The 72,089-nt window shown below is 38.5% G+C and overlaps 1 protein-coding gene and 1 pseudogene across 2 annotated transcripts; one reads left to right on the plus strand and one right to left on the minus strand.

Annotated features, from left to right (window-relative positions):
- The first annotated feature begins 6,273 nt into the window (after window positions 1-6,273).
- Window positions 6,274-58,564, plus strand: ADGRF2 (adhesion G protein-coupled receptor F2). Of its 2 annotated transcripts, XM_044004889.1 has the most exons (10): window positions 6,274-6,438; window positions 18,368-18,467; window positions 31,141-31,183; window positions 32,743-32,891; window positions 43,332-43,559; window positions 46,577-47,938; window positions 51,610-51,651; window positions 54,787-54,846; window positions 55,561-55,625; window positions 58,446-58,564. In XM_044004889.1, exons 1-9 carry the CDS (start codon window positions 6,380-6,382, stop codon window positions 55,606-55,608), a joined length of 2,091 nt encoding a protein of 696 aa, XP_043860824.1. In that variant the 5' UTR covers window positions 6,274-6,379; the 3' UTR covers window positions 55,609-55,625; window positions 58,446-58,564. The 2 variants fall into 2 exon arrangements, with proteins under 2 accessions (XP_043860824.1, XP_043860822.1); XM_044004887.1 differs by lacking the exons at window positions 6,274-6,438; window positions 18,368-18,467; window positions 31,141-31,183 and adding an exon at window positions 32,214-32,279.
- A 916-nt stretch (window positions 58,565-59,480) lies between these two features.
- LOC122755926 lies at window positions 59,481-59,913 on the minus strand (annotated as a pseudogene).
- Between the last annotated feature and the right edge of the window lie 12,176 nt (window positions 59,914-72,089).

The raw sequence follows: 72,089 nt of genomic DNA on the forward strand, positions 1-72,089 counted from the left end.
TCACTTAACCCCAATTGCCTCACCAAAAAAACCCCCCAAAAAACCTTGTTGATTTAGGGGCAGCTAGGTGGCACATTGGATAGAGGACCGGCCCTGGATTCAGGAGGACCTGAGTTCAAATCCAGCCTCAGACCCTTGACACTTACTAGCTGTGTGACCCTGGGCAAATCACACAACCCCAATTGCCTCACCAAAAAAACTTGTTGGTTTAGTAGTCTTTATTAGCACTGAAAGCTTTTATTAATAGAATTATTATTAGTGACACAGTTACTAATAAATATATTAATATTGTTGTTATTAATAATTATTATTAATCGAATATAAACAGAAAACCCAAATTCTACTCTGATTCTGCCATTCAAACTAAGTATTTCTCCCCAGCCAGTATTTGCCATGTTTTTTAAAGTTCTTATTATATTCAATTTAGCATAACCTTTTATGGTACAGCCCAATCTCTAAGGAAAACACGGTTCTCTCTTAATTGCTTCCTATAAAAAGTAATTGCATTTACAAAAGATTTTTCCAGCGAGACAAGTGGAACAAGAGAATGGTGTTCTTTAAATCCATAGAATCACCACTAGATGGTAGTGCAGCTAATGGTTTGCCTTCAACATAAAATTTACAGCTCATAGAACCAATCATAGATTTAGAGCCAGATGGAAAGAACTCCAGAGGCCAGTCCAACCCCCTTCTTTTTACACAAGAGGAAACTGAGACCCAGAGTGGTTCATTGACCTATTCAAGGTCATACGAGTAACAAGCCTCTGAGGCTTAATTTGAATTCAGGTCCTATAACTCCAGAGCCAATCTTCTTTCCAATATATCACATAAACTTGGGGAACTCAGAAAAAGGGGTGGGTTTTTCAGAAAGATAATCACTTCTCTTTTGGGCATGTTGAGTTTGAGATGTCTACTGATCATCTAGGTAGAGATTTCCAGCATGGTGTTGGAAATGTGAGTCTAAATTTGGGGAAAGAGATGGGGGCTTCAAATATAGATCTGGGAGCATCATTTACATAGAGTTAATAATTGAATCCATGGGAGCTGATGAGGTCACAAAGAGGGGAAGTGTAGAGAGAGAAAAGAAGAGGCCCCAGGACATAGCTTTGGGTTATAATTAAGGGCAGGGCAAGAGTGATGGTCCTGCAAAGGAGATTGAGAAAGAACAACCAGAAAGGTAGGAGAATGGAAGGAGTAGTGTCAGGAAAACCCAGAAAGGAGTGTCCATATGGGAATAAAGGATATGAAATGCTTGCAGAATGATCCAGAAGAATGAAGATTTAGAAAGAGCCATCCACTATGTTTTGTAGCTATAGAAATGTGAGCTATTATTAGGAGATAGGTATTAGACTTTTTTCATTGGTTCGGGAATTTCTTCTTGTGGAAACTAACTCTACCAGTACAGATCAGCCTTTTCTCTGAAACTTGTAGTCTTAGAGTAAGGGTAATCGGATAGACTTAAAAGGATCAGGGTGGCTAGGTGGTGCAGTGGATAGAGCACATGCCCTGGATTCAAGAGGACCTGAGTTCAAATCCGGCCTCAGACACTTGACATTTACTAGTTGTGTGACCCTGGGCAAGTCACAACCCTTGTTGTCCTGCAAAACAAAACAAAAACAAACAAAAAAAGAACCCCCAAAAGGATCTATGAACTTGGGAGGGAAAAGCATTGCATCTGAATTTTCACTAACCTCCAGGGGAGATGTTTAAATACCATCTCTCTTAAACAGTATGGCACACTTTTAAATTTAATCTGGGTTAGTTACACTTTTTCCCATAACTTTCTTAATCAACAAAAAATAAATCAAACCCTGATTTGTAACATTTATGGATTTATTATAAGGTATAAATGTTCACACTGAAAATTTAAACAACCAACCATTAGGAGCCCAGATGAACTGTCTCCAGCACATCCCTAAAAACTTTAATGGAAATTTAGCATAATCTTCAACTATGAATTAAAAAAAATTCTGAGAAAATGTCTATAGACTTCACCAGATTGTCAAAGGGGTCCAGGACACAAAAAGATAAGATACTCTTGACTTTGAAAGTTTTCTAGAGCCCTGAGAGGGGACAGCTAGGTGGCACAGTGGATGGAGCACTGGCCCTCAAGTTGGAAGGACCTGAGCTCAAATGTGACTTCAGACACATTGCCTGTGTGGCCCCAGACAAGTCACTTAACCCCAATTGCCATAAATATCCAGGGCCATCTTCAGTCATGCTCATATATACCTTTTCCCTGGACCCAGATGGCTCTGGAGGAGAGAGTGAGGCTGGTGACAGTCCTCCCTCACTTAAAAATCCATTTCACTGCAAGTCATGACATCACCCCAATCTCATGGTCCCCTTTAAGAGTGAAGGACAAACAACAACAACAGAGCACTGAGAGGTTAAATGTTAAGCCCAGGGTTACACAGCCAGTATATATCAAAGGTGGGGTTTGAAGCTAGCTTTCTACCCATGATATACTCAAAATCCTTTTTAAGTTGCTGTTGCCACCAGTAGTAAGTACTACTATCACTACCATTACTATGAATAATATTATTCTTATTATTGTTTTGGGGCCTGGATAACTGAAGCTGTGGGATGACCTGCAGAGAGAAATTGGATTAGATAACTTCTAGGTCCCTTCCAGCATTATATTCTTGTATGGTTCCTGTTACCTCAGGAAGATGGACAGGAAATTGAATCAGAATCATAGAGATTTTAGATCTGGGAAGGACCTAGAATATAAAAAAAGCTAGAGGCAGCTAGGTGGTACAATGAATAGAGAAGAGCTGAATTCAGATCCTGCCTCACTAGCTGTGGGACCCTGGGCAAATCACTTAGCTCATGTCTGTTTCAGTTTCCTCATCTGAAAAATGGGGATAATAATAGCATCTAATTCCCAGACTTGTAAGGACCAAAAGAGAGGATATTTGTAAAGTGCTTTGCAAACTTTAAAGTGCTTTATGCTAGTTGTTATCAGTATTCTGGTGGCCCACAGTCCTAATTGGTAGCTTCCTATGTGCTTGTAATAGTTAACTTGAAGGAAATTGAAAGATCTTCTTCCTTCCCCTTAACCAATAGAATAAAATGAGATAATATTTGTAGAGAGCTTTGCAAACCTTAAATAAATGGTAGCTATTATGGTTATTATTTAGCCTAACCCTCTAATTTGACAAATGAGGAAACTAAGTCCCAGAAGGGGAAGGTAATTTAGCTGTAATAATGACAGTAAATTCTTAGTAGAAGTAATCATGAAATCATGTTGCCTGACTTGTAGGTCACTGTTCTTTCAACTACACTTAAGTATTGAAAAAAAGTGTCCTCACATAAGGCAAAGAAAACACCATCATTTCTTAGAAGAGGGAAAAGGAAAAGCCAAAAGTAAAATGATCAGAGGGTCAAGGGAAGGGGCTAATTCCTTAGAACAGAAAAGAAAGGGTTGTTTTAAGTTGAGTTGGTAGATAACAGTTCGAACAATCAGAACAATTAAGAGGAAATATACCATCCTTCCCCCAAGGAATTCACTATCAGTTAAATGCAATAAATAGGCTTTTAAAGGAACTCTGGTGTCTAATTTTCTGGCAGATAATAACACTGTAAGAAGAAGATAATAGTACCTCTTGAAGACCATAACTTAGAGTTTAAAAGTCCATTTAGTCATTAAGATGGAAATAACGGGAAATTTAGATTTATTCCAAGGCATCAAGGTATTAAGAAGAGAGTTGTCAAACAAGAACCTTAAATATAGATGAGGCTGATTTCAGCCACTTACTAGAGATCAATCCTTTTAAGGGCTAAAAAGTAACTAGATACTGAGGCAATAAGTCATGTTTTAATATACTATAAGATTTACAAAGCACTTTCCTCAAACAATCCCTGTGAGAAAGGTGGTTTTTGTTGTTCAATTGTGTCCACTCTTTGTGACCCCATTTAGGGTTTTCTTGGCCAGGATACTGGAGTGGTTTGCCATTTCCTTCTCCAGCTCATTTTACAGATGAGGAAACCGAGGCAAACAGGGTGAAGTGACTTGCCCAGGGTCATACAGCTAGTAAGTGTCTGAATTAAAATTTGAACTCAGGTCTTTCTGACTTCAGTGCTGGCACTCTATCTACTATGTTACCCCGTTGCCCTTATGAGGAAAGTAACAAAAATATTGTTATCATTCTTATCCTTCAGATTAGGACAAGGAAGCCCAAAGAGGAGAAATAATTTATCCAAGATCCCACAGCTAGTATGATCTCCCTTTGGCAGTCTGGTGAAACCTATGGACTCCTTCTCAGAACAGTATTTTTAAATGCACAAATTAAAATTCATAGAACTACAAAGGAAACAAATTATATTTAGAATAGAATTATCAAAATATATTAAAAATAAATTTATAAGGGGCAGCTAGGTGGCGCAGTGGATAAAGCACCGGCCCTGGAGTCAGGAGTACCTGAGTTCAAATCCGGCCTCAGACACAACACTTACTAGCTGTGTGACCCTGGGCAAGTCACTTAACCCTCATTGCCCTAAAAAGAAAAAAAAAGTTAAAAAAAAATAAATTTATAGGCCCCTAAGGTAAAGAAATTAGCTTTGATAATAATAATAATAATAATAATAATAACAACAACAACAGTATTACTATAGGTATCTAGACACTGTTGCTAACCACTTTACAAATATCTTATTTGGTCTTCACAAAACAACTCTTGGAAGTAGATGCTATTATTATTCCCATTTTACAATTAAGGAAACTGAGGCAGACAGAGGTTAGGTGACTTGCCTATGGTCACATAGCTAGAAAGTTTCTGAAGCCAAATTTGAAGTCATACTATAGGCCCAGGGCTTACTCCACTACACCACCAAAAACCTTACCATTAAATATGGGCTACTGAAGCTGCCCCCATCAGAAACTATGGAATACATTTGAGGAAGTCTCCTCAGGAATATAGCATAAACCCAAGGAATCTACTCTGGTCTGCAGTCATCTTTGAGTGTTAAGCAGAGAGACCCATGTAATAGGCCATTGCAGTCCAGGGGAGAGGTGATTAGGGTATGAACCAGGGTTGTAGCCGTATGAGTGTTGTTGTTTGTTGTTGTTCATCCTTCATTCTCGAAGAGGACCAATGACATCAGGAAGGTCTTGTCTTGACATGCAAGTGGATTGGATTTAAGTGAGGCAGGGCTGTGCAAAGTCATCAACCTCAGTCTTTCCTCAGGGTCCAGTGGCAAGACAAAGGTCAGGTTGACTGGTGATGGTCCCAGATGCAATGGGAGACCTTGGCATTTTTAAACTTAGGTCTTTCCCAGGTCTTAGTTATGAGTATAGAGAAGGAGTGTAGAGATGGAAATGACAAGATTTAGCAACCAGTTGAATTTGTGGGATGAGGAAGAGTCAAGAGTCAAGAATAACACAAAGATTGCTTTTCCATTAGCAACTCTGATTGAGTTACATATACATTTAATGTATATTTTGCCAGACACTGTGTGAAGTATTGGGGATACGAATAGAGAAGGGTGATAAAGTCCTTACCCTCAAGGAGCTTATATTCTAATAAGAGAAAATACTATACAGAGGTGTAGTAGCCAACCAAACAGAGTGTCTGGAAGAGTCTGAGGGATGGTGGGTTGATCCACAGAGGAGTCAGTTGATATGCCCTTACCATAACCAGTGGTAGAATTGATTTGCTTACTATGTCCTGAGAAAATAGTAAAAAAAAAAGAGTGGGAGGATATTGGGCAGGGGGAGAGGGGAAGGGAAAGTAGCAGACATGGCCTGGGTGGGATAGGTAAATGGGATGAGACTCTGAAAGTCTGGTCTAGGGTTGTGGAGTCAGTTAGATTATGGCAGGTAAGTTTGCATTCACTCTGTCCCAATCAAGATACCTCTTTAAAGTCAAAGACTATTCCCAGTGCCTAACACAGCACCTGATACAGAGTAGGTGCTTAGTAAATATTTAATGATAAGCCCTAGACAGAGCCATGCTAGAGAAATTTGGAACTTCTGCCTCCTGCTCTGACACTTAACCCACTCTTCTAAGACTGATGACAGTTTCTGTGAGGGTTGATGATAGCTTGCTAAATATTATAGATCCTGTCACTACCATTTCTGGGCCCCTTGCCAAAGAAGGAAACCTGTAATTTCTGTTAAGAGTCTGTGTTCATCACCTACTGTGTGAGTCACCCACTACTTGACACCCCACGCCCCGCCTTCCCCACTCCCCTCCTACTACAATCATTCCCAAGGAATACCAGTCCATCAGGATACAGCTGTGCATGCCCACATGTGTATGCCTGCTTGACTTTGTGAAGTATTTCTGTCTGGACAGCTCAGACCAGGAAGATCTCTTCAGAGCTGGAAGAATGGCTTCAAGAAACAAAAGTTTTGGCTGGTCATTCCAAATGAGAAATGATAAGAGGTGAAAGGAAAGGAAGCAACTGCTGGACTTCTCTGCCTATTCCCAGACTGTGAGTAGCATCCCTTTTCTTTTCTTGTCTCAACACTTTTTTTGAAGATAGAAATGGTTACAGTGAACTGCGATGAATGTGATATCACTATGGTACAGCTTTGAGCAATTGGTATTTAATTATATGCATAAAATCACATCTATCCGCAAACATTTATAGAGAATTGGATCACTTTGAAGTAGGTTCTAAGGACTGGCCAAGAGCATCCTTTAAGATCCCCTGTCCCTCCCCTCCCTCATTAGATTGCAAGAGTCTTATTGCCTCATTTTCTTTTCTTTCATCTACTGTCACCTCACCTCCCAATTTCACAGTGAAGAGAATTGAGGCCATGGAAAGATGAGATATTTTTGATGACCACCAAGTGACAAAGTACAAATAGAGAAGATAATCAGCCTGGTTTGTTACTTTGCTTCAAATAGGCCACCAAAGGATATAACTCCTCTCCCCTTCCCTGTCCCCCAATCTTAACTCGTTATCAGAGAATCATAAGGCCAAAAGACACATCAAAAAGTGATGGGATATCGAGATTAGCCTTTGGACAAGATTACACAAACTATCCCAAATAGATCTCTCTCTCTCTCTCTCTCTCTCTCTCTCTCTCTCTCTCTCTCTCTCTCTCTCTCTCTCTCTGCCACCTCCACCCCTCCCCCTTGATCCCTCTTGCTCTCTCTTTTAAAGATCAGCAGGGTAGAGAGTCCACATTGCTCCTCAGCAGCCTGTGGTCCTAGCAACTCTTACTTTCAGGAAATCTTTCCTCTATTCAGATTTTTCCCCAAAATTAATTTGGGACTTTAATAATAGGACCATAAATCTAGAGCAGGAAGACTATTAGTCTAACCCTTTCATTTTGCAGATGAGGAAAAAGAGGACCAGAGAAGTAGTGATTCACCCATAGTCACACAGATAGTAAACACCAGAGACATCCTTTTCCCTTGGTTTATAAGCCTCACTTCACAATCTGTTTTTTGTTAGGGGAATCTAACTTAGAGGCAGTGTGGTGTAGTATGCTAGAGTTCTGGACTTTACCCAATTAAGAGATTTGGTCCTAGTTTTGGCTTTAGGCTAGTTGTAGACCACCATGAATTAACCTTGTAATGTGAAGCAGGTCACTTAAGTGACTTAAGTGAACTTAAGTTTTCTCATCTGTAAAGTGAGGGGCTTGGAAGGAATTCTAAAGCCCCTTCCAGCATTATCATTATATGAGTCTATATCTAAACTTAACTTTGCTTAGTAAATTCTTTAAACTCTTTTTTTGCACCTGAATAAATAAAAGTCCAAGCAAAGCCCTGCCTTTATTCAAAGCATCCTGTTATCAACCTTTCATAGCCTTTCCATTTCAGAAGGCTAGTTTTTTTGTCAAAGTGTAGTTTCTGACCAGTGGTTCAGGGAAATATTTCTTTCCTTCTCTTACAGTAGACATCTCAGTTAAGAAAAGGATCAAACATCTAGGATCATAGATTTGGATCTAGAAGTGACCTTAAAAGTCACTAAATCCAACCCCTCATTTTACAAATGAAGAAAACGAAGCCCAGAGATCGAAGGACTTAACCGGAATCTCATCTTATTAACTTTTGTTTTCTCTTAGTGTGTAGAAGGGCCAGCATGGGTATTTCTCAGTGGAATAGATCCAAATGTATTAAAACTGATTAACAATTTTTAGGTTTGGAAGGTAGCCAAGTTTTCCATTTCATACCAACTTAAGCCAAAAATCTTCTTCCATCTATTGCTTGTCATATCTAGGCTCACTATCTTTCTAAATAATTATATCACTATACCTTAACCTTTGGCACAGTTCATGATTGTACCTTTGTGCACTTAACACATTCTGCCTTGTGTCATAATTATTTATGTGATCTCATCCATTAGACTGTAAGCTTCTTGGAGGCAGGATCTTTATCATAGTTCTCCTTCATATCCCCAGTAGTAAACTATTGAATTCAATTAATATCCTCTATGAAGCAAGCAAAATTTCTAGATGTTAGAATTTTTTTATTCTTTTACATTTTAGTAATTTCTCATCACCCCTTCTACCCATTGAATTGAAAAGTTAAGCAATACTCGATCAACAATTAACCTTATCTGACAGCATATGTCTGAATTTCCACTTAAAGCTCCCTACCTCTTTGCTGGAAAGAGACAATCATCTATCCATCATCTGTTCTCTGAGACCAAGACTGCTTAACACAATTGATATATGAACTTGATAGCCATTTAGTGCTATTTTCATTTACATTATTACTGTCATTATGTATGTAATTGCCTTGGTTTTGTCTTCTTCATTCTGCATTGGTACCTATAAGTTTTCTTTCTGTGTTTCTCTGAATTCCTATTTTCATAATTTCTTATGGGGCATTAATATTCTATTACATGAGTTTACTACAATTTATTCATCCACTAATAGATGAAGTCCTATTTTGTTTACACATTGGTTTTTTTAATGAGGCATAAAGAGTTGGAAATCCAGTACCTTCTCTGGTCATAAATATAGAATATGTTCCAAAAAATTAAATTAGTGGCCTCCAGGTGTGGTGATACTGAAGGCCATCATTACTTATGGTGTCCATTTCTCAAGTGGTGACTGCTTTAAAAGAATGCAACAATGAGAACATTGTTCTTGACTGAAGTATGTCATTACAAACCCATCTTGGAGTAAGTTGGGTTTCCATACTTGATTGATTTATCAATCTGTGATTGATATCAAACCATAATTTATCATCTGTTTGTGTGAAAAGCTAAAAAAGACCCTAGTCATTCCATTGCAGTCTAAAAACAAACATACCTACCAAAAATAGTATTTAGGATGTCAGCGTAGAATATAACTCACTCTGTCCCTACTTTTCCAAAGGTACTAGAGCCATAGCTACCTCTCAGGTACTGTAATCATGGAACCATGGACTATATATCTGGAGAAGACCTTAAAATTACCAGACCAGATGAGAAATCTGAGTCCCCTTTCACCTGAATAAAAATGGTGGAGGCAGGGTAGTGTGTGTGTGTGTGTGTGTGTGTGTGTTTATGGGAGGAAGATAGCTTATACAAGATGGCTTATATATAATTAGGGATGGCTTTTCCCATACCTTTTGAGGGTGATACAGTGGATGGAATGATAGACCTGGAGTCAAGAAGACCTGAATTCAAATCTAGATGCAGACATTAGCTATGTGGCTCTGGGTAAGTCACCTAACTTCTGTGTGCTTTAGCTTCCTTATCTGTTAAATGGGGATAATAAAATTAAGGGAGAAAAACCCTCCCAGGGTTGTTGTGAGAATCAAGTAAGATAATAATTGTAAAGTACTTAGCACAGTGGCTGGCACATAGTAAGTGCTATATAAATATTAGCTGCTACTATTGCTGCTGCTGCTGCTGCTGCTACTGCTACTACTACATTGCTTTGCAAATCTTAAAGCACTATATAAATGCTAGCTATAATCATTATTATTATTGTTCTGGCTGCCTCTAGAAAGGCCCTAATCTGTATTGATTCCCTTCAAGCAAGCCTGAAATTCATTGAATCTTCTTTTAAGGGCTTATTGAAAAAAAAATGGAGTATAAGAGGGTTAAGGTACCGCTGGGATAACAGTTAAACAGTCTATTTCTGATCACCCATTACCTCTCATTGCCTCCTAGCGGACTATAAAATCTTAAAGGTTGCCATTGACATGGGAGATGTCTGAGCATGTCTTTGGAAGAAAAAGGGAGGGAGAGGCAGCCTTCTCATCAGCTTAAGGAAGGTACTTGCATGTCTCCCACTGCTATTGGGCATCAGGGTTTGGCTGAAAAAGCTGATCTAGGTCAAGCCAGGATCAAGGCTTCCCAACACTCCCTTAGCTCTGTATCATCTCCTGAGTTTTGAAGAGTAAGTTGCCTAAACCTCAGGGGATGTTTTCACAGGCTGATGAGATGAGATGATAAGGGGTTCTAGGCCTTTGGTGAGGGATGTCCAAAAGATACCAATCTTTTGTTTTAAATTGCCTTTTTCTAAAGTGTATTCCAGTTCCACCTGTTCTTGCATGCAGAATGCCATCTTCCTTTGAAAGCATCAGCTTGAAACTTGGCTGGGGAAACCTGCTATAATGCAAAACAGCTAGTTTAGAATTTCTGATTCAAAAGCTAGAGGTGGTGTACCAGGAAGAAACCACAATTTTGAATACAGTGCGGTTGTTTTTACTTGCTTAGTCACTTGCTCTTCCCCATTGCAACATTTTCTCTTTACACCATGTTCCTACTCTGACTGCTCAGGGAAAAATAGGTATTTGCTACTTAAAAATCACATAATGTCAACTTTGGGAGAGATTTCAGAGAATATCTACTATGAATGACCAAGAATTGCCTCTATAGTATCCTAGACAAGTGATCATTCACCCCAGGTTCTACTTGAAGACTTCTGCTTTTGGATAGTTCTAATTATTTATTTTATTGTAATTAAATTTTATTTTTTTAAATTAGCACAAGTCTGCCTTCTCTCTCTTTTTTCTCTCCCACTTCTCTACTTCCAATTCTTATTGAGAAAGCAAGAAAAGCAACCTCCCTCCCCATTACAAACAAATATAGTTGAGCAAAACAAATTCTTGCATTGCTCATGGCAAAAAAAAAAAAAAAGTTTTGAACTGCACTCTAAGTTTGTCAGCTCTCAATCAGGAGGTGCATAGTAAATTTTCATCATGAGCCTTCTAGAATTCTGATTGATTATTTAGTTGGCCAGAGTTACTAAATCTTTCAAAGTTGTTTGCCTTTATATGATTTTTATTGTATTAATTGTTTTTCTGGTCCTGATCACTTCATTCTGCTTCAGTTCATACAAGTCTTCCTAGGTTTGACTGAAGACATCCACTTATCATTTCTCATAGATCAATATTATTCCATCACTTTCATATGCCATAACTTGTTCAGCTATTCCCCACTTGATGGGCATACCTTCAGTTTTAAATTCTTTGCCATCACAAAAAAGCTACTATAAATATTTTTGTACATTTGGCTCTATTTTCATCAGTCTTTGATCTTTTTCATTTATAGACCTAGTACAATACCACTGGGTCAAAGAGTATGTATGCATATGTAATAACTTATGGGGTATTACACAATGCTACCCAAAATGGTTGGATCAGTTCATATCTCCTAACAGTACATTTATGTCCCTGTTTTCCCACAGCTTCTTTAGCATTTTTTTCCTTCTTCATCAACTTTGCCAATCTGACTGGTGCGAGGTAGAACCTTAGAATTACCTTCTGTTGCATTCATCTACTTCTTGTGATTTAGAGCAGTGGCATCAAATTAAAAATTAAAGGAGGGCCACTAAACCACACATAAAGATCCCTGCAGACTGCACATTGATTTAGAAAACCACAAATTAACATTGTCTATTTTTTGTCGAATTTTTATTTATTTTGTTAAATGTTTCCTAATTACATTTTAATTTGGTTCTAGCTGTGGAAGGCTGAAGGCCGCTGTAGTCCTCCTGTTTGATTCTTCTGATTTAGATAATTTTTTCATATGGCTAATGGTAGATTGGATTTCTTCCTCTGTAAACAGCTGCTTCATATTCTTTGACTATGTATAGATTAGAGAGATAGTTTTAGTTGTTGAGAAATTTTTCATACCCTTTGACCAGGCAATACCACTACTAGGTCTGTATCTCAAAGAGATAAAAACCAAAAAGAAAAGGGACCTATATATACAAAAATATTTATAGCAGCTCTTTTAGTGGGGGCAAAGAATTGGATATTGGAGGGATGTCCATTAATTGCAAAATGGCTGACCAAGTTATTGTGTGTGATTGTGATGGAACTGTCATTGTTGTTTGTCCTTTATTCTTGAAGAGGACCATGACATCATGGTGATATTATGACTTGCAGTGATAGATTTAAATGAGAAAGAGCTGTGCAAAATCACCATCCTCATTCTCTCCTCCAGAACCATCTGGGTCCAGTGGCAAGATATATAACAGGATGAATGGAGATGGCCCCAGGTGTTGAAGGCAATTGGAGTTAAGTGACTTGCCCAGGGTCACACAGCTAGTAAGTGTCTGAGGTCAGATTTGAACTTAGGTCCTCCCAAATTCAGGGCCAGTGCTCTATCTACTGTTTCACTCCATCACCTTATAATGGAATACTATTGTGCTATAAGAAATGATGAGCTCTTAGAAAAACCTGGAAAGATTTACATGAACTGATGCAAAGTGGGTAGCTCTCCATCTTGTTCATACTCTTTCTACAATGTATTGCCCATAACTCAACATATTATTCCACATGGGGTCTGACTGGGACAGAATGTGTGGCCGTAGTGATTTTGGGCAAGTCATTTCATCCTTGGGATCTTGGTTTCTTCCTGTGTAAAATGAGAAGATTGAAGATTATCCCTAAGGTCCTTTCCAGTTCTGTGATCTTATGATTAGGGGCTTCTGATTCATGGCCCCCTGCCATGAAACCATTTCTGATCTTCCCAGATGGACATAATATTTCCCTCTTCAGTTTTTTCAAAGCACCTTATCTGGATCCCTCCCTCCTTTGAAATGATGACATCTTGTTATCCTCTTATTGCTATCTTTATACATCTCTATAACCTTTCCTATTAGAATGTAAGCTCTTTGATGGTAAGAGACTAGGCCTTATTTCATCATTATCATCTCAGCAGATGACACAATGTCTAGCATACAATAATCACTTCATAAGTTATTAGGTGGTTTTTACAAAGTCTCACTTCAATGCTTCATCATGACATAGAAATGACATTGGGTTCTTGGAGTCTGTGCTTGGAGCAGGCAATTTCTGGCAGATTCTGCCATGCTGGAAAGATTTTCAGTATAATCCTGTTGCTGATAGACTTTGTCTGATTTTAGGTACAGACAGGGGCATTACCAGTAGGCCAGCCAGTGATATGTTCTTTGGCCATGACAACAAGAGAAAAGAAACACAAAATTTAAATGGCCCATAGCCCTCAGGGCACCTAGGTGGTATAATGGATAGAATGCTAGACTTGGAGGCAGGAAGACTCATCTTTGTGAATTCAGATCTGGTCTCAGACACTTACTAGCTGTGTTACCCTGGGTAAGTCCACTTAACCCTGTTTGCCTCAGTTTCTCATCTATAAAATGAGCTATAGAAGGAAATAGAAAACTACTATCTTTGCCAAGAAAACCCTAAATGGGGTCATGAAAAGTCAGACATGACTGAACAACAACAAAGTCTTCCTGTGTTGTAAGGTTGGCTGATACTTTAGGAGCAGCAAGGTGGTACAGTGGATAGAGCACTGGGCCTGGGAGTCAGAAAGACTCATCATCATGAATTCAAATCTGGCCTCAGACAGTTACAAGCAGTGAAACCCTGTACAAGGCACTTAACCTTGTTTGCCTCAGTTCTTCATCTACAGAATGAGCTGGAGAAGGAAATGGTAAACCACTTATCTTTGCTAAGAAAACTCCAAATGGGATCATGAAGAGTTGGACATGACTGAAATGACTGAACAATAACAAGACCCTTTTAGCTTCTTTAAACTTTTGTAGTACCAGGTAATCAGTGGTAGAAAAGGGAGCACAGGGTACTAAGGATCATGCTTTTGAAAGTCATATAATAGCATAAATTTAGTTGTTGATTTTCTAAGCACAAGATGTTCAAATGATCAAAGAATTAATCAGGCTGCTACTGGAGGAACTGAACAATATTCCAACTGACATTCTCACCATAACTGAAACTGGAAGACATAAAGAGGTTACAGTTAAATGGAAGGGTGACTCACAGGTTCTTCATGGAGCAGAGGTAGATAAAGGAGTTAGTAGAGTTAGTTCTGTTGGGTGACCAAAGGAGCAATAGACATCAGTTCATGGTACATTTGGCCATGTTATTTTGTTGTACTCATGATGGGCATAAGTAAAAAGATTGCTGTGAACATAATTTGAGATTATGTGTCAACCAATATCAGTTTCACAAAATAAAGAAATAGAAAAATTCCATGAAGAACATGACAAGATCCTTCAACCAATATCATATATACCTATTGCTTGACACTTTATTTAATGTTAAATTAGGTATGGGGTCAATGGTGAAAAATAGGTTAGAGGAGACTCAGAAATGAGAAGCCAAATGATTTTAGATTTCTTAGATACTTTGTGTCTGTATAGTATGAATACTTTCTTCAATAAGAGGGTCAGAAAGTACTAGACATGAAAAAATCCTGAAGAGCCTTACAAAAAATGAAACTGACCACATCTTAACAGACAAACAAAAAAAAACCCCACTGGTTACTGGGATGGGAGTAATTTTTGAATCAGTTGTCTTTGTATAGTAATACTACTGATGAGAAAATGGTGGCAAACATGGTTAAGTAACTTATGTAGGGTTAGTCACATAGTTAATAAGTGTCTGAAGCCAGATTTGAACTCATGATGAGTCTTCCTGACTTCAGATCTGGTACCTGCACCACCTAGCTCCCCCTTTATTCTGATTACTTTTCATCTTATCATATTCTGTTTAATATTCTAGCCTTTTAATTTCATTCTGGAGCCTGACTCTGTCATCCTTTGTGATAGCTATCCCCTCTAGCTTTTTATTATTTACAAATTTAATAAGCTTGTCATGTATGACTATATCCAAGTCACTGATCAAACAGTTAAGCAGTACGGAGGAAGTGATGAATCCTTGGGGGTCCTCCACTGGAGACCTCTTCCTTTTTCTTTCTTTCTTTTCCTTCCTTCCTTCCTTCCTTCCTTCCTTCCTTCCTTCCTTCCTTCCTTCCTTCCTTCCTTCCTTCCTTCCTTCCTTCCTTCCTTCCTTCCTTTCTTTCTTTCTTTCTTTCTTTCTTTCTTTCTTTCTTTCTTGCAGGGCAACAAGGGTTAAATGACTTGCCCTGGGTCACATAGCTAGTAAGTATCAAGTGTCTGAGGTTGGATTTGAACTCAGGTCCTCCTGAATCCACAGCAGGTGCTTTATCCACTGCACCACCTAACTGCTTCCATGGAGACCTTTCTAACTTAATATTGAACCATTAATAATTATCTTTGATTCTGGCCAATTAACCATACTGTCATCCAGTACTTATCTCTTTATCTTTTCTCCAAGAATAGCATGAAACACTTTATCAGATGCTTTGCTGAAATCTAGGGAAACCATATTTACAGCATTCTACTTATTGACCAGTTTAGTAACTGTCAAGGCAATTAGGTTAGTCTGGCATGACCTGATCTTGATGAAGTCATACTTCTCTCGGTCATTAATCATTTAAAATTATTTTAAAGAATTTGCCCTAGAATTGTCAGCCTTCAGAATAAAGCTCACTGGTCTCAATTTTGTGGATTCTATTATTTTCCAAATTTTTTTAAATGGAGCATTTGATATAATGAGGTGTCTATAGTACCTCTCCCTATCCATAATCTAGAAAATATCATTCTCAGTGGCATGGCATTAACATTGCTAGTTTTTCCAGTATTATCTGAGGAATTTTTTGATCTATATGTAAGGATATAGTTCTGCTTGGAGACACTTCCAGATATTTGCATAGAACCTTACTATTGGTACCCTGAAGATCTTTCAGTCCCACTTCTATTTAAAGCATGAATCCTCTCTATAGTACCTATAATGGGTGATGGGGGAAAGCCACTATCTCATGAAAATGTGGCCCATTCTACTTTTGGACACAGCTAATCCAGTATGACATATTGAATTGCTTGATCTCATAGGGAGGGTTGAGGAGGGAGGGAGGAAGAAAAATTTAGAACACAGAATTAGCTCAGGGACCCTGATCTCATTGGAGTGGGCTCATGGAGGGAATAGCTTTCATACCCAATTGGGAGGAGCAATCTATTTAACACTGCAGGAAAATAGGAGGGGAAGAGGATAAGGAAGGAAGGGTGAAAAAAAGGAGTGCAGAGTGAGGGAGAGGATAGTCAGAAGTAAAATACCTCTGAGGAGGAATAGGTAAAAAGAAGATAGAGTAAATGTCATGGGAAGGGAGTGGAATGGAGGGAAATAGTTATGATGATTGATTATAATGGCAAAACATATGGTACCTACTTTGCTGGGCTTTTATGAAGAAAATTCTCTGTCAGGCCTAAGGTACTATATAAAGGTTATGATGAAAAGGATACTATCAGAAAAACCTGGAAAGACCTACATGAACTGAAGCAGAGTGAAATGTACTGTATACAAAATAACAGCAATAGTGGGGGATGATCTGCTGGGAAGCATGTGGTTATTTTCAGCAAGGCAATGATCCAATATAACCCTGAAGGACTTATGAAGATTGCAGCCTATCTGCAGAGAAAGAACTGATAGTATCTGAAAACAGATGGAAACATATTTTAGATTTTTTTTTCATTTCCTCTTTGACAATTCCTTAATCTGAAGTTTTGTTTTTTTTGACTTTTCTCTCACAACTAGCTAATATGGGAATTTTTCCATGACTACTCATGTATAACTTATTTTGAGGGTGGGGGTGGGAATGGAGGGGGGAAGAGAAGTTGGAACATAAAGTTTTTAAAAAATTGGTGTTAAAATTTTGTTTTTACATATATTTTGGAAAATAAAATTCTATTCAAGAATTGAAAAAAAGAAGATTAATGAGTCCAATGACTAGTCTTGGATTCCGAGGATCTGGATTCATACTCCAGTTCTGGTATTGCTTAACTGTGTGAATGTGGGCAAGTGACATAGTCCCTTTGTCTCAGTTGTCTCATTTGTAAAATTAAGATAATATTTTCAGAATCTATCTCATAGATTTCCATGAGCAAAATATTTTAGAAAACTAAGTACTAGCCTCTAGTATGGTGGAACATTCCTGTATTTCCTTCTGGAGAACTGCTTGAGTTTGGGAGTTCTGAGCTATAATAGGTCTAATGCAGATTGGATTCTGCATGAAGTCCTTAACCAATATTACGGGCCCACAGGAGCCCAAGTTGGAAAAAAATAGCTGGTTAAAACTTCCAAGTCAATCAGTGTTGTGAATAGTCCATAAGTGATTGCTGTACTGCCAGCCTGGGCAAGATAGGGAGACCTAGTCTTAAATTAAAAACAACACCCACACCCACACCCACACCCACACCCCCCACACACACCTGAAACTATTATAGAAATGTTCATTTTTATTATTCCAATGTTGACCTTTTAAATTTGAAAATTATCATGATATCTCCGTCTAGCCACCTCTTTTTAAAAATAGGAAATAGTAAATTAGTTGCAAACTGGGAAAAATGGATTAGGTGGCACTTAGCACTGTTCAAAAGGGGATCTTAAGCCATTTAGACTAGTGCAAAGATCCTCAACCTTTCTTATGACATGGACCCCTTTGGCATTCTGGTGAAGCCCATGATCTTTTCCACAATGATGATATATATTTTTTTACATTCATAATTGAAGGACATGCTAAATTTCCATTAGAAGTTAATGAAAATAAAGATTTAATTTTTTTCCCATCCAAGTTCTTGGACTCCTGGACCTGAGGTTAAGGAACCTTACTCCAGAAGACACAGTGCAGCTCAACACTCACATGTAGGTAACCACGGATGGCTATGCTCCTTATCCTATCCTTACAAACATATTGTCATTTCCACCCCCCAAATCTGAGGTATTTTTTAATTGGTTGGCAGCTGAAGTGCAGCCAGCTTGGCAGCTGTCTTTGGAGGATTTCCAGCTTTAGGCATCACACAGGCATAAACATCAGAGGTGGGGGTGGTGAGGGGGTGGGCTGCCTCATCCCTAGCAGGAGTCAGTTTTTCTGATCCAACACAACTCTGAACAGCTTCCCCCTGAAGTCAGACTCCCAGAGGAACTGGAGAACTAGGCTTGGTCCATCTGTGTGTGTGTGTGTGGGGGGGGTAAATGGGGGTGGGGGAGAGGAGAGAAGGAGCACTGAAGTTTTGAATCCATTCTTGACAAACTCTCCTTTTAAACACGCATGGAACTTGGAAAACAGTGAGTCGGACTTTTTTTTTCCCTCCTAACAGAAGCAAGAAAGTCAACTGGATGAAAACAATGTACTTAGCAATTCTCTTTTCCTGCTTGGCGTTTCTACGACCCACAGAATCCTGCAAAACCCATTGCCAGGTCAGTCAAAGGCTGAGAGGAGAAGAGAGGATGAGAAATACAGTGGCAGAATGGAAAGAGCCTGGGATTTACAGCCAAAAGACCTGGGTTCTGTTAGGTGATGTGATGGAGTCAGTTGGACAGCTCTTGAGAGCTTTATTGTTAAATTTTCAGTGTGAGCATTTACACCTTGGAAATAGGCAAATACCACTAACAGAGGCTTGATATATTTTTTGTGGATTGTTTAGACAAAAGAAAATGACAGAGAAAATGTTAATAATGCAGATTAAACTTGAAAATATATACACTTTTTTTCTTTGGTGGTGAAGAGACCTGGTTGTTTAACATTTACTAGTGCACCACTTTTTTTTTTTTATTTCTGTCTAGGAGTGTTGGACTTGGAATCAGGAAGACCTGGTTGGAAAGCTGTCTCTTGATATTTGCTAGCTGTGTGACTCTGAGCAAATGTTTCCTCATCTATAAAATGGATATATATCCTGGATTTATATCCAGGATTATTATGAGTGTCAAATGAGATAACACATGTAAAGCACTTTGCAGACCTTCGAGCTTTCTATAAATGCTCACTAATCATGTCTACACCTTAATAGCTCTGGCTTCTTGGACAAGCCACTATACTACCCTGAGCCTTAAGATCCACCCCTACAGCATATCAGTTGAAACTTCAGGAATTTGATATGGGGAAAATAATTATACTTCTATTACCTAACTCTCAGGTTGTTGTGAGATTCAGATATGTGTGATTGTTTTGTTACTGTAAAGCACTTGCTTAAATCAAAGGAGATAATATTTGTCAAGCGCTTGGCACAGTGCCTGGTATATATACTAGGTACTTAATAAATGCTTGTTCTCTTTCCTCACCTTACGGCCCCCCCCCCATAGTTATATCCCCCAAACAGGTAAACTATTGTTAAATTAAATGAAAGCTTTCATATCCAAAGCTAGTTCTCAGTTCTATCTATACACTAAGAAAATCAGTATTGATAAATGAAACCTACATGTTTTGAACAAAATACCAGAAACGAAGGGAAAAATTTAAATATGTATGTGTGTGTATGTGTGTGTATACACATACACACTTGACAGGTTTTTAGGGGAGGTACATCTCTACTCCTATAGTAAGCAGGCAAATGATTAAAATATATAGTAGAAGGAGAAACTCAAAGCACAGATGATTCACAAACTAGAATATGAATCTTTGGTTAATTGAGAGTTGACTATGAGTATTTCCCCCCCCCCCCCGGGAATAAACTTTGAAATTCATAATTTTCATGAAGTAATGAGATTTATGGGAGCCAGAATGTATGTTGAGAAGCCAGCTTCCCTGTGTTCTATTTTAAAATACATTTTTATAGTGATTTTTTTTTTTGCCAGACATTGAGGGTTAAGTGACTTGTCCAAGCTCACATAGCTAGTAAATATCAAGTGTCTGAGGCTGGATTTGAACTCAGGTCCTCCTGAATCCAGCACCAGTACTTTATCCACTGTGCCACCTAGCTGCCCCACTTCTTTTGTTTTTATATCACATATATTTCCCATATAGCCTTCCCTCCAGCTCTCCCATCCACAACCTGGGTTCTATTTTTTGTCGAGGGAATATAATTTTTCCCCCATTACTAGCTGTTTTACTTTATTTTTTCCTAACCAGGCCCTCATTATGCAAATTAGGGATAATCACACCTTCTTTATTCACAAGGGTGTGGATGATGCAGGAGATAAAGTCAATAAATTATTTAGAGTTGCTTCAGAAGTGAAGGGTGGGGGATTATTTAGTTACTATAACATTTTTTTATTAATAGAAATAAACATTTCTCATTTAGTTAATAGAACCAAACCACATTTGAGATAATAGTTATAGCATTTTAGACCTGGGAAGGACTCTTCTATATCAAAGCTTCTTAAACTGTGGGGTCATGTAACAATGTGGGAATGGTAAAAAATTTGGCAACAGTAAGAGATTATGTATACCTATATAATATACTTACATACCCAGGGTCATCTAAGAAGTTCTTGGTGAATAGGGGTTGTGAGTGTAAAAAGTTTAAGAAGTCCTGTTCTAGATCATCCAGTCCAAGTCTCTCATTGAGGGCAAATTACTTGCCCAAAGTCACCCCATGTTTTAGAAAGCAAGTCCTCATGCTTGCCTCAGCAGTTCTCTACTCACAGATTAGAACCCATAACCCTGACCTCCAAAATATCTCATTCTTTTTAGTGTACCATGGGAACTTTCTGACTTCTGGTGGATATAGCATAGCCCCTGCATCCAACTTTAATGCTATTACCTTTCAACCAATTTTACTTATGGTCACAGATTCTGCCTGGTACCACGGTTGGAGGACAGGCAAAATAATCTCTAAATACCTCACATTAAGAAGGTAGAAATGTGGGAAGCTGTTTTCACAAAGAATTTTCAGATCTCATTCCCAGGTAGGTCTAGTCTGTTTGCCTCCCATTAGAAGGGATTCTGGATGCCGACAAGTTTCTCTCTGCCACCTGAAAGCAGCTTAGCCGGTTTAACGAGGTTTGAGAGTTTATTTTCCACAATAAGCACAATAAGGTAGGGGCTTTTGTCTAATGCATGATTGTGGAGGGAGAGTCTGGAATGATCTCCTTCTGGTCCACTGTAGCAAACTAGCATCCAAACTGGATATATAGTAGGGTAAAAACGAGGTATAGGCCTCTTCCTTAATTCCCACCACATGTGCTAAGCAACATTACTTCTTCCACCCACTGACAACTGAACCTGATTTATGCAATGCTATCTTACTGGGGCCTGTTTAAATAGAAGCATCCCAGATGCTGATTCAATTTTAAGTATAATTTAAGGTGTTGATTTTGGGGTATGGTTCTTAACTAGTGTTGGGGTAGCTGATCACATCAAGATTGCATTTCCAACAATTCCCAGCCTTCCTTCTTGTTCTCCTACATGCTCTCCTCTGCCTGCTGCATTTAGACCAGGGGCTCCTGTTGAGGTTCAGTGAAATGATATTACAGAGGCTTGGGGCTTTGGTGTTTTCTAATCAGGCATCAGTGTGGGGTCCTGAATTTCTGCTCTTTCCTGGCTTTTTACATCTGCAATGTTTTCAATTTTAAAATGTTAGTAAGGTGGATAAATAAATGAGTCCTGAAGTAAGCAACCTGAAGAGAGTTACTACAAGTATACTTAGATACTCGTCAAATTCCCTTTTAGGTCTGGATAAAGCTCAAATTTTAAAAATTTAATTAATTTTAATTTTTTTTATTATTTTATTGTTTCTTAGAATAGGTGTGAGTGAAATGAGCAGAACCAAAAGAACATTATATACAGTAACAGCAATAGTGTTTAAAGAACAACATTGAGTGAATAAGTCATTTTGACTATTATAAATATCCAAATTAAGTATAAAGGACATATGAAAAAAGATGCTATCTGCATCCCAAGAAAGAACTGATAAGTATGTACAGAATAATTTTACATAACTATACCTATTTGCTTCTAATGGTAGCCATCTCTAGGTTGGGGGGAGGAGAAGAAAAACAAGGGGAAAAAAGAAATTTATGTGATGACTTGATTATATATTTAAAAGGAATAGCAAGTTGTATAGAATAGATTTGCAGTTCCATTTACAACTATATTTTTATTATACTATGTTATGGAAATGCTTGTTTTATTCAATAAATTAAAAAATAAAATAAATTAGAAAAAATAAGAGCAATGATATAATGAGATCTATCATACAGATCACTGCAAATGATAACAAGTTCATGATTGCTCATTCTGGGTGACACACTCTATCCCAGAAAAAAAAATGAAAAGGGGGAGGGGAGCTTTTATTAGTCATTGCTTTCAAGGAAGATCCTAGAATGCAGGTGTCTGCCACATTTGTGAGGTGATCTAGAAGGTAGGGGATGGGGGCAAGGGGAGAAAATTTTGCCTTCTCAGTCTATGGTCAGACATGGTTAGGTTATAACCACACTGATTTCAAATTTCATTTCATTTTTCAATTAAGAAAACAATTATTTTCCTTCCCTCCTAACTCTCCCTACCTCCACTGAAAACAAAACCTTTGTAATAAGGAGAAAATACACACACACACACACACACACACACACACATATACAAATACATATATACACACATATCTATCTATCTATCTATCTATCTATCTATCTATCTATCTATCTATCTATCTATCTATCTATCTAATTAGAACTTTCTAAAAGCAGAAAATGGAATAACGAGGGAGAACCCTCCACAGGTTCTTCCTCAATGGATTTTTTTTTGAGGGTTTTTTTGAGAGAAATGAGGGTTAAGTGACTTGGCCAGGGTCACATAGCTAGTAAGTGTCAAGTGTCCAAGGTCGAATTTGAACTCAGGTCCTCCTGAATCCAGGGCCAGTACTTTATCCACTGAACCATCTACTGGCCCAATAGAATTGATTTTTTTAAATCAGAAGTTGCATGATCATATGCCATGGATGTTATAGAGGGGATCCTTGTTGAGGTACTGGTTGGACTGGATGAACTTTAAGATTCCTTTTAGCTCTCTATTAAGCATTTGGGGTCTATAAGAGATTGGTAAAGTTGATTTTTTCCAAAAAGGAAAAGGACAAATGCTAGAAGGGCTATGGGAAAGCAGGCACACTGATGCACTGTTGACAGAGCTGTGAATTGGTCAAGCTATTTTAGAAAACAATTTGGAACTATTCCCAAAATTTACTAAACTGTGTGCATGCCCTTAGATTAAGTAATGGATCAGAGAAAGAGGAAAGGCATGTATATGCACAAAAGTATTTATAGCAGCTCTTTTTGTTATAACAAGGGACTGGAAACAAAGGTGTGCCCATCAATTGGGGAATGACTGAACAAATTACAATACATGAATGGAATGAAATACTATTGTAATGAAAGAAATGGCAAAAAACATGTTCAACTAATAGGAAAGCGGAAAAATGGGTTGCACCTCACCTTCCCCTCATGATAGTCAATTAAAAGCTTGTTTCCAAAATAACTACACTATCAACTTCACCCATAATTACTCATACTCCCCTATCTCATCTCTGGTTTTTACCATATATGGGCCCCTCAATATGATTATAACCTAATCCTGCCTGACCATGAATTGAGAAGGCAGACTTCTCCCTTCTCCCTCCCCCCACTTCCTAATCTCATAAATGTGGCAGATACCTGGGTTCTGGTGTCCTGCTCAAGGGCAGTGGCTAGTAAGAACTCCCCTCTGCGTTTTCATTTTTTTTTCCCCTGGGACAGAGTCATCTCGGAAGAGCAATTACAAACTCATTATTATTTGCAGTGATTTGTATGACAGATCTCATTATCTTTCCCTTAAAACCCACCCCTCTTCCAAACATCTCTATTAGAGGACATCACTACCTTTTCAGTCACCAAGGATTCATCTTTCACTCCTCACAATTAACCAAATCTTGTAATTTCTGCATCTACAGTATCTCTCCTATTTATCCTGTTCCTTCTGCTTAGTGTCTCTGCCTGCCTTAATTACAACAGCATCTTACTTTGTTCCCTGCCTTAAAAGTGTTTCTGCACTCCAATTCATTATTGCACTCAGCTGTCAAAGATATTTTCCTAAAGCACAAGTCTATGTCAAATATTCTCTCCAATGATGCAGATTATAACCCATTCATGCCTGTTTATTTAGTACTACTTTTCTGGATAGCTCTTTTGGAATTCATTGCAGGTGGTCCACCTATAATATTCTGGAGGTCTTCCTTCCGTTCTCTTGATACCATAAGATTATCCATGAAGCACGTAGACCATTCCTTGTTATCACCACAGAACAGGTCCATCTTTTTTGATCCTACATTTCTTTGATGACGTCTTTTATACAACATACTGCATATATATTTTCAGATTCAGTTAACACGGGAATTTGTTTTGATTATGCATATTTGTTACAAGGATTTCATTTTCCTTCCTTCCCTCCCCCTTCCTCCTTCCTTCTTTCCCTCCTTTCCTCCTTTTCTCCTTTCTTACTTCATTCCTTCCCTCCTCCCCCCTTCCTCCCTCCTCCCCTCTTCCCCTCCTTCCTTCCTTCCTTCCATTTGGGGAAGGAGGAACGAGAGTATAGGCAAAAAAAATAAAGAAAAGAGGGTCATTGAAACATTTAAAAAATACACAGAAGAGAACAAAAGGCCAAAAAGAAACATAGCAAAGCAAGATGGAAGTCTTAGTATGGTTTAAAGGCATAATAACTTTAAGAATATAAATGCTGCAAACTTACAAAAAGTTCAAAAGTTCAATTATTTAAATTTCTTTTATGTTTATGTACTACATGTGTGACGCTATTTGTGTGACATTTGGTTGAGTATGTCCTTTCTCCTGGCTACGTCTTTTACCCAGTCTGTCTCCAGTAGACTTTTTCTCATGAAGCCACAGCAAAAACTCTGGTGAATGCATTAACCCCCCATTCTTTGGATGATTTCAAGGTTAGGGTTGAAAATGCAATTCTTTTAAGTCTCTGAGCAACAGCTGATGAAACTTTTTACAAAGTTTCAAAATCAGCTAGAGTGATGAATAGCCCAAGATAATGGTTAGGTTAAATTTTAATGAGAAACATAACAATATCTTCAAAATTTAAATAATTAACCTTTCAATTTTTTTGAAATGGTATAGTATTTATACTTCTGATGATTTCAAAGCTTAAAAGTACACTAAGACTTTTGAGGACACTACAAATGTATATATGTGTATATGTGTGTATATATGTATATGTATATGTATATATGTATATACACACATACATGCATATATACATACACACATCTGCTGGGTTTGCCTGTCTCCCTATTATTGCCTCCAGCATCAAATACAAAACTTGCTGTTTGGCATTGAAAGTCCTTATAACCTACCCCTCCACCTTTCCAGTCTTTTTGCACTTTACTCCCTGCCATGTACTCTTTGATCCAGTGACACTGGCCTCCTGCCTCTTCCAAAAGCAAGACATTCCATCTCTTGCCTTTTTCTAGCATTTTTCCTGGTTGTCCCTCATGACTGGAATGCTCTCCCTTCTTGTCTCTATTTACTGACTTCCCAGGCTTCCTAAAATCTCATTCTCTGCAGAAAGTCTTTCTCAACCCCCTCTTAATTTTAGTTCCTCTATCTTTTAATTATTTCCTATTTATCCTGCATATGACTTGTTTGCATATATTTGTTTGCTCATTGTTTCCCCCATTAGATTGTAAACTGCTTGAAGGTAGGGACTATCTTCTGTCTTGTTTTTTTGTATCCCCAGCACTTAGCACAGTGCCTGACACATAGTAGGTTTTGAATAAGTGTTTGTTGAGTGACTATATATATATACACACACACACACATATATACATATACATATATACACACATACATATATATAAAACATATACGTATATACACACATATACATATAACATATACATATATATATACACACACATACACACACATATATAACATATACTTAAAAGAAAAAGCAATGTGTACATCAGTCACTTAATATTTATTTATTAAATGTTAAGTATGTGACAGGCCTTGTGTCAGGATTAGGCAAGGCAAAAAACAGTTTCTCTTCATGGAGTTCACATCCTAATGGAGCACACATAAAAGATATTTGAAGTTTTGTGTACAATCCTCTTTTTCTGTTCTGCTTTCTATGTATCTATGTATCTATCTATCATCATCATCATTTATCATTTATCTATATCTATCTATCTATCTATCTATCTATCTGTCTATCATTTATCTACATTTTAATTCATGTGGCATTTGTTAAGTTCAGGATAAAATAATTAAAATTACATTACATATACAGATAATTAAATATAAGATAATTTGAAGGGAGGAGAGCATTGACTTAAGCTGGGGCGATTTGGGAAGGCTTCATGTAGGAAATGACATCTAAGATTAGTCTTAAAAGAAGGCAGAGGTAAAGAAAGAGTCCACTCCAAATATAAAGAACAGCCTTTATTTAGGCATGAAGATGGAAGATGGAATGCCAGGTGTGAAAAAGATATTCTAGTTCAGTTTGGCTGAAAATTCCTGGAAGGGAATAATATGAAATTAATCTAAAAAGGTAGACTGGAGCCAAATTGTGGAAAGCTTTCAATTCCACAGGCTAAGGAGTTTGTATTTTATCCTAGAGACAATGGGAAACTATGTAAGGCTTTTGAGTAGCAAAGTGGTTGCACAGTCTTGTGTCTTAAGAAGATGATTTTGGTAGCTGCATGGAAGATGGTTTGGAGAAAGGAGAGATTGGAAGCAGGAAGGCTAATTAAGGGCCTATTACAATAGTGCCCATGTGAATGGAGAGCAGGGATAGATGTGAGATTTGTTATAGAAGTAAAATGAAGACCTGGCACCTGATTTGCTGAGAGGTAAGGGTGGGGGAAGAACTAGAGATCACATGGGAGTAGGTTTAATGGCGGAAGATAACGAATTCCATTTTGGATATATTAATTTTGAGGTGGTGACAGGACACCCAGGCAGAGATATTCAGCAGGTGGTTGGCAATACAAAATTAATGTTTAGGAAAAAGGTGAGGCTATATATAGAAATGTGACTCGCATACCAGATACTATACTTGAATATGTGGCTTGCTGATATGCTCAAGAGAGTAAGCATACATAGAGAAAAGAAGAGGGCACAGGGCAGATTTTGCAGGGACTCCCATACTGAGGTGGGGAGAAGTGTTTCCACTTCTGATCTGGCAAAACAGACTGAAGAGTAGTCATATTTATAGAATGAGAATTAGTAGAGGACAGTATCACAAGAGAGGAAGGAAAAGAATGTCCTAGAGAAGAGGGTTATCAGTAGTTTTAAAATATTAAGGAGGATAAACACTAGTTTAAAAAATAGATTTAGCAGTCAATGAGTGGATCATTAGGAACCTTGGAGAAAAGAGCTTCAGTTGAGTTGTGGAGCTAGAAGCCAGAATACAAGGGGTTAAGAAATTAACAAAATGTATGGAAACAGCAAGAACAGGTGTCAGTGAGTGGTGTTAAAGGAGGGGGAATATTATGAGCAAAAACACAGAAGTTGGAATGAACAAGGTTAACAGAGAGTTGGCCAATCTGGTTCAGAGTTCCCATTGAAAAATAGCAATTGTTCACAAGGCTTTAAGATTTACAAATCATTTTTCTAACACAGTAACCTTGTGAGTTAGACACTATAAGTATTTTCATCCCCATTTTATAGGTAAGAAAACTGAGGTCTCAGGGCTTTACCCAGGATTATACAACTAATAGGCATTAAAGTTGGGATTTAAACGTAGGTCCTCTCTTTAGGTTGTCAAAATAGAATTACTGAAAAATTATCATTTATTCCATCTTTATCTTATCTTTTTTTGGTATGTATGGGATGCTTAGGAGGACTAGCACCTCTGGTGTGAGAGATTGTCAAGCCCTTTTCAAGGCTAGTCCTCTACCTTTGGTGTCTACCTGATTCACCCAACTCTCATCTGTGGCTCCAAGAAGCTATAGCATGTGCAGGAGCCACACTCCATTAAACTGTCTCAGAAGAAAGGCTAAACCAGGTTGAAGGTAACTGACATGCCTCAAACCTGTTGGTGAAGGAGGGAAATGTCTACCCCAAGCATGTGAAGACTTTCCCAGAGGAAAGGGTAGAAGAGAACAATTTGTTCCAATGGTCTTGAAGTCAGCTGAAGCTGGTGCTGTGGAGCACTTAGAGCTTGGTCAGTCATTGAAGAAGCCAAGGTTATCCACTGCATTCTGGGCCATTGGCAGTTTTCTTGACTTTTGTCCTACCATTGGACTTTGATGACTCAGGAAGAGATAGTGAGGCTGATAGCTTTGTACAACTCTACCTCATTTAAATCCAATTCACACCCAAGTCAAGAAATCACCCATGATGTCATTGTTCTTTTTGAACACAAAGGAAAACACCTTCATATCCTTTAGAATTGTTCATTTTCACATATGTTTTTAATGTATATAATATACCAGAAGAGTATCACACGAACACATTTATAAATGAATAAACATACATTAATTTGCAATGTGTCCTCAAAAATGTTTCACTAATGGGGTATGTGATAAAAAAAAAACAACACAACTTTACAGACCACTTTCCAAGAGTGCTGAAAAACTGACAGGTATGACTGCTGAGATAACATCGTAGAACTTTGCAAAATTATGGAGAATGGAAGAGGCTCTTCAGGATTGGAGAAGGGTAAATGTAGTTCCACTTTAAAAAGAAAAGAAAGAAATAGATCCTCCAAATTATGGACTAGTGAGTTTGTCCTCTAATTGTTGCAAAACTATAAAACACATCATTAAGAGAATAGTATATGAAGCAGTCAGCACTAAGAGCCAACATGACTTCATTATGAATAGGTCATCTCAAACTAATTTGATTGTTTTTGGCCTCATGACTAGATGGGTAGTTGAGGAAACTGCTATTTAGATAGCACATTAAGATTTTAGTAAAGCATTTGACAAAAATTTCTTGTGCTATGCTTATGGATAAGATGAAGAGAAATGAGCCAGATAGATCATAATAAGTGAATTAGGAACTAGTTGAATGACCAGAACAAGAGAGTAGTTATAAATCAGTTAGTGTCCATGTAGAAGGAGGTCTTTCTCTTGAAGAATATTTGAGGGACCTGTCCTTGGGCCCATGCTGTCCATTTTTTTTTTTTTTTTTGCGGGGCAATGGGTGTCAAGTGACTTGCCCAGGGTCACACAGCAAGTAAGTGTTAAGTGTCTGATGCTGGATTTGAACTCAGGTCCTCCTGAATCCAGGGCCAGTGCTTTATCCACTGCGCCCCCTAGCTGCCCCTGCTGTCCATCATTTTAATCAATGACTTGTATAAAGATATGGAAGGTATATGTGTGGAAGTTGAGGGTAACACAAAGTGTTAGTGGGATAGTTAACATAATTGGGTGACATTCTGGATCCAAAGGATTTCAAGAAGATAGACTGATAGAATAAGTCCAGTAAGATGAAAATGAATAGGGATGAATGTCAAGTTCTTTATTTATTTCCCAAATATCAACTTTTAGGAAGAGGTATCTTGTAGACAAGGATTCTGAAAAAAAACACCTAGGGGCTCCATATTCTACAAGTTCAATATAAGTCAACAGTATGCTTTGACAGCCAAAGATAGTTAATGCTCTCCTTGGATCCACTGAGAGGGCAGAATGTTGAAAGTAAGAGTTCTGCTGTACATTGCCCTCAGTGGGCTATGTGTGGGCCATTGTATTCAGCATCATACTTTAGGAAAGATAGAGATGAACTTAGGCATGTCCAGTAAAGAATGAACCAGGATGACAAGAAAACAGTCAAGGATGTTCCATAGCCAATGAATACATTAATCAAGTAAGCATTTTAAAGCATCTACAATACTACAAGCTATATACTAAGTATACAAAAACAGATAAAATGGTCCTTGCTTTCATGATACTTACACTCTATCAGGGGAAACAACACATACACATATACAAAATGTATACCAAGTAAATACAAGGTAATTTTAATGGGGAGGCATTATCAGTTGGTGAAGAAGGAAATAGCAAACTACTCCAGTATCTTTGTTAAGAAAACCCCAAATGGGGTCATGAAAAATTGGACATGACTGAAAAAACAACTAAGCAACAATTAAATGATCAGCTGGGAGATCAGTTGAAGGAACTAAGGATATAAAGAGAAGATAAGAGGGAAGAAAGGAGCAAAGAAGAGGAGAGAGGAAAGGGGAAGAGAAAGCTCAAAGGGATGTATTTATGTGAGACAGATAGTAAATTGGTTCTACTTGATCCTGTAGAACAGAACTTAGGAGCAGTGGTTGGGGATTGTGAAGGGGCAGATAGATATAGGTTTGATGTCAGAAAAAACTTCCTAAGAAATAGAACTGTCTCTAAATAAATAGACTATGCTACCCAGGAGTTAATGGGTTCTCTTTCATTATGATATAGTGGATAGAGTAATGGAACCTGAAGTCAGAAAGACTTGAGTTCAAATCCAGTATCAGACACTTACTAGGTGTGTGACTGACACAGAGCTAGTCACTTAACCTTTGTCTGCCTCAGTGTCCTCATCTGTAAAATGCAGATAATAATTAGACCTACCTCCTAGGGTGGTTGTGAAGATAAAATAAGTTATTTGTAAAGTACTTTGCAAATCTGAATGTGCTATATAAATACTAGCTAGGAACATTATTATCATTAGAGCTGTTGATGGAGAGGCTTGGCCATAATTTATTAGAGGAAGTTGTAGAAAAAATTGGAGTAGGTGGCCTCTCAGCTTCATTCTGGTTTCTGGCTCCTTTGATTCTGGGATTCTATGATTCTAAGACCAGTATCTTTTCAACTATATTATTCTGAGTTGTGAAGCTGTGAATTTTAGAAAGATAGGAAAGAGCATTTGGTCATAGTGGCTGTGTCTCATTTTTTCAGTCCCACAAAAGTAATAGCAGTTAGAAGTATTTTTGCTTTATGCCCAAAGTTAAACATTAAATTGCCTTTTTTTTGTGGGGCAATGAGGGTTAAGTGACTTGCCCAGGGTCACACAGTTAGTAAGTGTCAAGTAGCTGAGGCGGGGTTGGAACTCAGGTCCTCCTGAATCCAGGGCTGGTGCTTTATCCATTGCACCATCTACCTGCCCCCCCCCCCCCGTTGCCTTTTAAAATAAGGTGATTTTAACTTGATCTCTGATTTCCTTTTGTCTCTAGAATGTGAATAAAAGCAAGGTGCAGACGACTGTCAGAACACAAGGTATGATAACTGAAATAACTAACTGCCAGGATAGATACTAAGTCCATCTTACTGTAAGGATTGTAGTTGATCCTTCCTGGTTCTGGTTCATCCAAGTGATATGAGTGGCCATATAGATTTGAGGGAGCTTCTAGTCCTCAAGGTCAGAGTAGAGTAGAACACTCAGGCCTTCCTCCGGTGGAAGGATCAGTGTCTCACCAGGAGGGTAAAAGGGAATTGGGGAAGTAGCAGGAAGGTTGAAGGCAGGAGACTCCCTGTAGCATCTGCTCTTGCTTGGCCCTGCAGTGTCTGATGGGCTTTGGGTACCAGTCAGGTTGGAGAAGGGATGAAACCAGCTTTTTAAATGAGGAGACCTGGGTGAGAATCCTGGCTATGCTACTACCTCTGTGACCTGAGAGAATCATTTTTTATCTTTCTGGCCCTCAGGTTCCTCATCTATAAAATAAGGGAGTTATATCTTGTAAAGTCTCTTTGAGCTCCAAACTTTATGATTTGGTGCATTGCCTCAGCCAGCACCAGGATTGTATGTGCAGAAGACAACTCATTCCAGCTCACAAGAGCAGATTGTTACCTTTTTAGTATGAGCATTTAGACCTTGGGAATCCCAAATGATATAAATTGTCTAGACTTAAGAAAGTGTTGGAGAAAATCTTAGTAACATAAACTTAAAAGCATGTAATACATATGTGTTTTTTGAGAGCTGGTTGATAAACATGTATTGTCATGTTACTGACTGGGATTCTACTTCCATGGCTATGGGAAGTTCTTCTCAGCCATTGCATTCTACTCCTCACCCAAGCAATCAATGTACCTAATGATGGCCACAGGAAATGTTTGGAATTTCCATCCCTTTGATCTTCTGCACCTTACTGTGGTGCCTTGCTATATCCTGCAAACTTCAGTGGACATAATATCCAATGATGCCTAAGGGTAGGACTGGTCATATCCTTGAGTATGTGTATCCAGACATCTCTTATATGATCCCAGGCTGCTTCTTCCTCCTCCTTCTCCTCCTCCTTCTTTGTTCATCCACTCTGCTTCAGGAGTCATTTCTTCATTATGAATGATCAGAGTCAAAATGAATGGAATACAACAGGTAAGAATTATAACTCTCTCTTTATAATCCAGTATAAAATTTCAGAGCTGGAAATCTGCTCACTTGAGAGGCACAGAGAAATAAAGTGTCTTGTCCAAGATCACATAATTAGTAAGGCTTTTAGTAGCAAAATAGATAGCATACCAGAACTGGAATTGGGAAAGCCTGAGTTCAAATCTTGCCTCAGATACTTACTAGTTATGTGACCCTGGGTAATTCACTTCTCTGCTCTCTGCCTCAGTTTCCTCAACAAACAAATGGGGATAATAATAGCCCTTGCTTTCCAGAGTTGTTGTGAGGATCAAGTAAGATAACAGTTGTAAAAGTGTTTAGCACAGTGCATGCCATGTAGTAAGTGCTATATAAATATTTATTCCCTTCTCTTCCCTATTAGTAGTGAAGCGAGGATTAGATCTTTGGTCTCTTTTCTTGATGATACTCTTCCCTTTTCTTGTCCTAACAGATTGTGAAGTCCCTTGTATTGAAAATTCCCACTGCCTTCAGGCCTGTTCTTCAGGGCTTGAGGGGAACATAGGGCTTCTATGCAGGAATAAAGAATGGCAGAAATCCACAGATACTTGCAGAACTCTTAATGTCTTCACCATCTTTGAGGTAATATTCTTGCTTTTGTTGAATAGTCTTTTTAAAAACAATTACAGGTTGCTAGAGAAGAATACACTCCCTAAATGAGTCACATGGAATTGTCTTAATAAGAGGGAAAAGATCTGAATGGCATTGACTCATAATACTTGAGATTAGCCTTTGTCTTTACACACAGTTTACCTGATCAATAATTCAGGTCTGGGGGCAGCTAGATGGTGCAGTGGATAGAGCACTGGCCCTGGATTCAGGAGGACCTGAGTTCAAATCTGGCCTCAGACACTTGACACTTAACAAGCTGTGTGACCCTGGACAAGTCACTTAACCCCAACTGTCTCACCTCCCCCAAAAAATTCAGGTCTAAGAGACATAGATCCTTAATTTTTCAGATAAAAAAAAATTTCCTTCCTCTATGTAACTTAAGTTTTATGGTGGTGAACCTGTGATAGAATAATAGGACTGAAAGGGTCTTATACCCCTTCCTTATCTTATATGTATTGTTTTTAGCAGTAAGACAATCTGGACTTTGAATGGGCCACAGGGAAAGAATCTGTTCCCACACAAAGCAAAATACAGCTTAACCTTCCACTAAGTTTTTTGGGATACCCTGTATTTCCACCACCATTCCATTAGTCACATATCTATGAATACTATAAACTCAAATTTTCATTATTTTCTCTTTTCTCATTTCTCCCACCTCTTTCCCACATCCTTTTTTTTTTTTTTTACCTAGGTCTCTCTTGAGCCCCTATGGAGAATATGAGGCTTAGCTTGTTGGTGATTAGGGGCCAATTAATAGGTCATAACTATTTTGAATAACTATTTTGAGGGGGAAGGTTAAGATGCAAATCATGATCACAAAAACTCAACAGAAAGCTTTGTCAAGTCAAGAAGAATTCATAGGGTAGCCAACCAAACCCAAGAGCGAGGCAAGTATTGAAATAAAAGGAGTTGGTAGTGGTGGTCCAAAGTTGGGAATGCTTAGATAGAATCAAGGAGAACACACTACAAAGGGGAGCAGAAAGTAGTGGCAAGAGGATGATTATCTTACACAACTTCTCTTCCACTGAGATGCTGTTCTTTTATTATTGCACAATAGCCACATCCCTAAGATGTCACACAGTGAATAGAGTGCTTGGCCTAGAATCAGGGAGATTTGAATTTAAATCCAGCCTCAGACACTTACTAGCTTTGTGACCTTGGGCAAGTCACTAGACCTCAATTTCCTCTACTGTAAAATGGTGATAATAATAGTACCTACTTCCCAGAGTTATTGTGAGGATCAAATGAGATAATATTAATATTAGCATAGTGCTTGACACATTTGTTATTATTCAGTTGTGTCTGACTCTTTGTGACCTCGTGGTCATGCCAATAGTGTCCATGGGGTTTTCTTGGCAGACCTACTAGAGTGGTCTGCTATTTCCTTCTCCAGTGGATTAAGACAAACAGAGGTTAACTGACTTGCCCACAGTCATACAGCTAGAAAGTATCTGAGGCCAGATTTGAAGTCAAATCTTCCTGACTGTATGACCAGAACTCTATTCACTGAGCCACCTAGCTGCCTCTGCTTGGCACATGGTAGGCACCTAATAATTATTTATTCCCCTCTCTTTCTCATCCCTTACTTGCTTGCCTATACTTCCTTTGCTGTAGTCTTGGACAAGTTTCTCTCCTAACTGTTATGGTAAGATTTCGTGTTTTCTTTCGTGTACATGTTCTGATGACCATTCCAGTGGGCATGTGTCTCTAGAGGGAGGAGACATGGATTTGAATACCCCTCAGGAATCAATGAGATAATTTATTTCATCTTTTTCAATGGAGTTCAGATAGAAATTATCTTTACTCAAGTCACTATCCTGACATTGTTCTTTGTTCCATGGACAATTGTGTAGGTAGATAAATTATTTTTGGAATTGATTAAAAGCTTGGGAATGTAAATCCATTTTCTCTAGGCCCACTGAAATCACCTTTTGGAGGATTTGTGTAACAGAAAGGATGAAGAGGGTGATAGGTACTTGCTCCTGCTCCCCCATGGTTTTGATTATTTTTTTCTGGTAGAATTTTAAAAGCTCTTCATTCTATGTCGTTTGGAGATTGCAAGTATTTGGTATTGCAACATTTATCCAAAATGTTGTTTACAATTTTTATGGGTCTCAATTTTATGTAGTCTCAGAGGTATGAGTGAACAAATGCTGAACAGGCAGCACATAATTGAGGAATTTAAAAGATCAGAAATAAAAACAAATATTATCGGGGAAAAGTATAAGAAGAGAAAATGAGTTGGTTCTATATAGAGAATGGTATGGGTGACACCCTGAATGTTCCATTGGTAATTTTGAAATGCCTGGAAAAAGTATTGAGGGCATTCCAGCATTTTGGGTATTTTCCCTGTAGCAAGTTTATGGGACATCATATACAAAAATTGCACACATGGATAGGCATGGGTTGGTTGTGTATAACATCATTGGAAAGAACTTCCAAATTTATGAGATCACAGATCCATTTTTGTATTTCTCTTGTGAGGTCTCTATATTATGAAAACTTTTTGTTCCATGTAGTTTAGAGATCAGGAATATTTGGTAAAGTCATCTATTAAAAATGTTCTTGAAATTTTATTGGATCAAAGTTACATTGGGTCAATGATGGACAACTATTCTGTGTGTAATAATGGTTCAGTTCTAGTAGAGTCGATTTCTTGGACATGTTGTCATCTGTTAGTTTAAGAAAGATAATCAACTTCTGGTATGTAATTCTAGACACCTGGTCCTATATTTCTAGGTATTCAGTAGGTGCTAATAATATAAATGGCCAACCACTCCATTATCTTTGCCAAGAAAACCTGAAATGGAGTCATGGAGAGTTGGATATAATTGAAAAATGACTAAATAACAATGACAGGAGATATTTTAGCCTGCTATAATATTTTGCAGAGATTCCACCTTTTCCTTGCACAATCTACATTGATCAGTAAGTTCTGGCTCCTTAAAGATAAACCATCTATCTATCATGTCTGGTGGTGATTCCGTAGTCCTGAATTGCCGTTTGAAACCCATCGGTTTCTATAAACAAATTCACATGACTCAGGCATTTGATCAACACTTCTTTTGAGTTCACGTGGATGTCACCTATGGAGGTCCTTTTGATTTAATAATTTGATTTTAACTATTTCACAAGCTCCATCCTTATGTAAGTTGCTTTCAGTTACATTTGACCAATGGTTCAACCTTATGCACCTGTTATCACCTGTTCTGTGAAGTACTCACCTTATTCCAAAAGTATTTCTGTAACTTTTTAACCTGTTTATATTGAGCCTTGAAAGAATTTATTGATATTCTTCATCCTTTTTGGTGAGGAAGTGTTAATCTTTCTATAGTTTCCTTAGGATGATTATAATCCTTCTGTTTTGTTAATATTGTAAAGGTTTTTGCAAGTCTGCTGAATAAGATTTGTGCATATTGAGAAGAATTTGTCTAAAAGAAATGTACTAAAAAAAGCCTGGATGAAGTAGATGAAAATCGCTTATTTTTCAGACTCTGATGTTTAATTGAATGGCCAACCTATAAAGTTGGTTTTGTTTTCACTTATTCACTTAATCAACATGCTTTTATTAAGCACCTGTTCTGTGTTAAGGCACTGGAAATACAAAGACAAAAATGAAACATCTATTATTTTAAGGAGCTTATTATATAGGGGAGACTATATGTACACATATTAGTATATGCCAAATATATACCAAGTTGTTATTATTGTTGTTCAGTTGTGTCTGACCCTTCATGACCTTGTGGAACATATTATGTCAATACTGTCCATGGGGTTTTCTTGGCAAAGATACTGGAGTGGTTTGCCATTTTCTTCTCTAATGGATTAAGGCAAACAGAGGTTAAATGAATTGCCCAGGGTCACACAGCTAGTAAGTGTCTGAGGCCAGATTTGAACTCAAGTCTTCCTGATTCCAGACCTAGCACTCTCTCCACTGAGGCACCTAGCATTGCCCTGTAGCCATGAAGGGTCTTCTTAGGGCTAGCATACCAAATGACATAAGTTGTAAAAGTCCCTTTGAAATTTCAAATGCTTTAGATGGTGTTGTTGTTCAGTTGTGTTGGACTCTTTATTGCCCCATTTTTTTTTTGTTTTTTTTGCAAAGATACTGGAGTTATTGCCATTTATTTCTCCAGTTCATTTTACAAATGAGGAAACTGAGGCAAACAGGATTAAGTGACTTGCCTCAGGGTCACATAGCAAGTAAGTGTCTGAGATCATATTTGACCTCAGGTCTTCTTAATTCCAGGCCTGGTGATCTATCTACTTTATGACCTAGTTGCCCCACTAGACAAAAAAAAAATTGTGGGAGAGGAAGTACTAGGATCCATAAAGATAAGGAAGGGTCTAACATGGGAAATATTTGAATAGAGTTTTGAAAGAAACAAGGGAGGAAAAGAGGCATTCTAGATGTGGAGAACAGTGTGTACAAAAACATAGAGATAATAGATAGAAGTATTATATGTGAGAAACAGAAAGGAGGACAGTTTGACTGGACCAAAGAGTACATGAAGGGGAGTAATGTATTAGGTTGTAGAGGTAGGTTAAAACCAAGTTATGAGGGGTTGTGAATGTCAAACAGTAGCTCATATTTGATTCTAGATGTACCATAGAGCCACTGGAGTTTGTTGAATAGGGATATGAATTGCTCAGACATGTGCTTTCTAGAATATAACTCTGGTAACTGTGTTGATGGAAAATGAAATGGCAAACCTTTCCAATATTTTTTGCTAGCTTTTGTGACCCTGGGTAAATCATTTAACCCTGTTTACCTCAGTTTCCTCATTTGTAAAATGAGCTGTAGAAGTATATGACAAATCCCTCCAGTATCTGCTAAGAAAACCCCAAACAGGATCACAAAGAGTTGGACACGTCTGAAACAACTGAACAACTACTGTGTAGAAGACAGATTGGTTAGGGAAGAAACTGGCATGGAGACCAGATATACACAAATGTAATTGATGATGATGATGATGAGAGTCTGAACCACCAGTGGGGGCCCTCTGAATAGCAAGAAGGACATGGATACAAGAAGCAATATGGAAATAGAAATGATTACATTTGGCAATTTTTTGGATATGTAGGATGAGCAAGAGGAAGGGATTAAGGATGACTACTAACTTGTGCCCTTGACAGAAACAGGAAATCTAAGGACAAGGGTGAAGGCTTTTTTTTGGTGGGGGGGGGTGGCTGGAAGGAAGTAATCAATGCTTGTATCTTGGACAGATATTGTATACTGACATGATATAGACCCAGAATTGAAGAGGAGGAGGAAAGTGGGTTAGATTACCTTTGAAAAACTGTAGTAGTTTCAATGACCCAATTTCCTCCCTAGAAAGGTCATGCAGCTAGTAAGGCTGGATTTGAACTCAGTTCCTTCTGAATCCAGGGCTGGTGCTTTATCAACTGCACCACCTAGGTGCCCCAGATCTTTCTTTCTTTCTTTCTTTCTTTTTTAAAATAACACTGTTATTCCAGAGATGCTGTATGTTTGTGAGGTATAGGATAAAATAGTTTCTGAAGAATTAAAGTCCAAGAAAAGGAAAATGGAGAGGTTTATGGAAGGAATGAATAGACTGCAACACATTACCAGCTGAGAAATGTGCAAGAGATATGGGCAATAAAGGATGTCATCAGAGAAATATGTGACCATCCATGGATGGGCCATCCATTTAATAAAAGGGAGGAATTACTGAGAGAAGCTCCATGATTCATTTGTGTTCATCCAAAGTCAAGAGAAGTACAGGGAGGCCCCTAGTGAATTGGATGTACTGAAAGGAAGATGTGGAGATATGTTGTATAGGATGAGAAGCCATGGATGGTTTGTGATCTGCATGAACAGATGGAGTATGCATATGATAATTGTAGTAACAATAGCTAGTATTTATAAAGCACCTGCTATGTGCCAGCCACTTTACAAATATTATCTCATTTGATCCTCATTCACTTATTCATTGTCATTCATTTATTTACCTATCTATCTATTTGTTTATTTATTTATTTTTGTGGGGGCAATGAGGGTTAAGTGACTTGCCCAGGGTCACACAGTTAGTAAGTGTCAAGTGATTGAGGCTGGATTTGAACTCAGGTCCTCCTGAATCCAGGGCCAGTGCTTTATCTACTGTGCCACCTAGCTGCCCCCAAAAGAATCAATTTAAGTAATTCAGGTCAAGATTTTAATAACTTACTAGGTACATTATGCCTGAGATGGTTACATTTTGAAATAGGACCTCTTAGAGAGACCAAGTTTAACATAAAATAATTATTCCTTAAGGGTAAATTTTTGGTAAAGTGACCCCAGTTGGGGAGACATTTGGGAGGGGGTAAGAAGTTGCAATCATAGAATCAAATAATTTAAAATCAGATGGAGTCTCAGATACCATTTAATTCACTCATACTCAAAAGGAATTCCCATTAATATACATAACAAATGAGACCTTCACTAGACACTTCACATCAGTCACTGAATGGAATTTAGGAGACTTGGATTCTAGTTCCAACTCTGCCATGATCTTGATGTGATAGATTATACAAGTTACTTTTTCTCTTTAGGTCTCAGTGGGACCCAACCCACTTGGGAGGGACCTTTTCAGGTATTATTGACAACCCCTACTGCTACTAAAATTGGAGAAAAAGAATCTTGGATTCATTGTTCCCATGTAAAGCCTGCACCACTTATAGGTAAAGAAATTTCAAAATAAACTCAACCTGCAGGGCAGCTAGGTGGCGCAGTGCACTGGCCCTGGAGTCAGGAGTACCTGAGTTCAAATCTGGCCTCAGACACTTAACACTTACTAGCTGTGTGACCCTGGGCAAGTCACTTAACCCTGATTGCCTCACTAAAAAAAAAAAAATTAAAATGTATTTCCATTTAGGGGCAGCTAGGTGGCACAGTGGATAAAGCACTGGCCTTGGATTCAGGAGGACCTGAGTTCAAATCCATCCTCAGACACTTGACACTTACTAGCTGTGTGTGACCCTGGGCAAGTCACTTAACCCTCATTGCCCTGCAAAAAACCCCCCAAAAAACAAAACAAACAAAACAAACAAACAAACAAAAAAACCCAACCAGCTGCTAAAGAGCAAAGAACCCTAGCAGAGCCCAGGGGCAGTTCAAATTTGCAAACCCTACCACTCAATTGCAAGGAGATGGAAATTGTCTTTTTAGAGCCCTTGGAGACCAGTTAGAAGGTCATTCGAGAAACCATCTCAAACACAGACAAGAAACTACTGATTATATCCTCAATTATAAAAGAGACTTTGAGCCTTTTAGAAAGGACGATATTCCCTTTGAAAAATACATTGCTGACTTAAAAAAAGCTGGTACCTTTGGGGACAATGATATGATTGTAGCCTTTGCAAAACATAACCAACTCAATGTAATCATTCATCAGTTGAATAAACCCCTGTGGCAAATTCGTGGTACAGACAAAGCCAACACTAAAGAACTCCATATTTTCTACCATAAAGAATATTATGACAGCATTAGAAGAATCAATGATAATTCAGAAACCCCTTCTGTTTTGGCATTCAGAGAATTGGGGAACCGGTTAAAAAAATGTAGTATACCCCTAACTCTAGCAATATAAACTTACCTTTAACAAGCTTTTCCTTCTAGAGGTAAACCACTAAGAGCACATGGCTCTGCTTTCTGGTCTACCTCAACCTCCCCCACCTCTTCCCCTCCCCCTACTTAACCCTGGTTCCTTAAAGCCATTGAAAAGGCCTGGAATTCCCCACATACTTTGAGTTTCCTCATGAACACAAAAGAGTACTTAGCAAACTTTTTGATTTTTTGTTTTTGGTTTTGTTTTTGACTTTTGTTTCTTTTGCTTTCCTTTTAACTCAATTTTGTAAACTGAATGAATTTCAAAGACATTTCTAGTATATACCATTCAGCTCTGATGACTTAAAAAATCAATTACTTTGACTGGGCTAAGGATATAGGTGGGGCCATTGGGCCTCAGAAACTGAAGCTATCACAAATTTTGTTGTTGTTGAAAGAACCATGGATTTAATGAGTTTGTTTATGGGATTATGTTTTTAAAAACCTCACAATTTCTAAAATTGGCAAGGGGGAAATCATAGACTAGAGTATAGAAGACAAAATATTAGATTTAGAGACAAAGGACCTGGGTTCAAATCTTGGTGGGGCCACTTATTGCTTAACTTCTCTGGATCTCAGTTTCTTTATTTCTTCAAGGAGGGGAGTTGACCTGGATGACCTCCAAGCTTCCTTGCAGAATCAAATTTATACTCCCATCACTAGGTGGTATCTTATTTACCCATTGCAGCTCTCATGTTTTTCTAGTGACAGACCTCAGATCATATTAGGCAATTTCTTGCCTCCATGTAAAAATGGCCTTCTCTTCATGTAGAACCTACATCTTCTCCAGTATAAGATTTATGAGGCTACTCCTACTTCTGCCAGGGTCATTTTTCTCTCTAGATGTAAATTTTTCAATTTTCATTTTTGGTTATCTAAACTACTTCCCTTCCTCGCTCCTGGGGCAGCTAGATGGTGCAGTGGATAGAGCACTGGTCTGGGAGTCAAGAGGACTTGAATTCAAATCTTACCTCAGACACTTACTAGCTGTGTGACGCTGGGCAAGTCACTTAACTCCAATTGCCTTAAACATCCAGGGCCATCTCCAGTCATCCTGATCTATATCTTGCCACTGGATCCAGATGGATCTGGAGGAGAGAGTGAGGTTGGTAACTTTGCATAGCCTTGCCTCAATTAAATCCAATTCACTGCAAGTCATAACATCACCCTGATGTCAAGGTCCTTTTCTAGAAGGAAGGACAAACAACAACTTTCTCGCTCCCTCTTTCTTGATGAACAATGCATTTTAGAGTGGGCAGAATTTCTCTGCTCTATGAATTATGCTAATTCATTGATCATGAATGGATGAATGACTATGAGAAAGCTTTCATTAAGTACTCACTATGTGCCAGACTGTTCCAAGTCCTGAGGATACAAATACAAAAGTGAGGCTGTCATTGCTCTCAAGGACTAGTCTATCAATCAATAAACACCTATTAAGTGACTACTATATGCCAGGCACTGTGCTAGCACTGTGGATTCAAAATGGCAAAAGACATACCCCTGCCCTCAAGGTGCTTACAATCTAATGGGGACACAACACACAAATAAATATATACAAAGCAAGCTATATCCAGGATAAATAGGAATTAATTAACATAGGGAATGCCCTGTAATTAAAGGTTGAGGGAGGTTTCCTATAGAAGGTAGGATTTTAGTTGGGACTCACAGGAAGCCAGAAAAGAAAGCATTCCAGGCATGGAAGACAGCTAGAGAGAGTGTTTGGAGCCAAGAGGTAGAATGTCTTTTTCAGGGAAGAGCCAGGAGGTCAGTGTCACTAGATCAGAGTATATATCAGGTAATAAAATGTAAGAAGACTGGCAAGGTGGGAAGGGGCCAGATTATAAAGATTTTTAAATATCAAACAGAAGATTTTTGTATCTGATCCTGGAAGAAAAAGGGAGCCACTGGAGTTGATTGATTTTGTGCTTGGTGTGGGGGAGGGTGACCAGACCAGACCTTCACTTTAGGAAAATCACTTAAGTGGCTGAATGGAGGATGTATTAGAATGGGAGAGACTTGAGGCCTGCAGATCCATGAGCAGGATGTTATAATAAATAGTCTAGCATCAGGTGATGAGGGTCTACACTAGGGTGCTGGCAGTGTCAGAAGAGAGAAAGGGGCATTGCAAAGGTAGAATCAACAATCCTTGGCCTGTGGGGCATGGTGGTAATAGTGAGAGTTAGTGAGACATCTGGAAACATTTTTTTTTTGGTGAGGCAATTGGGGTTAAGTGACTTGCCCAGGGTCACACAGCTAGTGTTAACTCTCTGAGGTTGGATTTGAACTCAGGTCCTCCTGAATCCAGGGCCAGTGCTCTATCCACTGTGGCACCTAGCTGCCCCTAGAAACATATTTTAATGAAGGAGACTGCACATGTAGGCAGTAGTGGCCAGGGAAGGGAGTTTTGATATAGGGAGTCACAGGAATGGTGAATTATATATAGTAGCTGATTGTCTCACTATTTTCAGCTCAAGACACTTCAGTAAAATGTCCTAGGTGTCAAACTAGGATCCTAGCTTCTCATATCCTAAGGTAGAGCTATATAACACTACCACCCAGAAGTCCACTTCTCTTTTCCTTTTTGATATTCTTCTCAGCTATTGTCTCAAATGAACTTTCCTAGACCTTCTTCACAATTTCCTTTTGTTTATCTAACCCTTCTTCAAGTAACCCAGCCTTTGAGTATGCCCCCGAAACAGTAGAAATGAAGTTGAAAAGACAATAGTAAACACAAATGCTTTAAAATTATCTATCCATAAATATTTATGTTATGCTTTTTTCCCCTTCTTTCTGTTTCTTAGGATACACCAAAGGTAATCCCTAACACCTTTGCATTAGAGCCTCCAAAAATAGGAGAACATGCAACGATTACAGACGTTTTGATGCAAAGGTGTCCAGAGAATTTGTCCTGCGTACTTAAAGGCATTAAAAAATCTCCACAAATACCAGGAAACATTGAGGTTATTGTGGAACTGTTGCATAATATTTCAAGAGTGTTATCGAAAGGTGTTGATGAAGCTAAGATGAAGGTGGGTCGCCTTGCATATTTCCCAAAAGATCTGGGTGCATTACAAGTGAAATGAGAGGGATCTGTGAGGTAGAGAGGAGAGAATGAGTCATGTTGCCTCATTCCAGATAGCGTTATAATGACAATAGCCAGTCATTATGTGCTAAACACCATGCCAAGCCCTTTACAATTATTATCTCATTTGATCCTCACAAAAACCCCAGAAAGAAGGTGCTATTATAATCCCCATTTTACAATAGAGGAAACTGAGGCAAACAAAGGTTAGGTCACTTTCAGAGTCCCAGAGCTACTAAGTGTCTGAGTCTGGTTTTGAACTCAGATCTTCTGAACTCTAGGCCTAGCACTCTGCTGTGCCACCTAGCTGTAGTTATAATCCCTCTGATACATAGTCACTCATTCTTATATACAACTTGATTGAAAAAGAATTGAACATTTCCAAAAATGTATTACTCGATAAGTAGATTATATATGATTATGGTAGTTGTTGAGTCATTATGGTTGTGTGCAATTCTCCACCCCATTTGGGGTTTTCTTGACAAAGATATTAGAGTGGTTTGCCATTTCCTTCTCCAGCTCATTTTACAGACAAGGAACCCAAGGCAAACAGGGTTACATGACTTACCCAGACTCACTCAGCTAATAAATGAATGAGGCCAGATTTGAACTTAGATCCTAACTCCATGTCTAGTGCTCTATCTACTGTACCATCTAGCTACCCATATGATCCTGGAGAATGAACCAAATTGTGTAACATGACAGAAATACATATTGTGTATTTTTTTATCTATTTATTCATTTATCTATTTATTTATTTTTTAATTAAAAAAATTCAAATTTTTAAAAATTATAAACATATTGTGTATTTATAAGATTATAGAGTAACTGTTTTTACTATATGTTCACATATAACATTGACAGTGGAACTCTGGGCAAGTCACTTAACTTAGTTCCTCAAGCAACTAAGACTATGAGTTTCAGAACAGGAGAAATTGAAATTGGAGTTCTGTATATTAATGAAATCAGAAGTCCATTAAAAAAAAGGGACTGGGGGCAGCTAGGCGGCATAGTGGATAAAGCACCGGCCCTGGATTCAGGAGTACCTGAGTTCAAATCCAGCCTCAGACACTTGACACTTAATAGCTGTGTAACCCTGGGCAAGTCACTTAACCCTCATTGCCCTAAAAAAAAATTTTTTTTAATTTAAAAAAGGACTAAAATTACTTTTACAAAAGTGTATTCTAGATTCTGATCCTCACAAAAGCATCCCTATACCCTGTTGGGAAACAATAGTCTTCATGATAACTTTCTGAGGCTGAGAAACAGTTTCCATGTGAAAAAAGAATTATGGAATTGTTGGACATTAGGGCAGGAAGGTACTGTGTGCAAAGGTGAAAACCATAGTTAGCAAAAGGCAAAGTTTGAAATTGAATGGGGATGATTTCTAGAATCATAAACTACTAGAATGGAAAGGGTTTCTAGAGTTGTTCCCATTTTATACATTAGGAAACTGAGATCTAGAAAGGTTAGGGAACTTTCTTGAGGTCATATAACTAATAAGTGATAGAATACCTAAAGAAAGGATGATGGTGGCAAGGATAGGAGTGAAGTACAGGGAAGAAGAGAATTGAATAGGTAATAGGATTTGACTTCTAGGGTAATTTTTTTTATTGAGTGCAGTCCTGATAACATTTAATGAATGCTTGTTGATTGCTAATGAACTGACGGGTTGATTTTTTTTCTGTGACCTTAAGCAAGTCCTCTTTAAATGTAAGGTGGGGTTCAGTAATAGAACATTGTTTTGGGGTCTCTATTCTCTGGGATCAGTGTCCCCAAGATCTTTGTTTCCCCAATATGGTGATGTCTAGAGTCTTTCTCCAATAGATTATTATGTACTGAGGTCTAAGGCCACTTTCTGAGGTATTCCTCTTTAATTGAATTTGTCTTACTGAAAGTTCTGTGGTCCTTGCCCTGGATGCCAGAATCACAAATTCGAATTCTGTACATTTATATATTGCCTTAAGACTTTAAAAACACTTTCCCCGAAATAACCTTGTGAAAAAGGAAATTCAAGTATAAACATTCCAATTTTACAGAACAGGAAACTGAGGCTCAGAGAAGTGAGGCTGATTCAAGATGGAGGCACCATCTTGCTTGGATGGAATGCTGTATGTGAAGTCAGGAACACTTGGGTTAAAATCATTCCTGGTTCACAATAGTTGTGAAATCATGGGAAAAGCAGCAGAGAAACAATAGCAACATAACAATTATACGCTGCTTTAAGGTTTGCAAAATGTTTTAAAAATATAATCTCATTTCATCCTCACAATATCCCTGGGAGGTAGGTGCTATTGTTATTTCTTTTTTTATAGATGAGGAAATTGAGGGAGACCGAGGATAAGAGACTTAGCCAGGGTCACACAGTGAATAAATGTCTAAGGTTGGATTTGAATTCAAATCTTTCTGATTCTGGGTTCAGTGTTCTCCCTGCTATGCTACCTAGTTGTGGCTAGCTGGTTCAGTGGGAAGAACACTGACCCTGAAGAAACAAGGAATGAATACAGGTGCCTAACCTGGAATAAGAAAGACTGGATGGGGCAGCTAGGTGGCGGAGTGGATAGAGCACCGGTCCTGGATTCAGGAGGACATGAGTTCAAATTCGGCCTCAGTCACTTGACACTTACTAGCTGTGTGACCCTGGGCAAGTCACTTAACCCCAATTGCGTCACCAAAAAAAAAAAAGAAAGGAAGAAAAGAAAGATAGAAAGACTGGACTCCAACTTTGGCTCAGATATTTCACTAGTTTTGTGTGATTGAGCTAGTCACTTCTCTGAGTCTTAATTTCCTCATCTGTAAAATGGGTGTAATAACACGTACTACTTTTCCAGGCTTGTTCACAGGCTCAACTGAGACAACAGATGTGAAATACTTTGCAAACATTCAAGTGCTCTAGAAATGTCCAATATTATTATTGTTATTTTTACCACCGTTACCCTGTTAATATGTAGTGTTCTTTTGCAGAGCTACAGCATGATAGCAAATCATATCCTGGACAGTAGAAGCATCTCACACTGGGCCTTTGTTCCTGAAAGAAGCAGTAGCTCTATCCTGTTGCAGTCAATGATTTCATTTGTGAGGAGCATCTTCCCAAGTGAGCATTCCCTTAACATCTCAGAAGAATTCATTCATATCCTGGGCATCAGCATATCGAAAGACAGTCCCCAAGAGAGTTTGAGTTTTTCCATGAAGGTGAATGACACTGAGAATGAAGTGAGTGGGATGGTGCTTCTCCCACAGGAAGAGCTTCAGAAGCTGTCCTTACCTTCCCAAGCCATCAGCATCGCCTTCCCCACACTAGGGGCCATCCTAGAAGCCAGCTTTTTTGAGAATGTCACTGTGAATGGGCTCATTCTGTCTGTCATCTTGCCCCAGGAGTTCCAAAGGATCTCACTGTTTTTTGAGAAGATCACCAAATCTAGAGATGGCAAAACACAATGTGTTGGCTGGCACCCGACTGAGAATAAGTGGGATAAAGAAGCCTGTGAAATGGCCCTGGACAGCACGGACCAGACGCTTTGTAGCTGTCAATTGAGCAAGAAGTTTACTTCTTTCTCAATTCTTATGTCGCCCCATGTTCCCGAGAGCCCGATTCTGCTTTACATCATGTACATTGGCCTGGGAATCTCCATTGGTAGTTTATTCCTTTGCCTGATCATTGAGGTCATGGTCTGGCGTCAGGTAACAAAGACAGAGATCTCATACTTACGCCACATTTGCATCGTGAATATTGCCATCACGCTTCTGATGGCCGATACAGGCTTCATTGTGGCTTCCTTCTTTAGTAATCTAGTGCAGCACCATAATGCTTGTGTGGCTGTTGCCTTTTTCATTCACTTCTTTTACCTCTCTGTTTTTTTCTGGATGTTTGCGATGGCACTCCTCATTCTTTATGGAATCGTCATCGTTTTTCATACCATCCCAAAGTCTATTGTATTGACTTCTGCCTTCTCAGTAGGATACGGGTGCCCATTGATTATTGCCGCTGTTACAGTTGCTGCTACTGAACCTGGCCAAGGCTATGTGCGTCCCATGACCTGTTGGCTCAACTGGGATAATACCAAAGCCCTACTTGCCTTCATTGTCCCAGCCCTGGCCATCGTGCTAGTGAACTTGGTCACAGTAGGAATGGTCATAGTAAAGACTCAACGACCTTCCATTGGCAGCCCCATAGCTCAAGAGATGGCGACCATAGTGAGGATAAGTAAGAATGTTGCCATCCTCACACCATTGCTAGGACTGACATGGGGCTTTGGAATAGCCATAGTTATAGAAAAGAATTCCTTGGCACTCCACATCATCTTCTCATTACTTAATGCTTTCCAGGTACGTATACATTCTAGCAACATATTTTAGTGGTGAGAGTGAGAAAGCATAGGAGAAGGAAGACAATATCGAGACATAGAGGTCTGGATTTGAAGTCCTTTGGCTTTAAATTCTGTATGTATATATATGTATATACATACATACATACATATATGTATAAAATTCTGTATGTATATGTATGTATATACATACATACATATATATATATATGTATAAAACCTTGGGCCTCAGTTTCCTCATTTGTAAGTAGATCAGATGAATTCAAAACTTCTGGCTGTAATTAAATTATATTCAGGGATTTTGTGGAAGGAAGTTTGCTGGGTCAGATACACTACTGGACATTTCATTACTTAAAGCCCATGGCAGTATTGTAAAGGTAGAATTTCTCTTCTCTTCTCTTCTCTTCTCTTCTCTTCTCTTCTCTTCTCTTCTCTTCTCTTCTCTTCTCTTCTCTTCTCTTCTCTTCTCTTCTCTTCTCTTCTCTTCTTCCTTCCTTTTCTTTTTCTTTTTTGGTGGGGCAAAGGAGGTTAAGTGACTTGCCCAGGGTCACACAGCTAGTAAGTGTCAAGTGTCTGAGGCCGGATTTGAACTCAGGTACTCCTGAATCCAGGCCTGGTGCTTTATCCACTGTGCCACCTAGCTGCCCCCTTTCTTTGTTTCTTTGTTTCTTTGCAGGGCGATGAGGGTTAAGTGACCTGCCCAGGGTCACACAGCTAGTAAGTGTCAAGTGTCTGAGGCCAGATTTGAACTCAGATTCTCCTGAATCCAGGGCTAGAGCTTTATCCACTGTGCCACCTAGATGCCCCTTAGGTAAAATTTTCTAATATTAATAGTGCTGTGGAGGCATCATAGCGTAGTCAATAGGATGTTGGGCTTAAAGTCAGGAAAAGTTGTGTTCTGATCCCATCCTTTTCCTTCCATGTATTTGGAAGCCAAGGGTATTTGATATGGTGACATCTATTAAAAACATCATTCTTATAGTTTAATAGTCCAATATTATTATTAATTATTATTTTATTCTCACATTTTTATGGGGTACAGATAGAAACAATTCTGGGACAAGTTGTGTCTTTGCTGTTATTCTTTCATATTCTTGGTTCTGTGGACCACTGTGCTGGTGGATAAAATAACTAGTTAAATGAAATCAGAATTTAAGCTTGTATCTGTAGAATTCACTGAAAGTATCCTCAGCATAACTACAGTAGCAGATAGGAGGGTAGAGATGACATGCACCTCATTTTTTTCCTACATAACTTTGACCTCCTCAACCAGAAACTTTCCAATCCATATAGCTTATCAATTGTCAATATTTGGGATGGTAACATCTACTAAAAACGTTGTTCTTAGTTTTTTTGGTTGTTTATTTTTTGAGGGGCATTGAGGGTTAAGTGACTTGCCCATGGTCACACAACTAGTAAGTGTCAAGTGTTTGAGGCCAGATTTGAACTCAGGTCCTCCTGAATCCAGGGCCAGTGCTTTATCTACTGTGTCACCTAGCTGCCCCTGTTCTTAGGTTTTTATGAATTGAAGTTGTGTCTGGGAAATCATGGGCAAGTTTGATATGCAATGTTAGTCTACTTCTAGCTCAGTTTATTGTTTGAGTTTTAAATGATATTTCAAAGTTCTTATTTGTGATATGGCATATAGAAAGCTTCTTGGAAAAGGTTTGTTGCAGAGAGAATAATAAAACTAATTACTGAATATTTATATAGCACTTTAACATTTTCAAAGTTTGTTTTTTCTTTCTTTTTTTTTTTTCAAAAAATCTCAGTCCTGATCCTTCTACTGCCATCACACTTCCCCCCAAATTACCTTATCATTAACTACTTCCTATTTATTTGTATTTATTCTGCTGATCTTTATGTATGGATATGTTGTCATCCCCTTTAGAACTTAAACTGTTAAGGACTAAGGATTATTTCATTCATTGTCTTTGCATTCTTAACAGCCAGAATAGTGCATAGTTCAAAGTAATTGCTTAATAAACACTTGCTGATTGACTGATTCTTTTTTTTAATTTTATTTTTTTAGTAAGGCAATTGGGGTTAAGTGACTTGCCCAGGGTCACACAGCAAGTAAGTGTTAAGTGTTTGAGGTCAGATTTGAACCCAGGTCCTCCTGACTCCAGGGCCGGTGCTCTATCCACTGCGCCACCTAGCTGCCCCTGATTTACTGATTCTTAAGCTCTGTGAGGTAGGCACTACAGGTATTATTATCCCCATTTTATAGGTAAGGAAACTGAGCCAAGATTATACCAGTAAATGTCAGGGGTAGGATTTCAACCCATGTCTTTTGCTGACTCCAGGTCAATGGACTTTCAGGCAATGGATCAGACTAGGGACATCTGACTATTGTACTGATAGCCGTGATTGGCGGCACAACACTCATGCTGATCATCATGAGCTTTAGAGTCAAATTTTTATGGCTAGTCATTTCCAGAATATTTGGAATACTTTAACTGAAAGTGGGCACAACAGGCTTCTATAATACCCACTGAATCTCCATTCATAGTCACTTTAATTTTGATCCATGAATCCAGAACCATATTGGAAATTTAGGTTTTGCTTTTTTAAAAAATTTTGTTTTGTTTTGTCTGGAAATGTGATTTCATTGGTATAGGGAATCTCATTTGGAAACTGCTCCCATTAATGCAGATTGATGGCCATTGTGAGTGGTTTTGTGACTTGTTCAAGGTCACACAGCTAGTATGTGTTAGAAGTAAGACTTGAATTAAGGTCTTCTTTACCCCCAGCCTGGTCTTGCCTGTATCCACTATGCCGCATTGTCTCTCTTGTTTGAAGTTACCTATAATTATTTTGCTTAGATAATCTATATAAAGCCTTGTACAAATCATAATTCACTACATAAATACAAGCTACTATTATTGTCATCATCATCTCTGTTATGTTCTCATTTTTTGGAAATAATTCTGCTATTATTACTTTATATTTAATGTTCAGTAGTCTGTTGTATAGGTAAATAAAATGACTGGGTGAGTCATTTAACCTCTGCCTACCTCAGATTCCAAAAAATGGGGATAATAATGGGACCTATCTTCCAAGGTGGTTGTGATGGTGAGATAATATTTATGAAGTGTTTAGTATAGTGCTTGGCAAAAAGAGCTTGATAAATACATATTTCCTTCCTTCCTTCCTTCCTTCCTTCCTTCCTTCCTTCCTTCCTTCCTTCCTTCCTTCCATTCTTCCTTCCAGCCAGGTATGCTATTTATGTATTTATGGGATGAGGGAGAAGGGGATTAACATTTTTATAGTGCCTACTACATGCCAGGGACTGTGCTTAGCTATGGGCAGGACAACAGAGATAATATGTAACCTGTCCTATTCCTACATAGCTTTAATTTCTTCTGTCAGTTCTCAAACTCAGGTCTTTGTTGACCCCATATTCAACACTCTTTCAGACATAGACCAGATTGGGACCAGGCAAACTATTGTATTGGTGCAATATACCAATTCTTTGCCTCTTGTGAAAAGACAACAAGATATTTTCATCTCTGGCATGTGCCGTTTTAATGAGTTTCAAAGATTTAATAATATTTCATCTAAGTGTGATTTTGTTTTCCAAAAGAAAAAAAGATGTTGAATTATTATATTTCTTGTTTTCTATTTTAGTTTTGTTTTTATAAATACTTTTATCCCTTTCTTATTTCCAAGGGCTTTTTTATCTTGGTGTTTGGAACATTCCTGGATCAGAAGGTACTGTAGCTAGGTTTGGTTTTGTCTTTTGAATTTATGGCACTGACAGTCTGTCTATCTGCACATTTCAGTCATTCTTCTGTAAATTTGTCCTATGTACAGTGATGATAAAGGAAAGCACAGCACAAAGTTTTTTTTCCTAATGTTAGAATGGTTAAGTTTTTTTTTCTATTTTTTTACACCATAGATTTTTTAAATTTTTTTAATTAATAAAGTATTTTTTTTCATTACATGTAAATAAAGTTCTCAACTTTTGTTTATACAAGCTTTACAATTTCAGATTTTTCTCCCTCCCTCCCTTCCCTAGACAACATCAGGTAATCTGATATAGGTGTTTTTATATATATATATATATATATACACGCATGCATATATATACATATATATACACATAATAACAATAATCCTATTTCTGCATTAGTCATGGTATAAGAGAAAAAATCAGAGCAATGATGAAAAACCTCAAAATAGAAAAAAACAACAGCACCAAAACCAAAAGAAATAGTATGGTTCATTCAGCATCTATACTCTGCAGTTCTCTCTTTTTTTTTTCTTGGATTTGGAGATCCTCTTCTATCATGAGTTCCCTGGAACTCTTCTGTACCATAGCATTGGTAAGAAGAATATAGTCCATCACAGTAGGTCAACACTCAATGTTGATGATACTGTGTACAATGTTCTTCTGGTTCTGCTCATCTCACTCATCATCAGCTCACGTAAGACCCTCCAGGTTTCTATGAACTCCTCCTGCTCATCATTTCTTACAGCACAATAGTATTCCATTGTATTCATATACCACAACTTGTCCAGCCATTCCCCAATTGGTGGGCACCCCCTCAACTTCCAATTCCTTGCTACCACATAAAGAGCAGCTATAAATATTTTTGTACATGTGGGTCCCTCTCCCTTTTCCATGATCTCTTTGGGAAAAAGACCCAAAAGTGGTATTGCTGGGTCAAAGGGTATGCACAGCTTTATAGCCCTTTGGGCATAATAGAATGGTTAAGTTAACCAGCATACAGGAACTTCTGATGTAAATCTTAAAAAGTTTTTAAAAAAGGATTAAAAAAAAAAAGCCGTTTTCTCCCTAACTTCACTTTTTTATTCATGTCTCTCATCCGTCTAGTCCCCTAGAGTCGAAACCTCAGTGTCACCTTTTACTTATTCTTCCACTTTACTCCCCACATCCCAATGGTTCTGCCTATTCTACCTCAATAACACCTGTCATGTCTCTTCTTTTTTCATCCTGACTGCCAACACTCTAATATATGACTGTTATCTTTCATGCAAACTCTTCTGCTAGCTTCCTAATGGTCCTCACACAACTGCTAAAATAATATTTCCTATTTACAAGCCTGATCATGTCACTCCTGTACCTTTAATAAAAAACCTCAGTGATTCTCCATTAGTGTCAAATGTCCAAACTCTCTGGTCTGGCATTTCAGATTGTCCTCAGCCTCCTTTGCTGGTTTTTCACTTGAAACATGTCTCCTAACCATAGGTATTTCCCATTGTTCTGCGCTAGGCCATTTTCTTTCTATTATACTCTCTTTCTTGGTAACTTTTTTAGCCCCCATGGGTTTAATTATCATTTCTATGCAGATGACATATAGACAGATATACATATACACAGATATGCAAAAATATATATTCATATATATGTCTATGTCTACATCTCTGTCTGTCTATCTTTTTTTTTTTTTTTGTGGGGCAGTGGGGGTTAAGTGACTTGCCCAGGGTCACACAGCTAGTAAGTATCAAGTATCTGAGGCTAGATTTGAACTCAGGCCCTACTGAATCCAGGACTGGTGTTTTATCTACTGCTCCACCTACCTGCTCCCTATCTATCTATCTATCTATCTATCTATCTATCTATCTATCTATCTATCTATCTATCTATCTGTCTGTCTATCAACTATCTATATAATCTTTTAGCCCTAGATCTATAATACTATGATCTGTCTTTTGATTTGCTTCCCCTAGCCCACTAACTGATATCACCCCTCTCTCCAGTCTCAGTTTTTTTCCTGAGCTTCAGTCCTGCATCATCAATTGCCTATTGGATAGTTCAAACTGGACATTCTTACAGACATATTAAACTCAACATGTCTAAAACTAAACTCATATTTCTACCCAAACTACTTCTTCCAAATTACCCTATTTCTATGGAAGGCACCTCCATTATTCCAGTCTCCCAGGTTCATAAGTTTGGACTTCTCCATGTTGGACTTCTCACCGTTCCTAACCAATCAGTTGTCAAATCTTGCCATTTCTACCTCTAAACACCTCTCACATATGACCTCTTTTCTCCACTCACAAAGTTGCCACTTTAGTTGAGTGTTACCTCTGACCTAGACTATTGCAATGGTCACATAATTGCGTTCCCTTCTTCAAGTCTCTAATACTCAGCCCATCCTATAGACAGTGAATAAAGTAATTTTTCCTTTAACATAGTCTAATCATGGCATTCTCCTATTCAATAAATTCTGATGACTTCTTGCTACAAAGATCCTCTTTTTAGCTTTTAAAGTTTTATCCAACTTGGTCCCAGTCATTCTTTCCAGTGTCACTGGACATAATTTCCCTGCCTGCACTCTTGCTTCAAGTAGAGGTTGAACTAAATGACCTCTGAACATCCTTCTAGTGTGGAGATTCTGGACTCTGTCCTTTAGGAAAGGGGCCAAAGTGGTCCAGGTTTCCTCCTTTATTAAGGAAACAGGGCTTGAGTGGAATGATAAGGATGGATAAATTTGTTTAAGAAGAATGGAGCAGAGGTTGGCTGGTCAGGGGAAGCAAGTGAAAAGACCAATCCTAGTACTGAAGATTTAGAGCTAAAAGTGATCTCAGAGGCCAAAAGTTCCATTGCTTTTGCCTTGGCAGGCCAGGACACCATTGTTTCACAGGTCTCTTCTTACCCATCTCAAACAATAGGGACATTATCCCTGGTGGGGGCTTTCTAGTTTTCTTTTTACATCAGTGGATACGTTGCTTTAATGAATACCAACTGATGAACCATGGGGAGGATTTAAAAATATCTCTGTGCCTATGCCTCATAAAGGTGGGGTGGGGTACAACAAAATACATGCTAAGTAATTTAATGGAGAGAGTGCTAATATATATATTTTAAATTTACAGATAAGAGATGCCTTAAAGGTCAGGATGTCTTCTGTAAAATTGCTGTCCAGACTATCAGAGGTATAACTCTCACCCTATTTAAATATTTGTAACATTTAGACAATTATAATTTCTACAGTTTTAATTATGTTCAAGTAGGTGGTTATTGAGTAAAAAAAAATGGGTATAAAGAGGGATTTTTGTTTTTGTTTTTTGATGAAGCAATTGGGGTTAAGTGACTTGCCTAGGGTCACACAGCTAGTAAGTGTAAAGTGTCTGAGGCCGGATTTGAACTCAGTTCCTCCTGAATCCAGGCTTGGTGCTTTATCCACTGTGCCACCTAGCTGTATCCTAAAGAGGGATTTTGAAGCAATATAAGTAATAAAATATCCTAAGACATGAAAACTGGACATCTTAGGAAAATCTTCCATGTAAATTAAAAAAAAAAATAAGTAAAGGAAGAATCATATAGGAGAAACCAGTTTGGGGAAGAAAGATATATTGGAAGCAGGGAACTATAAGTTCCCCTCACATACAATTTGTATCCTTTCCAGAGAATGGCCAAGGCCAGGGGGAGGAGAGAACACTTAAGTAAGCCCCTTCTGCTATTTGTCAGTAGTTCTGATAAGAGAGGTAGAGGGCTGTGAGTTAAAGCTAAAATAATTAGCTGTGGATTTCAGTTTTCTATGCCATTGTTGTCCTTGGTGGTCACAGATAACTAAGATGATTAATTGTTCACAATTTTTGCTTGAGTGATAATCTTGGGGACTCTAATTATGTTTTCTTCTCAAATAGCATTTTTCTTCTGAGTCGTCACATCATCCTACCAAAGGGTCACACTAACTTGCTTACTATTGGAGGTAAGTACAAAGGAAAAACTATACTATAGGGGCCGCTGGGTGGTACAGTGGATAGGGCACTGCCCCTGGATTCAGGAGGGTCTGAGTTCAAATCCAGTATCAGACACTTGACACTTACTAGCTGTGTGACCCTGGAAAGTCACTTGACTCTTATTGCCCTGCCAAAAAAAAAAAAAAAAGCTATACTATAGAGCCCATGTTTACTCATGTAAAAGGCATTTCCATACTGAAAACATTTTCACTTAGTAACAGTTAGGAATGTATATAAGCTTCTTTATTGAAATAGCCAAATAGAGGGGAAACAGCTGTGGGCCCAGTTTGATTTCCAAGGCCCTTTATCAACCAAGTAACCAGAACAATGATTACAGGACAAGATTTGAATATAAGATTTGAAAGAAACTACTGGTGTCTTCCTTCTAAGATCACTAACCATTTGCACTGTACATAGCTTATACGTACACAGTTGTATGCAAGTAGTTTCTCCCAATGTGAGCTCCTTGAGAGCAGAGATTGTGTTTTTCCCTTTACTTTTATTTTTGAGGCATAGCACAGTCCTTGGAACATAGTAGGTACTTAATAAAACTCATGGATGATGATGATGGCAATACTGATGACTGAACCACTTGTCCAAGGTCACACAGGGAATGTCAGCATCAGGTCTGAAACATCAGGTCCTTAAAGTTTCTGTCATGGCAGAAAGTCACAAGGCATAATCATGTGGACGATGCAGGGATTAGGTTTTATTTGAATGTTGTATCTTCCTTAGCAACTACCAAAATTCTTTGAATACAGCAAGTGCTTGGTATTATATGAATGAATTTTGTTGAATTTTTTGACATGGGTAGGATTATGATGCTAGGAAGCTACCTGGTGCAGTGGATAGAGGGCCGGTCCTGGAGTTGGAAAGAATCATCTCCCTGACTTCTAATCTGGCCTCAGATACTTACCCTTGTTTGCCTCTGTTACCTTATCTGTAAAATGAGCTAGAGAAGGAAATGGCAAACCACTCCAGTATCTTTGCCAAGCAAACCCCAAATGGAGTCATGAAAAGTAGGATGGAACAAGAAAAAGTGATAATTATAGTTTGATGGTGTAAAGTTGTAAAGTTGCTAAAATTCTAGCTATACTGTCTAAAAATCTAATGAGTAGTCGCCAATAAATTAGAAGCTTTAGCAACAGTTTAGATTTTTAAGCATTTATTAAGGAGCATAAGAATTTGATGAAGAGAGAGAAAGAGGCCTAGATGCCTACATCTATCTACCTCAGGGAACCAGCATTTCTAGCTCCACTCCCTATGAGGTCCTGATGAAAGAGAGAGAAAAGAGAAAAGAGAGAGAGTCTTGCCCCTTCTTCCTCCCAGAAGCCTCCTGTGAAAACCGGAAACATCCCATCCACATGCACAAACAGCTCCAAGCTAATTGGCTGGTAGCTTTGATCAACAGTACCCACGAGCAAATGTCACTTCTTGCCACCAAGCAACTGACCTTCCAAGCCACATGGCTTGCCCTCAGATGCCTTCTCCTCATGGCGGAGCTTTCCTACAGTAACTCTCCAGAAGGTGGCACAACTCCAATTGTCACAGTGGCTAAATCCATATTGCCATGTATGAGGTCAAGTCCTAGTGATAGAAATCTCTGACTTATGGTTAACCTGAGGGCCTGTATTCATTCTTTTTTTTTTTTTTTTTTTTTTTTTTTTTTTTTTTTTTTTTTTTAGTGAGGCAATTGGGGTTAAGTGACTTGCCCAGGGTCACACAGCTAGTAAGTGTTAAGTGTCTGAGGCCGGATCTGAACCCAGGTACTCCTGACTCCAGGGCTGGTGCTCTATCCACTGCGCCACCTAGCTGCCCCTGTATTCATTCTTCTGAAAGTCTGACAGGTTCATAGCCATCACTAGGACCTATGACAAAGAAACTGCTAATTATGTAAATGAGTTATTCTTTACTGGGGAAGGTCATTAATAAATTTGAAGAAAACCTATCTTTAGTATCAATAGTCCACAGTCACATAAAATTAAAATTTCATGAAGCATTCCTCAAGGAGGGTTAAAATGAAAGGAAGATTGTTAAAAATAATTGTGCGATTAGGATCCTGTGTGACCCTGGGCAACCTGCTTCACCTCTGGGTCTCAGTTTTCTCATCTGCAAAGGAAGAGGATTGGACTAGGTGACTTTTTGGTGGGGGGGCAGGGCAATGAGGGTTAAGTGACTTGCCCAAGGTCACATAGATAGTAAGTGTCAAGTGTCTGAGCTTGGATTTGAACTCAGGTCTTCCTGAATCCAGGGCAGGTGCTTTATCCACTGCACCACCTAGCTGCCCCCAGGACTAGGTGACTTTTAAAGTTCCTTTCAACTCTACATTTATGATACTAAGATCCCGTGGTCATCACCTGAGAAAAATCTAGAGTTCAAGGTTCTGGTTGTCATGCCAATATTGTGCCTCACTTTCTTTGCCTGTAAAATGATGGGGCTAGACTAATTAGTGGTGTCAGATTCAAATGTTAACAGATCCCTGTACCCTGTATTGACCTAGAAAAGTTCAAATTAACAGTATCTATGTTGTATTGTATTTTAAAATTCATTTTTGTGAAAAACTTCCCAAAATATTTTAACTGTTTGTGTCTGCAGGGGGAGTTTGGCAGACAGTTTGTCCCCATCTGGCCCTTAGTTTCACACCTCAGGAGGTGATTTGGAAGGTCCTTTATGAGTCTGGCACTCTTGGATTCTGTCATTATATAATTTAAGTATTGATGGTTGTGGTATCAGGTGAAGGACTTTATATTTTATTGCTCATAACTGACTATTTTGTTCCTTTTTCCTAGCATGGCATCCTTACTTCTGGAGGAGCAGATTTCAAGAGGGAAAACAGGATTTTTCTTGCCTTCTTTACATTCAGGAATATGAAGGAAACTTCTAACTTAAATGTTTTTTGCGGGGGTGGGGAGTGAAGAGTGGGAGAGTCAGACTGCTGAGCACTGTTTCTGCTTCTCCTTTTCAGGGATGTTAAGTGTTTCCCCTAATCAACAGTCTATATATCCAAAACAAGTGCTGTCTGAATATCTTTATTTTATACTGGAAGGTATGGTTGTGGACAGTGAGACTATACCCAGTGGTTTTGGATCTTTCTGCTCTGCAATGGCCTGCATTTGCCATCTTGGCCAGGCCCTGAGTGGGCCACATTTCACAGAATCTTGGAACGGAAAGTGATTTTGTGGGAGGGAATATGAGGAGATGTAGGCTCAGATGATAGAAACCCAGAGTCCCCAGTTAGATAGATTCAGAGCTGGTTGAATGACCAGACTCAAAGATTAATGCGTCGGATAAAGCACTGGCTCTGGATTCAGGAGGACCTGAGGTCAAATCCAGCTTCAGACACTTGACACTTAGTAGCTGTGAGACCTTCGGCAAGTCACTTAACCCTCATTGCCCTGCAAAAAAAAAAAAAAAGGTTAATGAGTCCATGTCAAGTCTCTAGTGGAGTGTCCTAGGGTCCTGTGCTTGTCTCTGTGCTATTTAAATATTTTAACTGATACTTTGGAAGAAGGGAAAGATAGGACGTTTACTTAATTTTCAGATGAGACAAAACTGGGAGGGTTAGCTAACATACTGGATGACAGAGTCTAGATAGAAAAAAATTCTACAACACTGGGCTGAAACAGAGACAAATTTTTTTATTTTTTATTTTGTCCATTGGAGCATTTTATTTGTATGTATGTATGTATGTTTTACACCCTTAGACAAAGAATCCTGGAATTTTTCCTTTTGTGTATTTTTTTTTCTTTTTCCTTTTTTTGGTGAGGCAATTGGGATTAAGTGACTTGCCCAGGGTCACACAGCTAGTAAGTGTTAAGTGTCTGAAGCCAGATTTGAACTCAGGTCCTCCTGAATCCAAGGCCAGTGTTCTATCCACTGCGCCACCTAGCTGCCCCCTCCTGTGTGTTTTTGTCTTGCTTCCTCATGATCCATGATGCCAGGTGAGGTTGTAAGCACAATGAACCCAAACTGACGGCATGGTAGCAGATTATTCTGCCACTTTTCCAGATCTTTCAATTGAACATCATATCTGGGGCTGATCACACCACACTTGCTTAATCTATCTGTGAGGTTCACAACAATTTTTCCTGCTCTGTGATCATCAATGATCTCAAATTCGCCAATGTAACCATGCTTCATCATCACAGTTATGAACCTGATGATTACTTTAGAGCACGGCCTAATACAAACCTGGCATTTTCTTCATTTTTCTGCATTGTTGATGCTTTTGAGAGCGTCTGCCAGGACATTCATGTGCACCACGGTGGTAGCACTGCAAGATGGTGGAAAGAGCTAAGATCAGATTTACTAGGAATAAATGCAAGGGTGTACTAGTAAATGTTTAACAACCAATTCTCTGAAAAAATGTACACAGGTCACTTTAGAGTTTAATCCACAGTATTAACATTTTTTCATCACTTTCTTAAGTCTTGATTATCAACAAAATAGTAAATTATACTCTGATTTGTAACTTGCCGATTTCTGAGATGTAAATGCTCACAGTGAAAATTTAACAACTGGTACTCACAAGTTGGTTTGTGCACTCTCTAGCACACCCCTGGATAAAGTTTTACACTTGAGTTCAAGAAATAGACTTCATAAGTATAAGGTGGGGAAGGCAATGCTACACAATAACAAGTGTGAAAAAGATCTTGAGGATTGTTGTGGATTACAAGCTCAATGTGAGTTCAAAGGGCAATATATACATCTGTAAGATGCTAATATGGACTTTGGTTGCATTGAGTGGCTTGATTTGCAGTAATAATAAAGTATTCATTCTGCTGTACTTTTTTCTGGTTTCTTGTGTTCAATCCTGGGTGACATATTCTAGGACGTTCGGTGATAAACTGAAGGACAATCAGGATGAAGGACAACCTTGAACAAAGGTCCTTAAAAGATCAGTTGAAGGAATTTGGAAACTTTAGCTTGCAGAAAAAGAAAAAGGCTTTGAGTGGGGCATGATAGTAGTTTTCAAATGTTTGGCAATATGTCATGTGAAAGAGGGATCAAACTTGGATTCTTTGGTTCCAGAGTGAATAACTCAGAATTATGGGTGGAAGTTCTAAGAAGGATAAGGAAAGAAATAAGAATTCATCAAACACTTACTTTGTGCCAATTGGAGGCAGCTAGGTTGCTCAGTGGATAGAGTGCTGGGCCTGGAGTCAGGGGAACCTGAGTTCGAATCCAGCCTCATACACTGACTAGCTATGTGACCCTGGGTAAGTCACTTAACCTCTGTTTGCCTTAATCTGCTGGAGAAGGAAATGGCAAATCATTCTAGTATCTTTACCAAAAAAACCTCATGGGCAATATTGGCATATCGGTCTATTGGGTCATGAAGAGTCAAACATGAATGAATGACTGAACAGTAACATGTGCCAGGCACTGTGCTAAATGCTTTCCAATTATTCTAATTTGTTGCTCACAGAATCTCTGGGAGGTAGGTGCTATTATTATCTCCATTTTACAGATGAGGTGACAGAATGGTTACATGACTTTCTCAGGGTCACACAAATAATAAGAGTCTGAGGCCAGATTTGAACTTAAGTCTTCCATCAGTCAAGGCCAAACACTCTAACTATAGCATCCACTTGGCTTCCTACAATTAGGCATAGGATAACTTGCTTATTCACAAGGAAGTTCATTTCAGACCACAGAGATTGTTTGGGGTCTTTATTCTCTCCCCTATTGTTATATTTACCTTTCCAGCTTTTTGTCATTGCTAATGTGATAAGCATGACATTTGTTCTTTTTTTTTTTTTTCAATTTAACTCATCAATAAAAATGTGGAAAAGGCCAAAACCCTGTGGCACCTGAGAGAACTTTTTCTACTGAGAAATCAGTCCATTGATTAGTACTGTTTGGGTTCAACCGTCTATGAGACCTCTCTCTCTCTCTCTCTCTTTTGGGAGGGGGGGCAATGAGGGTTAAGTGACTTGCCCAGGGTCACACAGGTAGTAAGTGTCAAGTGACCGAGGCTGTATTTGAACTCAGGTCCTGCTGAATCCAGGGCCAGTGCTTTATCCACTGCATCACCTAGCTGCCCCCAAGAGACTTCTCAAGTTTACTGCCAATTAGCTCACCTTTCTCCATTTACCTTACAGGAATATTAGGTTAAACATTCTCAAATGCTTTATAAAAATTAAAATACAATATGGCTATAGTATGTCCCTGACTTATCAGTTCAATAGTAACTGTCTGAGAGTCAGTTCAGTCATTTTTTAGTCATGTCTGACTCTTCATAATCCCATTTGGGAGTTTCTTGACAAAGATACTGGAGTGGTTTTCCATTTTCTTCAGCTCATTTTGCAGATGAGGAAACTGAGGCAAAGTTAACTTGTTGTTAAGTAACTTGTCCAGAGTCACATATGTAGTAAGTGTCTGAGACTAGATTTGATCTCAGGGAGATGTTTAACAGACACAAGGTCCAGCACCCTATCTACTACACCATGTAGCTGCCCCTATCAGCAATTAGTTTGCTCTATTTTGTTCTATTGGTATCATTTTAACTTCCTTAAATAGTCATAGGAAATAACCAGTGAACACACAGTGACCTTTGACCAGAATACTGGAAAATCTCTCATTGCCCTCTCCCTGACACCTTTGTCACATTTGTTCACCAGGTTGTTAAGAGCTTTCTGCAGTCAACTTCAGTTCATCTGAGCAAAAGGTTTACTTCTGAGACCTCAGCCTATGTAGATTCTGTTGCATAGCCGAGGGTGTGACAGGTATTAGCAAACTCTTTCCTACACACCTCAACTCGTGTAATCCCTGAGAATTGTACTATATCCAACTAGGTCATCTTTGTCTCTCATTCGGAAGAATGAGAATGTCATGCAAATTTTTAATAATCTCTTCAAATTTGGATGACTTAGGTGATCAGTCTGGTTTTCATGAGATATTATGAGTCTGTGTAATGAAGATAGTGACCTTGCCCAAATTCAGACAGAAAATTACTTCTCTGTGCTTAAAATACAGATAATAGATTTAGAGAATGTCAGAGCTATTGAGGGCCTTTAAAGATCACCTAGTTCAATTGTTTTATTTTTACAGGTGATGAAACTCAGGGAAGCTAAGTGAGTTTGCCTGAGGTCACAGAGCAAGTGTGGGTAAGAGATGGAACTAGAACCCAGATCTCTTAACTCCCAGGACAGTGTATTTTTCACTAGACCACACTTTGTCATTCATTCATTCAGCTATGTCCAACTCTTTGTGACCCCATGGCATGACAATAATATCCATGGGGTTTTCTTGGCAAAGATAGTGGAGTGGTTTGCCATTTTCTTCTCTAGTGGATCAAGACAAATAGAGGTTAGGGACAGCTAGATGGCGCAGTGGATAAAAGCTCCGGCCCTGGATTCAGGAGTACCTGAGTTCAAATCCGGCCTCAGACACTTAACATTTACTAGCTGTGTGACCCTGGGCAAGTCACTTAACCCCAATTGCCTCACCAAAAAAAAAAAAAAGACAAATAGAGGTTAAATGACTTGCCCAGGGTCACATAGCTAGTAAGTATCTGAGGCTGGACTTGAATTCAGATCTTACTGATTCCAGGCCCAGTGTTCTATTCACTGAGCCACCTAACTGCCACACTACCTTTAGGAATGTTCTTTGGACCAGTCTGGCAATGCAGGATTAATCCTTAAAAAGAATATATTCTGTTAGAGGAGTGGAGATGGAAAGAGATCACATTTCGGGAGGGAGTAAGCTAATTTCCCTAACTTTGTGTGCAAGCAAATCCCCTTTTAAAACGGGAACCATCAGTGGGAGGTAAGAGGCAGGATCTGTTTTAGAGAAAAAAGAACACTTTATAAAAGTCAGAGTACTGGGTAAGAATAGGAATTAATTAGGAAAGGGGAAGAGTGTTTGATATGTACCACAAACCTATCCAGTGTCATTGATTTTACATACAAATGGGGAAGGGGAAGATGTGTGCCCGAGTGGTTGCCTCTGCCCACTTTGTGAATCACTGGGAGCAGGACAAGACTATTTTATTCTTCCAGCTATGAAGCTGTCTTCTCCTGTGATGGCTATTTTGAACAGCAAAAAGCCTAGGAGAGTGAACCTTAAAAGGGGTGCGAAAGATTGACTAGTAAGACAAGCTTTTATAGAAGGATAAATATCTTAGAGAAATAGTTGGAGGATGCTGGATTTCTATTAGAGGGTGTTGGAGTTCTCTGTAATATAATTATTGCACCATTCCAACATACTTTTAAGAACTTGTATGGGATAAGGAAGGCAGTGATGGGATAGGCATTATTCTTGTGTGCCAATGGGAAAACTTAGGCGGGGAGAGGGGGAATTGTTGGCCTAAGACCAAGAGTGAACCACTGTTCAAGCTAGGAATGGAATTTTAGGTCTTGGGACTCAGAATTTAAAACTCTGAACACTATAGAGGTAACTGACTCTTCATTGCTATTATATTGTGAGCAAATATAATATCTGACCTGTAGACGTTCATCAGGAACAATGGAAATTGATAATAAATTGGAGGGAAAAATAATAAGTCCTTGTGTTGTGCCACATGTGGGCATTTTGAAAAGACCAGAAATAGTGATGAGGCACACATGTCACTGGATGACTATACTGTCTAAGAAAATTCAGAAATCAGTAGAACAGAGTAGACATACAATCTACAGCAGCAAATGCATACATTAACCTAGTGACTGAAAAGTGTAAAGACTTAAGTTTTGGAGATAAGAATTCATTATTTGGTAAAAATTGTTGGGAAAGATAGAAAGCAGACTGGCAGAAATTGGGCATAGATCAATATCTTATACCATTGACCAAAATAAGGTCAAAATGGATACATGACCTAGGGAGACATTACAAGAAAATTTGAAGAACATGGAACATATTACCTATCAGACTTATGGATAGGTGAATAATTTATGAACAAATGAGACAGCATTTTGAGACATAAAATGGATAATTTTGATTACAATTAAAAAAGGTTTTGTACAAATAAAACTAATGTATTCAAGATCAGAAGGAAAGTAGAGAACTGGGAAAAAGATTTACAGACAGTTCTTCAGATAAAGGTTTTATATCTCAAATATTATAAAGAACTTTGTCAAATCTATAAGAATGCGAGTCATTCCCCAGTTGATAAATGGTCAAAGGATATGAACAGGTAGTTTTCTGATGAAATCAAAATAATTTACAGTCATATGAAAAATTATCTAAATCATCATTAATTAGAGAGATACAAATGAAAGCAACCTTGAGATATCTCATTTTATACCTATCAGATTGGCTAAAATGATAGAAGAGGAAAGTGACAATTGTTGGAGAGGATGTGGAAAAATTGGGACTTTAATTCATTGTTGGTGGATAGTGTGAGCTAATCCAACCATTTTGGAGAGAGGGATGGAATTATACCCAAAGAATTATTAAATTGCTTATACTCTTTGACCCAGCAATACCACTCTAAGTCTGTTTCCCAAATGATTAGGGAAAAAGGAATCCTATATATTCTAAAATATTCATAGCAGCTCTCTTTGTGGTGTCAAAGAACTGGAGATTGCAGGGATATTTGTCAATTGGGGAATGGCTAAACAAATTGTGGTCTATATTTATGATGGAATATTACTCTGCTATAAGAAATAATGAGCTCAATGATTTTAGAAAAGCATGGGGCAGCTAGGTGGCGTAGTGGATAAAGTACTGGCCCTGGATTCAGGAGGACCTGAGTTCAAATCTGGCCTCAGACACTTGACACTTACCAGCTGTGTGACCCGGGGCAGTCACTTAACCCTCATTGACCTCGCCAAAAGAAAAGAAAAGAAAAGAAAAGAAACACATGGAGAGACCTCCACGAAATAATGAAGAGTGAAATGAGCAGAACCAAGAGACCATGGTATATAGTAACAGCAATATTGTTTTAAGAACAGCTTTGAGCAACCAAGTCAATCTATAAATATACAAATTTGCCACAAAGAGCCTATGAAGGAGAATGGTGTTTGAATCCAGAAAAAGAACTGACCTATACATATCTATCTACACATACAGATTTGTGTCTAATAATAGCCATCTTGAAATTGGGGTCAGGGAGAGGTGAAGGGGAAAATAAGAAAGTTATATGAGAACTTTGTTGTATATTTGAAAGGAATATCAAGTTGCACATGATGGACCTTCAATTTCAGATGCAATCCTCTGTTTTTCTACCCCCACCCTGCCTTTGTTGTGGAAATGCTTGTTTTATTTCTTAATTTCAGAATAACTAAATAAAATTAAATCCTCAAATTCAGCCAATAACAATCTTTTCAACTAGTATTTATTTAAAGCTTTAAGGCTTGCAAAGTGCTTTACTTATATCATCTCATTTTATTCTCACAACAAGCCTTTAAAGTAGGTGTTATCATCTCACTTTTACAGATGAGGAAACTGAGGCTGAGGGAGGTTAAGGCCTCTGTATGTAGGGTCACACAGTTAGGAAGTATGTCAGACAGGGTTTAAAGTCAGTTCTTCCTGACCCCAAGTCCAACACTGTATCCTCTGAGATACCTGGCTGCCATTTCTTCTGGGTCTATTACTTAGTAATTGCCTGGCCTGATCTAAATTGAAAGCATGAGTAGGAAAAGATGGGATAAGGCCATGCTAGAGAATACTTGGATGTGTTTTCCTGCACCCATTAACTCAGCACAAGAAGACAACTGACAGCCTTGGGCCTTATGTGGATACAACAGCAGATGCTTTTAAATCTTCAGAACACTGCATAATATCTCATAAGTATGGGTAGTGGCGAATGTCTCTGTGTGTGTTCTTGTATATGTTTGGGTATACTTTGCCCAAGCCCTAATTGTACCAAAACGGGGTATTGGCTTCAAAAGGCCCAGTGTGGTTATGGCCCTGCCCTTAGGACTAAGCATCAGGCTATCTGATTTCTCTGGGAGCCCCCAGTATGAAAGCAGCCCCACTAGTGATGTAAGATGAGGTTTGCTTAGGTAAGATGCTGGATGAATGACTCTGCACAAGAAGGTTCCATACAATAATAACCCATTTCTAGAGCTCTTTAAAATGTACAAAATGCTTTCCTTGTAACAGGAAGTACAACCTTGTGAGGTAGGGAGCATGCTATTTTTTCCATCATACAGAAAGGGAAACTGAGGCTCAGAGAGCATCAGCTGCTTGCTCAAAGTTTCATAAGTAGTGTCAGTACCAATCCTGAATCTTTTGATTTCAAATACAGCCTTCATTCCTTTATACTTCCTCCATGTATGTCACTCATCAGCTTAGTCAAGGAAAAGCTTTGTGGGAGGGGCCTGAGAGTGCATGGGCAGGTGGGTGGGTGGGTAGGTGGGTGGGTGGGAGGGTAGAATGCTTTGCTGAGATTTCAGCATCTCAGTCCATGTGGTCAAAATAGCAATAGGCAGTATTAGGTAAGTTGTGGTATGACGGGATCATGCATGCACAGGCTAGCATTGTTCACTAGGTTAGGCGTAGATTTTAGTGTTCCACAAGCTGTGGTTCAGTCTGCTCAATTTTAGGTTCAATGGCTAGTAGAATCTTTTTGCTGGATGATACTCTCATTATTTTGCCCCCTATCTCTGAAATTCATTTTCCTATCTGTGAGAAAAATAGGCATGCTATTCAAAAATCTCAATTTAGGCTTGAAATGGAGTCCATCTCATCAATGAAGCCTCCTCTAGTTAGAACAGTTCCTTGTGGTATCTTGGGGGGGGGAAGTAATGTAGGACCAAATTGAAGTGATTATTGATTTATGGAATTATAAAATTGGGGTAGGCATGCTTGGTTCTTTGGGTACTCACCAGGAAAGACCATGACTAAAAGCAGGAAAAGGGGAGGCAATCAAGCTTTAATTAAGTACAGAGGGCATGGGGGCAAAAAGCCCATAAAGGAAGAGACAAGCAGCAAAAGGGGTACAGTGGCAGACAGTGTACTGACAAAGGATGAGATGGTGAAGGAAGGCAGGCTGCATAGGGAAAAGATTGGTGAGAGGGAGAGGCACAGATTATTATTGTTATTGTTGTTGTTATTATTATTATTATTATTATTATTATTATTATTATCACTCACATTACCATGGATTAGGTAGAATTGAGAGCACCTGCAGCATGGACCTTTAGGAGAAGGAAGAGGGCTCAGGGGGCAGCAGTTTGAGGTCACATTTTTATAGGGTTTTTCAAGGAAATGGACTAACTTCTATCTGGACCACCTTGGGGTTAGTTCATTAACATATCCAAATTATTTCAGAGCTGTCAGCAAAACTTTAAAGTTAACATGTCTACATCATCTCAGAATTATCACCACCTTCTGGTGTTCTGCTGGCATTACTAAGAATATCTGGAACTTGTTTGAGATATACCTATCACAGGAGCAGAACCCCTCACAGCAGTGCCTAGAAGACTTCTACTGATTCAGCCCTTATTTTGTTTTTGTTTTTCTTTGCGGGGCAATGAGGGTTAAGTGACTTGCCCGGGGTCACACAGCTAGTAAGTGTCAAATGTCTGAGGCTGGATTTGAACTCAGGTCCTCCTGAATCCAGGGCCAGTGCTTTATCCACTGTGCCACCTAGCTGACCCTCTGATTCAGCCCTTATTACCAGGAGTGAATTTTGGTTAATATATGATGCAATTTGCAAATTATGCTCCTTTGATCTTTGGGACAGTTTGTACATGACTTCCTTTATACTGGCTACTTTAAAATTTATTATGCTAAGTAGAAGGGGATGGCGGTCAAGGGGACCAGAATAAGGTACATTTTTAACACACATGAAAATACTTCTAGGTTTTTGGAATTAGAGGACTTGAATTTGAATCTCAGCTGTGTACTGCCTCTAAGAGCTTGACCAAATCATTGAAACTCTCTGGGACTTCATTTCCTTAAATATAAAGTGAGGGAGCTGAATGAAATGATCTCTGAGGTCTCTTCCATTTTAAAATATTTGACACTATCTCCCTCCTCTTAATATTAATAGTGTTTATTGTCTCAGAGACTCTTAGAAGGGATCTCAGAGGTCATCTAGTTCAACTTTTACTTGAATAAGAAATCCCTCCATAATGTCCCAAACAAACCAAGCTCCAGTCTTCATTGAAAGATCTATGGTCTTTAAATAAATTTTCTCAAAATCAGAAGAAGAAAATGGGGACAAATTTTATAGACAGTTTCTCAGATAAAGGTCTCATATTTCAAATATATAAATAACTTTGTCAAATTTATAAGAATATGAGTCATTCCCCAATTGACAAATGGTCAAAGAATATGAACAGGCACTTTTCTGATGAAGAAATCAAAACAATTTATTGTCATATGAAAAAATGCTCTAAATAATTATTGATCAGAGAAATGCAAATTAAAGCAACCTTGAGATATCATTTCACACTTATCAGATCAATTAAAACAATTGAAGGGGAAAGCAACAAAAGTTGGAAGGAATATGGAAAAATTGCGATACTCAGTATAGGTGGAATTTAGAGCAATCTGGAATTAAGTCCAAAGAGTTATTAAACTGCCTATACCCTCTGAACGAGAAATACCACTACTAGGTCTATTTCTAAAGATCATTAGGGGAAAAGGAAAAGAACCTATATGTTCTAAAATACTTATAGGAGCTCTTTTTGTGGTCTCAAAGAACTGGAAATTGTAGGAATGCCTGTCAACTGGGGAATGGCTGAATAAGTTTTGGCATAATCATATAAAGTAACAGAAATACTGGTTTTTTGTTTTGTTTTGTTTTGTTTTTTTTGTGGGCCAGTGGGGGTTAAGTGACTTGCCCAGGGTCACACAGCTAGTATGTGTCAAGTGTCTGAGGCCAGATTTTAACTCAGGTTCTCCTGAATCCAGGGCCAGTGCTTTATCCACTGCATCACCTAGCTGCCCCAGAAATACTGTTTTAAGAACAACTTTGAGTGACTAAGTAATTTTGACTTTTATAAATACTCAAATTAACTACAATGGACATATGAAGGAAGATGCTATCTGCATCCAGAGAAAGACTAATAAATAGAAGTATATAGAGAATGATTTTACATATACATGTATAAACACACACACATATTTGTGTCTAATGGTAGCCATCTCTAGGGTGGGGATGGGGGAGGTAAAAAAAGAGAAAAAAAGAAATTTACATGATGACTTTATTATATATTTTTAAAGGAAGAGCAAGTTGTACATACTAGATTTGTAGTTTCATGTCCAATCATTTTTTTGTTTGTTTTTTGCGGGGCAATGGGGGTTAAGTGACTTGCCCAGGGTCACGCAGCTAGTAAGTGTCAAGTGTCTGAGTCCGAATTTGAACTCAGGTACTCCTGACTCCAGGGCCGGTGCTTTATCCACTGTGCCACCTAGCCGCCCCCAATCATTTTTATTATACTATGTCATGGAAATGCTTATTTTATTCCATAAGTGAAAAATTAAAAAAAAAAATAAAGTTCTATGAAGAAAAAACAAACAACCTAAGGTGAGAGGAAACTTGCCATAACAGCCTATTCCACATTCAGAAAATGCTACTTGTCAGGAATTTTTTGCTTATATTGAACTTAATCTGCCTTGCCTCCGTGTAACTTCTATCCCTTTCTCCTAGTCCTGCCCTCTAAGGTCCAGTCTGATCCCTATTCTATGAGATGTTTCATCAAGGACTTAAAGCTGTCATGTCCCTTCAACCTCAGTCTTCTCTTTTCTAGGCTAAACATCCCTACTTCCTTTAATCTTCCCTCCTGTGGAGGCAAGGGAAGACCCTTTCTCATCCTGGTCACTTCCCTGTGGATAATCTCAAATTTACCAATGTCCTTCCTAAAATATAACACCCAGAACTGAACCCAGCACTACAGATTTGATCTAACTGGGAAGAGTGCAGTGGGACTATTACTTCCCCATATGCTGCATGTTCTGCTTCTCAGTTCAGCCTTAATGAGTTTTCTTGTCTTTTTTTTTTAAGTCCTAGATGGCCTCTTAGGTTCCTTACAGCTTTATATCTGGGATTTTACAGTTCTAAAATATTGCATTAACTTTTTCAGCTACCACATCATACTTTTGAATCCCATTGATCTTGAAATCCACCCATAATCAGATTTTTTTTTTCAGATGAGAGATTCATGGGTAGAAATTTTCTATTTTTCTTTTTAAAATTTCCCTTTTAAATTCAACCCATATTTTGGATCTTAATGGTCGTCTGACATGTCAGCTATCCCTCCCAGGTTTGTGTCACCTGCAAATTTGGTTAAAAAAAAGCTTGCATTTATGCCTTTATCCTTAACACTGAGAAAAATGCTAAATTGTACACCAGTATCATTCACTGTTAGCATATGTCTTGTTACCTCATCTAGACTGTAAGCTCCTTGAAGGCAGTGACTGTATTCAATCTATATTTATATATCCCACTCCACAGCACCTTGAATATAGGAGGCATTCAATAAATACTTGTTGAATGACTGATTTCATCTGAGGTCCTTTTTTTGTGGGGGGGTCGTCTATTTAATGATAATGCTTTTTCACATTCAAAAATGAACCCGGATGTAAGTAACAAATGGAGCTGAGCAAACTTCATGTCCTCAGGCATTACCTTCTCCACTTTCAAAGGGCCAGAGGAAACTAATGGTGGTAGTCCTTTCATAGCTATGAAGAGGAACCTGGGTGACATAATAGAGCTCTGCACTTGGAGTCACAAAGACCTGAGTTCAAATCCAATCTCAGATATTTACTAGCTGTGTGATCCTGGGCAAATCACTTAATCTCTGCCTGCTTCAGTTTCCTCATCTATAAAATGGGCATAATAATAGCACCTACCTCCCAGGGTGATTATGAGGATCAAATGTGTTCATATTTGGAAGGTGCTTTGTAACAATTAAAACACGATATAAATATTAGCTAGTAAGAGATAATATCATATTTCAATATGACAAAGTACTCCTATGCCTATTGATTGAACCAACATGAGAAACTTAGAATGTAAGTTCTTTGGGAGGAAGAGTTATTTTTGGACAGCTAGATACACAGTGGATAGAGTGCAAAGGGACTGTGGTCAAGGAAGACTCATCTTTCTGAGTTCAAATCTGGCCTCAGACACTTATTGTGTGACCCTGGGCAAGTCACTTAACCCTGTTTGCCTCATTTTCCTCATCTGTAAAATAAGCTGGAGAAAGAAATGGCAAACCATCCCTGTATATTTGCCAAGAAAACCCCAAATGGGGTCACAAAGACACACAACTGAAAAATGACTGGACAATAACATGAATTATTTTATTTTGTCTTTTTATTCTCAGCATATAACAATACCTTGTAGATATTAAAACATTCAATAAATATCAATTAAAATGGAAGTATGATGTTTGGGTGGAAGATAGGGATCAGAGTAGGAAATAAGGGTACCAGATAGGAGATGTGTGGTACCTTTCTTGGTAACAGAACAAGGACTTGATGTGTGATTTCTGTGAACTCCCAGAAAACATGAGGAAATTCCATTTACCAACACC

Source organism: Dromiciops gliroides, chromosome 4, assembly GCF_019393635.1.
Source record: "Dromiciops gliroides isolate mDroGli1 chromosome 4, mDroGli1.pri, whole genome shotgun sequence".
Classification (NCBI taxonomy): domain Eukaryota; kingdom Metazoa; phylum Chordata; class Mammalia; order Microbiotheria; family Microbiotheriidae; genus Dromiciops; species Dromiciops gliroides.

Excerpts from the sequence above, each read along its gene's own strand:
- ADGRF2 (XM_044004889.1), top strand. The coding sequence starts at position 6,380 with ATGATAAGAGGTGAAAGGAAAGGAAGCAACTGCTGGACTTCTCTGCCT. Across the intron at positions 18,468-31,140 it reads CCTGCAAAACCCATTGCCAG|AATGTGAATAAAAGCAAGGT; the intron begins GTCAGTCAAAGG and ends TTTTGTCTCTAG. Across the intron at positions 47,939-51,609 it reads CATTACTTAATGCTTTCCAG|GGCTTTTTTATCTTGGTGTT; the intron begins GTACGTATACAT and ends CTTATTTCCAAG.